The following is a 72,089-nucleotide window of genomic DNA, read 5'->3' on the forward strand; positions in this document are numbered from 1 at the left end:
GGGAAATTGGAGGAGAGAGTTATGAGGGAGTTGCTGAGTTGGTGCTTTAGGTACGGTATTCGCACGACGGAGCGTGTCGGGGATTTGATGGCACCTGGGTCAGTGCTCCATACTCGTCCTGAGGTGCGTGTTAGTCGGTTGGTGAAGATTGTGCCAGCCTCACGCACTAGGCCTCCTGTGCACCTCCCTAGCCTTGCACGTCCTGTGCCAGCCCTGCTCTCAGGCTCTCCAGTACGCCTTCACGGTCCGGTCCATCCTGTGCCACCTTCACACACCAGTCCTCCGGTGGCAGCTCCCCGCACCAGGCTTCCTGTGCGTGTTCTCAGCCCAGTACCACCAGTGCCAGCACCACGCACCAGGCCTTTAGTGCGCCTCGCCTGTTCAGCACTGCCAGAGCCTTCTTCCTCTCCAGCGCTGCCAGAGCCTTCCTCCTCTCCAGCGCTGCCGGAGTCTCCTGCCTGTTCAGCGAAGCCAGAGCTGCCAGTCTGCATGGAGCAGCCAGAGCTGCCAGTCTGCATGGGGCAGCCAGACCTGCCAGTCTGCATGGAGCAGCCAGAGCTGCCAGTCTGCATGGAGCAGCCAGAGCTGCCAGTCTGCATGGAGCAGCCAGAGCTGCCAGTCTGCATGGAGCAGCCAGAGCTGCCAGTCTGCATGGAGCAGCCAGAGATGCCAGTCTGCATGGAGCTGCCGGGGCTGCCAGTCTGCATGGAGCTGCCGGAGCTGTCAGTCAGCATGGATCAGCCAGAGCTGTCAGTCTGCATGGAGCAGCCAGAGCAGCTAGAGCCGCCAGTCAGCCAGGATCCGCCAGTCAGCCATGATCTTCCAGATCTGCCAGTCAGCCATGATCTTCCAGATCCGCCAGTCAGCCAGGATCTTCCAGATCCGCCAGTCAGCCAGGATCCGACAGTCAGCCAGGATCTTCCAGATCCACCAGTCAGCCAGGATCTTCCAGAACCGCCAGTCAGCCAGGATCTGCCAGAGCCAACTACCTGCCTGAGCTTCCTCTCAGTACTGGGCTTCCTCTCGGTACTGGGCTTCCTCTCGGTACTAAGCATCCTCTCAGTACTGGGCTTCCTTTCAGTACTGAGCTTCCCCTCAGTGCCGAGCTTCCCCTCAGTCCCGAGCTTTCCCTCAGTCCCGAGCTTTCCCTCAGTCCCGAGCTTCCCCTCAGTCCCGAGCTTCTACCTCAGTCCCGAGCTGCCCCTCAGTCCAGTGGGGTCCTTGGTGAGGGTTATTAGGCCTAGGTCGGCGGCGAGGGTCGCCAATCAAAGGACGCGTTACAGGGGGACTAAGACTTGGTTGGAGTGGGGTCCACGTCCCGAGCTGGAGCCGCCACCGTGGACAACTTGAAACATTTTAGGGTCATCAAATGCTTTACCATGATGAACCATGTTAAGTTTGGCATTGATCTCTTTAAACATTACAAAACTGTTAACAATTCATTATTTTGACTATGTAACACTAATAACCATTTAAAAAATGTCCTCTTCTAATGGACTAAAAGTAATTCACTCCAAATTTGGTCTTTGGACTCATCACAATAGTCCCTAAAGAGTTTGAGAAAATAATGTTACTGCGTTCAAATATGGTCACACTATACCACACAATTTATGTATGTGCATAATAGCACATACATAAATTGTCACGCCTAGATCTGTTTCACCTGTCTTTGTGCTTGTCTCCACCGCCCATCTTCCGCTACCCTGGCTTCCGAGCTGAACATCCCCACTCAGCCCCTCTGGACTCCCATGGAGGTAAGAGCGTTGGATGGGCGCCCCAAAGGCCGGGTCACTCATATTACCACTCCCATCAACCTAAGGGTGTCAGGGAATCACAGCGAGACTATTCATCAAGTCTCCTCAGATTCCCGTGGTATCGGGGTTCTTCTGACTCCAGCGACACAATCCCCTCATCGACTGGGCTCCTGGTGCCATCATGGGCTGGAGCCCGTCCTGCCAAACTCATTGCCTGACGTCAGCTCTGCCTGGCCTGGAACATCTTCCGGGAGGCTTGGAAATTGCCCCGGACCTCTGCGCCAGCACCGTAGAGTACCAAAACCTCCAGGAGGGATTCAGTAAGGCCCGGGCCACTTAGCTTCCGCAGCACTGGCCGGTGTCCAAGAAGGTTAAGCCTGAGGCGCTGGCACGCCTCTATAGTGCCACGGCTACACCCCCGGAAGCCAAGACCGTTCCCCCGCTCCAAAATCATTAGCTCCTCTGCTGTTCGTCCTCTTGCCCTGTACCCTCCGTATTATTCCTACCTTTTCTGTGTCTAGAGATAAAACTATGTCTGACTGGCCCTTGTCTCCTGTTTCCTCTCTTTTTCTCATCCTCCTGTATTTTGACCCTTGCCTGTCCTGACCTTGTACTCGCCAGCCTGACCACTATGCCCGTCCCTGACCCTGAGCCTTCCTACCGTCCTGTACCTTTGTCCCACGTCTGGATTTTTGACCTCTGCCTACCCTGGCCCTGAGCCTGCTTGCCTTGACCTGTTGTTTGCCTGCCCCCGGTGTACAATACATATTGTTACTTCACATGGTCTGCACTTGGGGCTTACCTTGTTCCTGATATTAATATGGTCAGATATGCCGAGAAAACGTACGTGTCATTTCCTACCACAGTAATTAGAGCTATATTTAATGACTAAAATTTTAAATGGAAGTCACTAATCAGATATAGCAGAGAGTGATAGTTTCACCATCTACAGTAGTGGTAGAGTACATTCAGTACTCAAGTTAATTCTTCCAACTCCCTACCATGGTTTTGAAATGTGCAATGTTTCACGTTCTGACCTTTATTTCCTTTGGGTTTCACTGTTTGTTTGTGGGTGATTGTCTATATTGATTGCTTGTTTTAGTACAGTTCTCATTAGCTTCACGGTTGTTATTTTGTTTATTGTTTTTATATAGTGTTTCAGTGTTCAGTGTTTTCTTTATTAAAATGAATGATGAACCCATACCACGCCGCATTTTGGTCCGCCTCTCCTTCAACTCAAGAAAACCGTGACAGAATCACCCACCAACCAAGGACCAAGCGGCGTGGTAAAGGACAGCGACGACAGCAGCGGCAGCAGCAACAACAGCGGCCAGCATCACAGGACTCCTGGACATGGGAGGAGATATTGAACGGAGAGGGACCCTGGGCACAGGCTGGGGAATATCGCTGCCCCAAAGCAGAGCTGGAGGCAGCGAAAGCTGAGCGGCGGTGATATGAGGAGGCAGCACGGCAGCGTGACATGTATGAGAGGCAGCCCCCAAAATTTTTTGGGAGGGGGCAGACGAGGTGTGGGGCTAAGCTAAACACTCCTCGTGCTTATTATAAGCAGCGCGTTACTGGTCAGGCACCGTGTTATGCGGTTAAGCGCATGACCAGTACGTGTCCATGGGGCAGCCCCCCGAAAGTGCCATGCGAGTGTGGGCATCGAGCCAGGGCATATGGTGCCTGCTCAGATGTCTGGTCGCCGGTACGCAGTTTTGGTCCAGGGTATCCTGCGCCGGCTCTGCGTACTGTGTCTCCGGGGTGCTGGGAGGGTGCAGTGCATCAGAGCAGCCAGTCTGCCCAGCGCCGCCAGTCTGCCCTGAGCCGCCAGTGCCGGCAGTCAGCCAGGAGCCGCCAGTGCCGCCAGTCAGCCAGGAGCCGCCAGTCAGCCAGAAGCCGCCAGTGCCGCCAGTCAGCCAGGAGCCGCCAGTGCCGCCAGTCAGCCAGGAGGCGCCAGTCAGCCCAGAGGCGCCAGAGCCCCTCAGCCCCGAGCTGCCCCTCTGTCCCAAGCTGCCCCTCTGTCCAGTAGGGTCATTTAGAAGGGTTGCCATGGTTAGGAAGCCACGGAGGCGGACAATGAGGCGGACTGAGACGATGGTGAGGTGGGGTCCGCGTCCCGCGCCTGGAGCCGGAGCCGCCACCGCGGACAGACGCCCACCCAGACCCTCCCCTATAGGTTAAGGTTTTGCAGCCGGAGTCCGCACCTTTGGGGGGGGGTACTGTCACGTTCTGACCTTTATTTCCTTTGTTTTGTATTCATTATTTAGTATGGTCAGGGCGTGAATTGGGGTGGGCAGTCTATGTTTGATTTTCTATGTTTTGGGGATTTCTATGTTTCGGCCTAGTATGGTTCTCAATCAGAGGCAGGTGTTGTCTCTGATTGAGAATCATACTTAGGTAGCCTGGATTTCACTGTTTGTTTGTGGGTGATTGTCTATGTTGATTGCTTGTTTTAGCACAGTTCTCATTAGCTTCACGGTTGTTATTTCGTTTATTGTTTTTGTCTACTGTTTCAGTGTTCAATGTTTTCTTTATAAAAATTAATGATGAACACATACCACGCCGCATTTTGGTCCTCCGATCCTTCTCGCCTCTCCTCTTCAGATGAAGAGGAGGACGACCGTGACACAATGTTGTTCTCAGAAAAAAAGAAAGGCTGATTGCATCTCCCGTAAATGACCACAACAACATAGCTTCTTCTGTGTTAATATGGAGCTGTTTGTGAACTGTGCTGGTGTCAAAAACTTTGTTGACGCATGACGTAATGAGCTGTAGTATATGCTTTTGTCACACAGAACCTCTTTGGCTTCCAAAGACTGTCTTGGTGCATGGGTACTGCACTGAATAGTCAAATGTCTCCATTAAAAGAGAGTCTTGCTCCTTGGCTGTAAACCTTGAATTTTAAGGAAGACTTAGCTAGAGATCTCCTCTGAAGTCAGCTACAGGATCAAAATTCCAGTATCATACTTTCAATTAACATTTAATCTGGATTAAAGGCATTGTGACATGCCCATTTCAGGCTCTCCAATCATGAAGTATGGGCCTGAGGCAGCAGCATAGGAGCATATCCTATGCGGCTGCCTCAGGCCCATACTTCATGATTGGAGAGCCTGAAATGGGCATGTCACAATGCCTTTAATCCAGATTAAATGTTAATTGAAAGTATGATACTGGAATTTTGATCCTGTAGCTGACTTCAGAGGAGATCTCTAGCTAAGTCTTCCTTAAAATTCAAGGTTTACAGCCAAGGAGCAAGACTCTCTATGCTGCTGCCTCAGGCCCATACTTCATGATTGGAGAGCCTGAAATGGGCATTCTAATATACTGGAGGCTGAAATGGCATAAACAGTGGTGGGATGTCATAGTTTGTCATACCTGAAATTAGTATTTAGCCCTTCCTGTTTTCTAGATGAAGATGGGGATCATTCTGCAATGTCTCTTCAATTTGACCTTAGCTAACAAGATGGGCTTGTTAGCTAAATGAGAAAAGGCCAATTCATGATTCTAATTAAGTTTGTTTGAAACTCTGAATTTAATTTGTCTGTAAACAGACGCTAAATGCCACATGTATGTATCTTCTAATATGCTTAACTACATGGCTTTAGAAAGTAATTGTCTGTTCTAAACGTTTTCATGAGTTCACAACTAATTTGGTAACTCATGAGGTGTGGTACTGTAGTAGGCGAAGCCCATTTGCCTTGGTTTACAGTCAAGTTTTTGTAAATGCTTTGTTTTTGCACACATACTGTGGGGAGAAAAAGTATTTAGTCAGCCACCAATTGTGGTTGGTGGCTGACCATAATTTGCAAATAAATTCATAAAAAATCCTACAATGTGATTTTCTGGATTTTTTTTCTCATTTTGTCTGTCATAGTTGAAGTGTACCTATGATAAATATTACTGGCCTCTCTCATTTTTTTCAGTGGGAGAACTTGCACAATTGGTGGCTGACTAAATACTGTTTTGCCCCACTGTATCATTATTTTCAAACGCCATAAATCTGGTACAATTTACTTATAAAGCATTTGTATTTCCTTAGTCCTCCCTCATCCTATCAACAATGGGCTTTCATGTTAGCTTGGAAGACTTGGCGTAGTCGTCAGCATTATATCATGTACTCCCCGTGTCAGCAGTGATATAAATTGTGCGGCTAAAGAATTATGTTGTTGCCAGCAAAACTGCAAAGCACATCATCAGTGTTTGATCATCCCAAAACCCCTAGTGATGTGCTGTGAAGCATGCAAAGAATTTTAAGAGGTTAACCAAAAAAAAGAAAAGTTGTTGGACAGTTAGAAGAGAATCGATGACTGGGGCAACAATCTGATTTATGCCATGTCGACTATGATGGACACTTGCCAACAGACTGAAATGGCTGCTTTGGAACTCACTAGATGTAGAGGTCAGGGTATGGGTATTTTTTTGGACATGCAGGGAGGGACGAGTTTATAGACTACAAAGAATATTTTAACGAGTCAGCAGATCAATTATTAAGGTATTTTTAAATCACTGACTCACTGGAGCCTTACGATTATAGTATTGTGGTTCCATCGCTTGACTCATCTGTATATGCCAGCATTTTATAAATGACATGGCAAATTACATGTGAATCCCTTTATCAGATATTAATTGATTGAGTTTATATAGCAGTTTTCTACAAACTGAAGTACTCAAAGCACTTTACATAGTAGGTGGAACCTCACCTTATCCACCACAAATGTGAATCACGGCAACCATTATTTGTGCCAGAACACTCACCACACATGGCTATGATGGAATGGGGCCAAGCTGGGAATTTTGCCATAACACCAGGCTTAATACCCCTACTCTCACAATAAGAGAGTCAGGACACCCGTTTAACATCCCATCTGAAAGAGAACCCTACACAGGGCAATGCCCCCTTTACTGCACTGGGATCTCCTTAGACCAGAGGGAAGAGAGACCCCTACTGGCCCTCCAGCAGCATCTGGTCTCCCATCCCAGGACCGACCCTGCTTAGCTTCAGAGGCAAGCCAGCAGTGGGAGGCACGGTGATATGCTGCTGGATTTAATGGTCTGTTTATTGTTGATTTATAAGAAAAACAAGAAAAGGGGTCATAAATGATATTGTTTGATCTAATATAGTGTCTCATTAATACAGTATACGATGTAGAGCACGTCAAACTATTAGAGTCTAGAACGTTTGGATTTCTGGTACAGTTTAAACTCTACATAACCTCAGACCAATGGGTTTCCTCAGTCTGTCTTTTTGATCTTGCAATTACAACATACTATTGTGTCGCCTGGATTATTGTAATGTTACACATTCATTGCTGTTAACACAAAGCACAGTAAATCCGATTTGATAGGTCCGATTAATTTTTATTAAGGTTTAGAATGGGCCGTATGAGCCCTCCCTTTAAAATGCTCTTCTTAAAGCATCATTGTGATTGAATGGAGAGAGCAGTGCTGGTAAGCAGTAGCAGACCTAGACTCTCTGCTCAGCTCTGTCATGTTCTCTCATATCCCACCACCATGGAGCCTACATGACAGGGACATATATTTAGCACAGAACACGATCATGGATTGCCCTGTGCCCTCCACCACCTTTATATCACTCTGAAACGGATGAGGTGTCATCCTGTAAAGGCACTGAGGTATTTTCTAGCACCGAGTACATCAGATTGCTTTACAAGCGCGCTCTCTGGCAGCTGCATATATAAACCTCTGTCATTCAGGATGGGATATGTATTCAGGTCTGTGTGCTTTGGCCACTTACAAAACTTTTATGCTGTGATTATTTTTTGGTGGAGTGTGTAACCCCACAAATGCAGTCAATCATTCTAACAAACACACACATCTTCACACATCTCTTACTCAATCAAATATTTCTTCACAATAACACCCCCCTCATAATGCCTTTCAGCATAACGAAAGCATGGCTGCCTCTCCCATCCAACCCCATCCCCCCTCCCCCCTTTACCCCTCCCCCTTCCTCTCCTTCCCCCTCCTCCTTCTCCACTTTAGGAAGGCATCAAATCCAAAGTACTGCCTGCTCCTCCTTGGCTTGCTCTGGATCGCTGGAGCCACTTTGAACTCCTCTCCTCATTCTTCTCTTGTTATTTTCTCTTCCTCCATGTGCAGTTTAAATGTTTCCCTTCTTGACCTCATTCATTTTATAGAGCCCTAATCACTCGCTGCTATCTTTATACTGGGATGCCTTACCATACAGTAATACAGCTTGATATGGGTTCTTGGCTTATATCTTTACGCTGGGATGCCTTAAAGTACAGTAATACAGCTTGCTGTGGGATATGAATATGGGCTATTTGAGCTATCTTTGCCATCTCTCTGCTCTTTTATTTAATTTGCCAAGCCTAATTTAACAAATAAGGTGTGTCTTGTGTAATCAACACTAATTAGATTTAGATCTAATTAATTTAACGAGGTCATATTGTCTAGTGTCATGAACTCATAATTGTGGCTATGCTGTTGAGGGTTAATTAACTACTAACTATTTTGCACCATGGAGAGATTGAATGGGAATCAAGTTTGACTGTATGTGCATGACCTTCATGATTCTCAAGCTTCTCTGACTAGCACTCATGAAATTAGAGGGGACGATAATTTATATTCAATCAAAGAATATCCTCTAACAAGTAGAACTGTAATTTGCCACTCTTGCTCAGCTTAACCTTTTACAGCAGAGGGCTAAATATAGATCACACAGGGTGTTTATTGGTAGTCTTAAACAAATCTATTTTGAAAGAAAAGTGTACACCTCACACAAATGCTTATGGGCTTAAAGAAGACACCTGTACCATGTCAGATATAGAGTTGAAATGTATTCAATTTTGAGTTTGCATCCCAGTATAGCACTTTATATACAGTGGGGCAAAAAAGGATTTAGTCAGCCACCAATTGTGCAAGTTCTCTCACTTAAAAAGATGAGAGAGGCCTGTAATTTTCATCATAGGTATACTTCAACTATGACAGACAAAATTAGGAAAAAAATCCAGAAAATCACATTGTAGGATTTTTTTATGAATTTATTTGCAAATTATGGTGGAAAATAAGTATTTGGTCACCTACAAACAAGCAAGATTTCTGGCTCTCACAGACCTGTGACTTCTTCTTTAAGAGGCTCCTCTGTCCTCCACTCGTTACCTGTATTAATGGCACCTGTTTGAACTTGTTATCAGTATAAAAGACACCTGTCACCAACCTCACAGTCACACTCCAAACTCCACTATGGCCAAGACCAAAGAGCTGTCAAAGGACACCAGAAACAAAATTGTAGACCTGCACCAGGCTGGGAAGACTGAATCTGCAATAGGTAAGCAGCTTGGTTTGAAGAAATCAACTGTGGGAGCAATTATTAGGTAATGGAAGACATATAAGACCACTGATAATCTCCCTCGATCTGGGGCTCCACGCAAGATCTCACCCTGTGGGATCAAAATGATCACAAGAATGGTGAGCAAAAATCCCAGAACCACATGGGGGACCTAGTGAATGACCTGCAGAGAGCTGGGACCAAAGTAACAAAGCCTTACCATCAGTAACACACTACACCGCCAGGGACTCAAATCCTGCAGTGCCAGATGTGTCCCCCTGCTTAAGCCAGTACATGTCCAGGCCCATCTTAAGTTTGCTAGAGAGCATTTGGATGATCCAGAAGAAGATTGGGAGAATGTCATATGGTCAGATCAAACCAAAATATAACTTTTTGGTAAAAACTCAACTCGTCGTGTTTGCAGGACAAAGAATGCTGAGTTGCATCCAAAGAACACCATACCTACTGTGAAGCATGGGGGTGGAAACATCAAGCTTTGGGGCTGTTTTTCTGCAAAGGGACCAGGACGACTGATCCGTGTGAAGGAAAGAATGAATGGGGCCATGTATCGTGAGATTTTGAGTGAAAACCTCCTTCCATCAGCAAGGGCATTGAAGATGAAACATGGCTGGGTCTTTCAGCATGACAATGATCCCAAACACACCGCCCGGGCAACGAAGGAGTGGCTTCGTAAGAAGCATTTCAAGGTCCTGGAGTGGCCTAGCCAGTCTCCAGATCTCAACCCCATAGAAAATCTTTGGAGGGAGTTGAAAGTCCGTGTTGCCCAGCAACAGCCCCAAAACATCACTGCCCTAGAGGAGATCTGCATGGAGGAATGGGCCAAAATATCAGCAACAGTGTGTGAAAACCTTGTGAAGACTTACAGAAACATTTGACCTCTGTCATTGCCAACAAAGGATACATAACAAAGTATTGAGGTAAACTTTTGTTCTTGACCAAATACTTATTTTCCACCATAATTTGCAAATAAATTCATAAAAAATCCTACAATGTGATTTTCTGGATTTTTTTTCTCATTTTGTCTGTCATAGTTGAAGTGTACCTATGATGAAAATTACAGGCCTCTCTCATCTTTTTAAGTGGGAGAACTTGCACAATTGGTGGCTGACTAAATACTTTTTTGCCCCACTGTACATCACAGAAGACTGAAATATGACAAAACCGTTTAACATAGTAACACCAGATTTTCTGCAGTTTTTGTTAAAATAATGTTGATGAATTATGAAAATATGAATAACATTCCACCACTAGAGGGTGATTTGATCACTTGACTGCAGGAAAAGTCTACACTGAAACATTCGAGTATGCCACTGACAATCTGAAATGTTTTGAAATGCTAAGTATGTTTGTGCCAAGGTTTTTCTTGACACATATTGAGTGACAGGACAGGGCTGTGAGCAGAGATGCACCTCTGTTTCTGCTTTCTTTAGACACAACACCAATGAGAGAGGCAGGCTGTGCCTTTGCAAAGATAAAGAAATTGCAACAGAGAATGTTTTTTTACGCAACTGAACCATCTTACAAATGTTCTATATATCTGTCCTGCTGAGTGTGCTGTCCTTTGGTCTGATATTCATGTTTGGAAACATGGAAGTGCAAGACCAAGTCAAGCTTCAGTGCTTGATTAAGACGGCGAGAAGAATAATTGGTATCAAGAATCAACCACCAACCTGTACACAAAACTCATCCTCCTAAAACTTGAAAGCATTTTACAGGACAGTACTCATCCCCTTCACTTCAAATGCAGTCACAACATCATCCGGACAAGGGGAAAGAGATTTCTTCAAAAGAAAATTAAAACAGATATAGAGACTCTTTAATTCCAACAGTATAATAGATAGTCTGTTGGTCCTTCAAGTACACAGCATATTGCACTTTCACTTTAAATGTGTAGCTATAGCACTTTGAATGACTTATATTGTGTAGTTTTTATGTTTAATGTGCCGTCTTGTTAAGCACGTGACCAAATTATTTTTCTCCTGGTGGGATAATAAAGTTGATCTGAATCTCTGATGGTGAAGGGTAATGGGGTGGCACTGCTCGAGGAGGCTACAGTGGAGAGTGTCTAATTCATTTAAAAGGAGCACAAGTGTGGACACTGTCTTACTTTGTTAACCATGGAGCCACTGAGACGCGTCATGGCCCCTGGAGGGAAGACTTGCAGTTCTGTGCCTGAGTGATAATGACAGTCCAGTCAAATCTAGTTAATAACGAAACCACAACAATCTCTCTTTATCCGAGTCCACGACCCCTCCAGACAGCTGGTGTTTGATAGTGTTGTTATTTCATAACATAAGGAACTCATGACATCCATTCTCAGTGCAATATTTGTGTTGCTCTCAATGGTGGTTGCTGACGTTCACGCTCAGAATAGCTGTTTAATATTAAATGTGTTATTCTTATTAAGGATACTATCTGTGTTTCATTAACAATTTAATGCATCTTAAAAAATTATTATAAAGAAAATTATCCTACTGTATTTCATGACCTATTCCCTACCTTCAATTATTTCTTACAGTTAAATAAAAAAATAACCCAGGTGAAATAAATACCATTCCATTTAAATACAAAATAATTAATTTGATAAAAATCTGCCCCTATTTCTCACTTGAACCAGGTAGTGTGCAATGCCTCTCAAAATATTAAATCCCAAATACGAATAAGCCATGGGGAATTTGTAAAAGCAACAAACATATGAAACAATATTTTTTATTTTGAGGTAATTTGTCTCTCATCAACTTTGAGAATGCCTAATGAGTTATTTACTTGAGAGTAGCTTTTTAGTATGTTGTAGTCGTCTTCAATCTGAATTTGTAAGGCCTGCATCTCTCTAAAGTACTCTAAAGAAGACATTTCTCCTGATAATTTGGCTTTATACTCGTTTGGTGGTGGCATATGACTGTATGGGGATGTTCAGAGATAAACTCAGAGGCAACCAGAGAAAAGCAAGCCAAACTCATCTTTATTCTCACAGAGTAGAGGGTTGATCTTATGAAGAGTAGGTAATGATGGTACTGGCAGTGTAAAGGACATCCAAATGTTCTGTGTCCATATCTGGCAGACTGCACATGTGTGTGAAGCTGAAGTGAATAGCAGAAGTGCAAGCTGAGCAATTTCATAGGCAAGGTACTCTGGTCAGAGCACAAAAGCCAGTCAATGAATAAGAAAAGATAGTGGAGGTGGCCTCTCATTCATAGGCCTGCAGAAGCAGGGAGAGGGGATTGTAAAAGGGCCTGCACTCAAAGCCCCAGCTTCCTTTCCCACACTGTCCAGAGAAAGTGTGTCTCACTTGAAAGGACCTTGGGCCTCACTTATAAATGTTGTGTACGCACAAAATATGCCCCAAAACACGCATGCCCCAGGTTTTCACACAAATGTTGGCATTTATAAAAACTGAACTTGAAGCGAGAATGTGCTTATCCTCACACAAACTTTAGACCATGCATATGCACAGTTTCTAGTGGTTGAACTCTTGCATTGCAAGAAGGCAAACGTACCCTAGTAGTAGCCTAGTGCAATTTGGGAATATATGATGACTCTAATTCATAACAAAAAAACAGGTTGAGCTAAGTATAATATAAATATGCAATCATTTGCCATTAGTGTTAAGAGCGAAAATCTATTTATCTTTGAGATATACATATATATATATATATATATATATATATATATATTTTTTTTTTTTTTTCAATTCCATGATAATTCCTCACCTTTCCTGACTGTGATGGTTTTGTAGGTTACGTGCGAAATAGCCTATAGGCCTACAACAAGTTAGGATAGACTACCATTCTTCCCATCTCACATTTAATTGGACCCACTTCACAGTAGTAAATAGATAAGTTATTTGAAGTAGCCTAGTTGCTCTATGTGATCAGATGCACAGTTTAAAGGTAGAACAGATGGTTGACCGTTACCATTAACATTTGTAGGTTACATCTGAGTACTGTAATGTGAAATTTATTGCGTAGACAATATTTAATTTTTAAACATGATACATAATACATAACCATTGCAGAATAAATTCCTCACCTTTTCTGGCCATGATGAGTTTATATTCTTGCATTCGCCATACACCTTATGACCATGCGCATCTCTAATTTAATTGGGACTATTAGTTAGGCTATTATAATTTCCAGATTTGGGTATGTCATTTTAGATGAAAGTTTTTTTTTTTAAATGGTCTGATTCTAAAGAGGTTTTAACTAGCTGTCTCATCGTTGCCCATGACGACTTCTGTAACCGTAATAGCCTTGGTTTCATGCATGTTAACATTAGAAGCCTCCTCCCTAAGTTTGTTCTATTCACTGCTTTAGCACACTCTGCCAACCCGGATGTTCTAGCTGTGTCTGAATCCTGGCTTAGGAAGACCAAAATTTTGACTGAAATTTTAATTCCAAACTACAACATTTTCAGACAAGATAGAACTGCCAAAGGGGGCGGTGTTGCAATCTACTGCAAAGATAGCCTGCAGAGTTCTGTCCTACTATCCAGGTCTGTACCCAAACAATTTGAACTTCTACTTTTAAAAATCCACCTCTCTAAAAACAAGTCTCTCACCGTTGCCGCCTGCTATAGACCACCCTCTGCTCCCAGCTGTGCTCTGGACACCATATGTGAACTGATTGCCCCCATCTATCTTCAGAGTTCGTGCTGCTAGGCGACCTAAACTGGAACATGCTTAACACCCCAGCCATCCTACAATCTAAACTTGATGCCCTCAATCTCAAACAAATTATCAATGAACCTACCAGGTACCTCCCCAAAGCCTTAAACACGGGCACCCTCATAGATATCATCCTAACCAACTTCCCCTCTAAATACACCTCTGCTGTCTTCAACCAAGATCTCAGCGATCACTGCCTCATTGCCTGCATCTGTAATGGGTCAGCGGTCAAACGACCTCCACTCATCACTGTAAAACGCTCCCTGAAACACTTCTGCGAGCAGGCCTTTCTAATCGACCTGGCCGGGGTATCCTGGAAGGATATTGATCTCATCCCGTCAGTAGAGGATGCCTGGATATTTTTAAAAATGCCTTCCTAACCATCTTAAATAAACATGCCCCATTCAAGAAATGTAGAACTAGGAACAGATATAGCCCTTGGTTCTCCCCAGACCTGACTGCCCTTAACCAACACAAAAACATCCTATGGCGTTCTGCATTAGCATCGAACAGCCCCGTGATATGTAGCTGTTCAGGGAAGCTAGAAACCATTATACACAGGCAGTTAGAAAAGCCAAGGCTAGCTTTTTCAAGCAGAAATTTGCTTCCTGCAACACTCAAAAAGTTCTGGGACACTGTAAAGTCCATGGAGAATAAGAACACCTCCTCCCAGCTGCCCACTGCACTGAAGATAGGAAACACTGTCACCACTGATAAATCCACCATAATTGAGAATTTCAAGAAGCATTTTTCTACGGCTGGCCATGCTTTCCACCTGGCTACTCCTACCCCGGTCAACAGCACTGCACCCCCAACAGCAACTCGCCCAAGCCTTCCCCATTTCTCCTTCTCCAAAATCCATTCAGCTGATGTTCTGAAAGAGCTGCAAAATCTGGACCCCTACAAATCAGCCGGGCTAGACAATCTGGACCCTTTCTTTCTAAAATTATCTGCCGAAATTGTTGCCACCCCTATTACTAGCCTGTTCAACCTCTCTTTCGTGTCGTCTGAGATTTCCAAAGATTGGAAAGCAGCTGCGGTCATCCCCCTCTTCAAAGGGGGGACACTCTTGACCCAAACTGCTACAGACCTATATCTATCCTACCGTGCCTTTCTAAGGTCTTCGAAAGCCAAGTCAACAAACAGATTACCGACCATTTCGAATCTCACCATACCTTCTCTGCTATGCAATCTGGTTTCAGAGCTGGTCATGGGTGCACCTCAGCCACGCTCAAGGTCCTAAACAATATCTTAACCGCCATCGATAAGAAACATTACTGTGCAGCCGTATTCATTGATCTGGCCAAGGCTTTCGACTCTGTCAATCACCACATCCTCATCGGCAGACTCGACAGCCTTGGTTTCTCAAATGATTGCCTCGCCTGGTTCACCAACTACTTCTCTGTTAGAGTTCAGTGTGTAAAATCGGAGGGTCTGCTGTCCGGACCTCTGGCAGTCTCTATGGGGGTGCCACAGGGTTCAATTCTTGGACCGACTCTCTTCTCTGTATACATCAATGAGGTCGCTCTTGCTGCTGGTGAGTCTCTGATCCACCTCTACGCAGACGACACCATTCTGTATACTTCCGGCCCTTCTTTGGACACTGTGTTATAACAACCCTCCAGGCAAGCTTCAATGCCATACAACTCTCCTTCCGTGGCCTCCAATTGCTCTTAAATACAAGTAAAACTATATGCATGCTCTTCAACCGATCGCTACCTGCACCTACCCGCCTGTCCAACATCACTACTCTGGACGGCTCTGACTTAGAATACGTGGACAACTACAAATACTTAGGTGTCTGGTTAGACTGTAAACTCTCCTTCCAGACCCATATCAAACATCTCCAATCCAAAGTTAAATCTAGAATTGGCTTCCTATTTCGCAACATAGCATCCTTCACTCATGCTGCCAAACATACCCTTGTAAAACTGACCATCCTACCAATCCTCGACTTTGGCGATGTCATTTACAAAATAGCCTCCAATACCCTACTCAACAAATTAGATGCAGTCTATCACAGTGCAATCCGTTTTGTCACCAAAGCCCCATATACTACCCACCATTGCGACCTGTACGCTCTCGTTGGCTGGCCCTCGCTTCATACTCGTCGCCAAACCCACTGGCTCCATGTCATCTACAAGACCCTGCTAGGTAAAGTCCCCCCTTATCTCAGCTCGCTGGTCACCATAGCATCTCCCACCTGTAGCACACGCTCCAGCAGGTATATCTCTCTAGTCACCCCCAAAACCAATTATTTCTTTGGCCGCCTCTCCTTCAAGTTCTCTGCTGCCAATGACTGGAACGAACTACAAAAATCTCTGAAACTGGAAACACTTATCTCCCTCACTAGCTTTAAGCACCAACTGTCAGAGCAGCTCACAGATTACTGCACCTGTACATAGCCCACCTATAATTTAGCCCAAACAACTACCTCTTTCCCAACTGTATTTAATTTTAATTTATTTATTTATTTTGCTCCTTTGCACCCCATTATTTTTATTTCTACTTTGCACATTCTTCCATTGCAAAACTACCATTCCAGTGTTTTACTTGCTATATTGTATTTACTTTGCCACCATGGCCTTTTTTGCCTTTACCTCCCTTCTCACCTCATTTGCTCACAAATATAGACTTGTTTATACTGTATTATTGACTGTATGTTTGTTTTACTCCATGTGTAACTCTGTGTCGTTGTATCTGTCGAACTGCTTTGCTTTATCTTGGCCAGGTCGCAATTGTAAATGAGAACTTGTTCTCAACTTGCCTACCTGGTTAAATAAAGGTAAAATAAAATAAAAAAAATAAAAATGAAAGGAAGTTAGGTTAGCGAGATAACAACATTTTAGCCAGGTAGCCTCAGACAACAAAAACTGAAAGCTTGTTCTATATGACATAGTCATAGACTGTTTCGGCGACATGTGGAGAGAGGAGAATGGCATTTGGCGTTTCTCTACAAGGAGGTTCAGTCAACATGTGTTTTCTAGTTATACACACACACAGGTTAATTGGAATAAATCGTTTTTGGAATCTTTTAGCTGTCACTACTTTAAAATTTCAATCACATCACCTATGCTTATTCTAAGCATAGGTGATGTGATGATATTGAAATGTTAAAGTTGAAATGGTTCTTGAATAGTGGAGGCAGCTCCAGTTTTCTTTGTGACTTTTAGTAACTCTACAGTGTTTTAAGTCAATAGTTGTTTTGAAGTCTGAAAATGTTGGAAACATTACCTTGAATGACCATGCTGCAGGTAATGTAACTGCAATCAATTTGCTTTGTGGAACCACTGGACAGATGTTGCTCTCCATTTTGTTCATGAAACAAAGGTGTGGTTGAATTTCTAATTTTCTTGGCCTTACGTCTACAGTCATGGCCCAAAATTTTGAGAATGACACAAATATTAATTTTCATAAAGTTTGCTGCAGCAGTGTCTTTAGATATTTTTTGTCAGATGTTACTATGGAATACTGAAGTATAACTACAAGCATTTCATAAGCGTCAAAGGATTTTTTGAAAATTACATGAAGTTGATGCAAAGAGTCAATATTTGCAGTGTTGACCCTTCTGTTTCAAGACCTCTGCAATCCGCCCTGGCATGCTGTCAATTAACTTCTGGGGCACATCCTGACTGATGGCAGCCCATTCTTGCATAATCAATGCTTGGAGTTTGTCAGAATTTGTGGGTTTTTGTTTGTCCACCCGCCTCTTGAGGATTGACCACAAGTTCTCAATGGGATTAAGGTCTGCGGAGTTTCCTGGCCATGGACCCAAAATATTGATGTTTTGTTCCCCGAGCCACTTTAGTTATCTCTTTTGCCTTATGGCAAGGTGCTCCGTCATGCTGGAAATTGTTCGGCACTAAACTGTTCCTGAATGGTTGGGATTTGCTCTCGGAGGATGTGTTGGTACCATTCTTTATTCATGGCTGGGTTCTTAGGCAAATTTGTGAGTGAGCCCACTCCCTTGGCTGAGAAGCAACCCCACACATGAATGGCCTCAGGATTCTTTACTGCTGGCATGACACAGGACTGATGGTAGCGCTCACCTTGTCTTCTCCGGACAAGCTTTTTTTCCGGATGCCACAAACAATTGGAAAGGGGATTCATCAGAGAAAATGACTTGACCCCAGGCCTCAGCAGTCCAATCCCTGTACCTTTTGCAGAATATCAGTCTGTCCCTGATGTTTTTACTGGAGAGAAGTGGCATCTTTGCTGCCCTTCTTGACACCAGGCCATCCTCCAAAAGTCTTCCCCTCTCTGTGCGTGCAGATGCACTCACACCTGCCTGCTGCCAATCCTGAGCAAGCTCTGTACTGGTGGTGCCCCGATCCCGCAGCTGAATCAACTTTAGGAGACGGTCCTGTCGCTTGCTGGACTTTCATAGGCACTCTGAAACCTTCTTAACAACAATTGAACCGCTCTCCTTGAAGTTCTTGATGATAAATGGTTGATTTAGGTGCAAACTTACTGGCAGCAATATACTTGCCTGTGAAGCTCTTTTTGTGCAAAGCAATGATGACGGCACGTGTTTCCTTGCAGGTAACCATGATTGACAGAGGAAGAACAATGATTCCAAGCACCACCCTCCTTTTGAAGCTTCCAGTCTGTTTATCGAACTCAATCAGCATGACAGAGTGATCTCCAGCCTTGTCCTCGTCAACACTCACACCTGTGTTAACGAGAGAATCACTGACATGATGTCAGCTGGTCCTTTTGTGGCAGGGCAGAAATGCAATGAAAATGTTATTTGAGGATTCATTTCATTTGCATGGCAAAAAGGGACTTTGCAATTCATCTGATCACTCGTCATAATATTCTGGAGTATAATACAACTTCCCATCACACAAAATGAGGCAGCAGACTTTGTGAAAATGTATATTTGTGTCATTCTCAAATCATTTGGTCACGACTGTATATATCACAGTGTCAAGGCATATGAACTAACAGTTTATAGAGAAAACACAGGCTGTAATATGTTTTTTTTTTCGAGGCTTGGCTTCCCCAGTGAATTTACCCACGCACCGCTACTGTTATTTTTGTAATATAAAAAACGGTCTGATGCCGCAAATGTGACCGACTGGTTCAAATCATTCAAAATTGGAAGTTGTTTTTTACATTGGATGAAAGAAGAGACTCAGAGCTAAAAAATTGTATATAATACAATACAGCTTAGGAACAATGGGAAAGTAATTTTGCTTTGAAAGTTGATAAACTTGTAAACTCACTTTGAGAAAATGGCCTTTGAATATTTTGGTAGTACTACTGGAGAGCGCTTATTTGTCGACACCCATTCAGCATTGTTCACACCCTCTTAAGCTTTAGCCCCACCCATCTCTTTACGGGTTGATTCGAGCATTCTGTACTAACAACAGCAGTCAAGCACCCAAGTTAACTTGCTAGCTACTTCCAGACATAAATAAGAGAACAGCTCACTGAACACTACTCACCCTAGCAGAGCTGGTTAGGCTGATATGTTATCCAGAGCTTTGGTGACTGCAATTGTGCTGTCAGATTGTCCGTTTGTAAATTCAGAGCGTTTCACTCTCGGCGCGTTCAGAGCTCACACGTTCTGACCTCACAACGGCAGGCAAGCACCCAAGCTAACTGGTTAACATTAGCTAGCTTGCTAGCTACTTCCATATACATAATGAGAGAACACCCCACTCATTTTACTTGCTCTAGCAGAGCTGGTTAGGCTGTTTTCATGTTATCCAGAGCGTTGGTGACTGTAACTGTGCTGCTGGCAACAATTTAATTATGTTTTTGAGCTAGGTGTGAACCCACCCTCCCCAACTTGCAACAAATCATTTGTATATGTCTTTCCACATCTTCCTACAGTGGTTCCTCCTTTAAAAGTTGCAAGCTTACATGGCGGGACTTAGTGGTACCCAGCGTCACGGCTTCATTGCTCCAGACCACCACAAGGGGGAGTTAGAGCACTCATTATGCATTTGAGTCCCAAAGTTTTTATATGACCAATCATATCGAGCGGTTCCAATGACGAATTTGACGTGGGCCACCCATTCCTGGTGACTTCAGCAAAGATGGCTGACAAAACATTACGGGAAGGAAATGTATGTAGTTATAACGAGTCAAGCAAAAAATGTACAATTGAAAGGAATATGTTAGTTAATGTAGAGACAAACAATTGTGTATATTTTTTGTCATAAAGTTAATTCACGAAAATCGCTATTTAGCAAGTTTTTTTCAGCCATGTCCAATACCAGGTGTATCAAAAATTAATTTAGCAAGCAGGGAGCAGGTTTCAAACCCTCAACATTCTAGCCCAAAGTCCAGCACGCTATCGACTGTGCCCAAATGTATTAATTGGGGTTGGGGCCGATTGTGGCTAAAAACACTTTGTCAATTGGAATCTTTAATGTGGAAAGGTGAAAAAGTATTATTATTAGTTTTCACAAGCATATCAGGATGGCTATTAGCTGAACAATAGACTATTCAACCTTTACAAAATAACTGTATAATAGCCGAACTAGGTGTGAACCCCCCCTCCCCAATTTTGCTAGGTGTGGAACCCCCCCCTCCTCCCCAACTTGCAACAAATAATTTTCAGGACTATCTAGAAAAAGCAGCAGAGATGCACAATAGGTTTCTAAGAAGAGGCTATTCTCCACAATGTGTGGATGAAGCTCTTAATTTGGCATTGGGGGAACACGCGATGAACTGCTACAAAAAAAGACCTGCTAAAGCTAAAGAATCCTGGCATGTTTAATGCCAACTGCCAGCCACAAAAGAAAATCAGCCAGAATGTCTAGACGTTATTTCCTAAAGGTCTAAGTGGTGAAATGTCTATGTATGTTGTGTTGTAACTTTGAACATGAATTATGTCCCTATTACAGATTACTCTGACTTTTTTTTACACTCTACCCAATGATTTTTGAAAACTTCCTTGGTAAATTGATGTCCTCATTGTGGTTTTACAGACGTGTTTAATATGTTTTATGTAACACTTTAGTTGAATATTTATGAAATGCATGTTGTTATATTTGTTAGCACTTATTTGTTTTTCCGTCGCCTCCAACCCCTTTCCATGCATGGAACGGATGTGGGTGTGGCCGAGAGGCCGTGAGGCCGATATGTAAAGCTTATTAAAGATCAGTAATACGATCAAGAACAGTGTGTGGGTTCCTTCCTCTTTTTCGTCATCTTATCCGGCTGTTGCCATGCACCTACAATAAAGATAGCTCAGGTGTTGCGAGTGCCTTTTTGAATTTACAAACAACAAGAGGGCTTAATTGGAGTCTATTTCTTCGGAGCCTAGACCTATATAAAATAACTTGACTGTCTGAGGTAGGAGGCTTAAACAGGCATTTGTCATTCCCAACTTTAAAAGTAATTGGAAAGGTAGATACAAATTATGTATGACATTGTGGTTACAATAAAGAATGTAGCCCATCATGCAAATGATTTCTATTAGCAGGACAATAGACTTTTTATTGCCCGGCTACTGTTGTGAAAATCCCTCAACTTGCAATGTATTCAATGTTTAAGTACTCTAAAGTGTTACATTTCTAACTCAAAACAGCATTTTTTTCATCATCATCTTTATGCTTTCGTTAATCTTCTTGATTTTCTGTAGCAATTTTGAGCAAATTGCTCATGGGCCGCGGTTGATTCGTTTGTGAAGACGATGTTATTGAATGTCTCGCCAGCTTTGATCCATGACTGGGCCTGCAGGACGTAAAGTTTTTGTTTGTCAAACAAATCAGTGGGTCAAAACACAGAACAGTACAAAACAAGCGAACACTCAAACATTTAATGTTCTGAGAATTAAAAAATATATATATATAAAACATTTCGAACCGAGCCGTAATGCCCGCAGATTACAGATTGCCTTTGCCGATCGCTTGTCATCTTCATTTATCAGTGTGTCAATGGCTTGAATAATCATTGACTCACTCACGTGTTGAAAATGAACAAGATGGCGTGACAATCCATGCCAGGCACACGTGTGAACTCAGGAACTCCACTTCCGACAGGCAGAGTCAACATACAGTACGTGGCGGGTTCATCAGGTTTTCGGTTCACCCTGACATTTCCATTCCTCTTCTAACAACAGAACTTGACCAACTGCTCACCAGGAACAGCCAGGGCCGCCCGGACCGTTACGCTGTTCTGCTATTCCAAGGATGTGAAACCGAAGAGAGATACCATGGGTGGGCACAGAATACATAGACTTCCCGCTGTGGCCTCTGGTTCAACACCGTTTCGCACTGCTCTGAGACAAACATGGAGAAACTAAAATGTTCAAATATTCCATGATATTCTTAAGATATGTGAAGACTCAATATAAGCAAGTGATGTCTGCTAAATAATCAAGTTAGATTTATCCAGAAATAAATAACTCCCAATAACAGGCTTTATTTACAAATTAGTGAGAATGTCTCCCCATTTTCAAGAATTGGCTATTTTTCGTTCACGCAAGGTTAAGATGAAAACGAAATTTCCAAAATGTTGTTACTTTTTTAAAAAAGCGATTATTATCAGTAATTAATTTAGAATTTTATAAAAGCCCCTTAGATATTCTCACAGATCCTAACGGAAAATGCCCCTTCGATAGTAATATAGAGTCGTCCAATCCTCTAAATGTAATTATTGGCGAGTCACATCATTGAAAAAAATATTTTTAGATATACTGTTAAAAATTGTGGAGATCTTATTTATTTAAAGGGAATATTGATGTTAGAAGCAAAAGCCTACAACTATTTCAGCACTGTTTCGTGCTGCTCTGAAACAAGCACGACACAGGGATTATTTAGCTAAATAGCCCAGTACTGTACTGCAGGATATCACATTGTACAGCGCCATATTTTCCATTCCATCCTAGCAGCAACCCAGAGGGTTTCACTTAATCTCCATTCGGGTATTGTTTAGACAAGATTTAGGTGTAGAAATGTTATGCTCTTATTGTAACCTTTATTTAACTAGAAAGTCAGTTATGAACAAATTCTTATTTACAAGGACAGCCTGCTCCTTCCTCGTAAATAGCCCAGTACTGTACTGCCGACTGTCATTTTCCGTTCAAGCAAGTACTAGTCAAAAGTTTGGACACACCTACTCATTCCAGGATTTTTCTATATTTTTCTATTTTCTCCATTGTAGAATAATAGTGAAGACATCACAACGGTGAAATAACACATATGGAATCAGTTAAGAACAAATTTCTATTTACAAGGACAGCCTACTCCTTCCTCCCCAATGGGGATTTGAACCCCAGTCTCCCCCGTGCTTCGCATTCTGTAGTACAGACATGGCCTGCTCTCCCTTATGTAAGGAGTTAGGTACTTTCCCATGTTAACTATAGTATTTATTGTAGACTGCACAGTCGCCTAATAAACAAATAAACACATTTCATTGATAAAATAATGATAAAAAAATACTCTTTCAATATGCAGATGGTGATTTAGTTATGGATCCATAACAAATTACTATGGGAATAAATATTTTTCTTTATTTTTTATTTAATTAACCCTTTAGTTACGTAACTAGGCAAATTCTTATTTACAATGACGGCCTACCAAAAGGCAAAAGGCCTCCTGCAGGGACGGGGGTATGGGATTTAAATGTTTTTATAAATAAAATATAAATATAGGACAAAACACACATCACAACAAGAGAGACAACACAACACTACATAAAGAGAGACATAAAGACAACAACATACCAAGGCATGCAACACATGATAACACAGCATGGTATTAGCACATAATTGTAGCAGCACAAAACATGGTACAAACATTTTTGGGCACAGTCAACAGCACAAAGGTCAAGAAGGGAGAGACGACAATACATCACACAAAGCAGTCACAACTGTCAGTAAGAGTGTCCATGGTTGAGTCTTTGAATGAAGAGATTGAGATAAAACTGTCCAGTTTGAGTGTTTGTTGCAGCTCGTTCCAGTCACGAGCTGAGTTGAACTGAAAAGAGGAGCGACCCAGGGATCTGTGTGCTTTGGGGACCTTTAACAGAATTTTATTGGCAGAACGGGTGTTGTATGTGGAGGATGAGTGCTGCAGTAGATATTTCAGACGTGGGGGAGTGAGGCCTAAGAGGGTTTTATAAATAAGCATCAACCAGTGGGTCTTGCAATGGGTATGCGGAGATGATCAGTTTAGAGAGGAGTATAGAGTGCAGTGATATGTCTATAAGGAGCATTGGTGGCAAATCTGATGGCCGAATGGTAAAGAACATCTAGACACTTGAGAGCACCCTTACCTAATAAATTATGTATTCGTAATCTAGCATTGGTAGGATGGTCATCTGAATAAGCATTAGTTTGGCAGCTGGGGTGAAAGAGGAGCGATTACGATAGAGGAAATCAAGTCAAGATTTAACTTTAGCCTGCAGCTATGATATGTGCTGAGAGAATGACAGTGCACCATCTAGCCATCCTCCCGAGTAATTGTATGAGGTGACTACCTCAAGCTCTAAACCCTCAGAGGAAATAATAACACCTGTGGGAAGAGGGGAATTATTGTTACCAAACCACATGACCTTTGGTTTGGAGGTGTTCAGAACAAGGTTTAGGGTAGAGAAAGCTTGTTGCACTCTAAGAAAACTTTGTTGTAGATCATTTAACACAAAATCTGGGGAGGGGCCAGCTGAGTATAAAACTGTATCATCTGCATATAAATGGACAAGTGAGCTTCCTACTGCCTGAGCAACATTTCTGATTTACAGAAATATTGAAACAAATTTGTCTGATGAAGGCAAACATTTTAGAATCCTCCAAACTGTCATGTTGTACAGCGCAATATTTTCCACTCCATCCTAACGGAAACCCTGAGGGTTTCGTTTTTGTTTTTCTCTGAATAGAAACACCATAATATTAATCAAATTAATTGAGCCAAATTTCTTAACCTGTTGATACTAGGGGGCGATATTTTAATTTTTGGATGAAAAACGTTCCCGTTTTAAACAAAATATTTTATCACGAAAAGATGCTCGACTATGCATATAATTGACAGCTTTGGATAGAAAACACTCTGACGTTTCCAAAACTGCAAAGATATTGTCTGTGAGTACAACAGAACTGATGCTACAGGCGAAACCCAGATAAAAAATCCAATCAGGAAGTGCCACATTTTTTAAAACCGCCTCATGCCAGCCAATGACTCCTTATATGGCTGTGAATGAGCTACGAATGGGCTTACATTTTCTACATATTCCCCAAGGTGTCTACAGCATTGTGACGTCTTTTTACGCATTTCTGTTGAAGAATAGCCGTAAGGGACCACATTTAGCAAGTGGTCACATGGTGTCTCCCGCAGAAAATCTTGCGTAAAATACTGAGGTAGCCATTTTTCCAATCGCTTCTTATGAGAAACCAATTGCCTCGACGGATATGTTATTGAATATATATGTTAAAAACACCTTGAGGATTGATTCTAAACAGCGTTTGCGATGTTTCTGTCGATATTATGGAGCTAATTTGGAAAAAAGTTTGCCGTTGTAGTGATAGCATTTTCCGGTCGATTTCTCAGCCATGCATGATGAACAAACGGGAGCTATTTCGCCTACAAAAATAATAGTTTTGGAAAAAAGGAACATTTGCTATCTAACTGGGAGTCTCCTGAGTGAAAACATCCGAAGTTCTTTAAAGGTAAATTATTTAATTTGATTGCTTTTCTTATTTTCGTGAAAATGTTGCCTGCTGCCAGCAGAGCCTAGCATAGCATTATGCCATGATAAACTTACACAAATGCTTGTCTAGCATTGGCTGTAACGCATATTTTGAAAATCTGAGATGACAGTGTGATTAACAAAAGGCTAAGCTGTGTCTCAATATATTTAATTTGTGATTTTCATGAATAGGACATTTTTTCTAGGGGTATTTATGTCCGCTGCGTTATGCTAATTCGTTTGAGGCTATGATTACGCTCCCGGATCCGGGGTTGCTAGTCACAAGAATTAAAATCAATCCCATATTCTATTTTATTGCAAAAAAAGGTTTTAATTCTCTGGTAATGCCAATACGGAATACTATCAAATGCTTCTAAAAGATATCCTCTGGTGGCCAAACTAGCAGTAACAGGAAAAATGGCTGAAAATTAAATGACGTGCCACAGAATGCTGCGGCAGCATGTAAGGTGTTTCACAGTATGACACAACTTTTAAAGGAGGAACCATTGTATCTGTTTGTAATAATGTGTAGTTGTAATGCTCCGGGTGTCGTGGGTGTCGTGGGTGTCGTGGGTGTGGAGTCAAACGCAGGAGACAGAGAGTGCAATGCTGTGCTCTTTAATGCACCAACGCACCGCACCACTGGGTGCTCACAATAATTCCCCAAACATGGGGAATGAAAAATGTACAACTGAAAATGCACAACCAGGAACAAACACGTTCCTCTACTACAGAGCCGAAGGTTACAATAATTAATCCCGCACAACAAACAGCCGGCTGTCTAAAGAAGCCCAACTAACCATCACAAACAGGTGCTACCAATAAACATACAAGAAGGGTGAGGAAAGACGATCAGTGGCAGCTAATAGGCCGGTGACGACGACCGCCGAGCGCCACCCGACCGGGAAGGGAAGCCACCCTCGGTCGGACTCTTGACAATAGTGAACTCACAGAGTAGGTCTACAACTGAATCATTCAAGTCATAATGAAATTAAATGAGTCAGAAGTAGCAATTTGCTTTCAATTTAACTTCTTCAGATACAATAATAATTAGGTTCTCACACAACATGAGTGGAATTGGTGTTTGATTGCTCTATGAATGGGCAGTGCATGGTTTTACTGTTCATATGAAATTGCTTGTCTTGAATGCATAGTTTTCTGAGTCACTAAGATCTTACTGATTCAACATGCTGAAATTAGAAAAACAAGATAAACAGTTCATAAATAGATAATAAATAATTAAACAACTTTGTGTAGTACTGAATAATGAGCAACACTGGGGTGTTTGCAGATCCAAGAGGGTTATGACAGTTCAGAATGAGAATTGATAAGAGATTATGATTAATATGTTGACTGTGTTATGGATGTCATAGGTAAATACATCAGATTTTAATTTGGGAGATGGTAACTCTCTAAACCACTTCTTCTGTGGTGACCCACATCCTAATCAGTTCATTGTCACATGATTAATTTAATTGGGTAACAATTAACCATAATTAGTGGATTAAATAAATAACAGTCATCAGATTAATGAAAGTAAAGTCATGACAGATGTATGAATATGAATAAACTTTTTATACATTAGAATGAACCTGGCTAGTTGCTAGTTGACTTTACACTGACAGTTTAGTCATGTTTAGCTAACTAGCTAACGCTGGGTAGTTCTGATTGTGTGAAAAACTGATAGTGAATGTTTTGAAGCCAGGAATACTTGCTAGCTCCAGAATGACTTGCACAATCACAGTCTTTTAGTCTTCACCATCAGGTCAGCAAGTTCAAAGGAGTGAAAATTACCGTAAGTAAGGTTTTTGGCAACAGCCCGCACACCACCCCTGGCAAACAAGCTGGCACATTTCAATGCTTTAACTTCATCAAAGTGATTATGGGTCATGAAGGAGTGTTCCATGTGTTAAGACTTTGTTTCCCCCCTTAGCCTTGTAAATTTGCACTTGTAAATTAAGATTTGTCTGTATCCTTTTGACAAAAGTAACTCGAAATTAGTATTTAAAATCATGTTTTTCAACAACAAAATCCCATTGACCCCTGAAGTGAAATGTGGTAACCCCAATGTCAGTCACTCCTATGCCCCTGACTCTGTCAAATAATGGAACAATTGGTAGAGTAATCTTCGATGCATTGCTAGGGGGTCTTGGAAGAAAGGAGAAATACTTTTTAGGGCAATGCAGACTGGCCTTTTGCCATGCTTGCCAAGAGAGAAATCTATGAAAGTGTCATGTGTTTAGTCCACTAGAGTGGAGACTGGGCAAGGAGTTGATCCTCCCCAATAAAAATGGAAGTTGTAGCTAATGCTGGGAGGAGAGCAAAGCTGTTCCAAGCCAAGAATCTGAAGGTGAAACTTTCCTTAGCGGTGAAGTTGTAGAACATTTTGTGAACTTCATTTTAGCCAATTTTGGGGATTTGTCTCTCCTATATTACTTGGGATTATAAATCATTCCAGGGCAAGTGTTCTGAAAATCTCATAGGATCCTGGAAGCAGACTGAATACCATGAGGTAATGGGGTAATATCCCATGAAGAATAATAATTACAAGACTCTAAAATAGGAAACCCTTAACCTGTCATAGTTAAAAGAAGAGTTTCTTTACTCTAGATTTGACAATAAATCCTACATGAGCCGTGTGTTTGTGTTGTACTGAGGTATTTCGTACTCCTAAAATTTTTTACCCTGACTACTGCAACTATCATAATCTAGCATAAAGTTGATGTAAACAGTGCTCCATAAGACTAAGCAAAATATAATTTAATTAAATTTACTCCATTGATATTCAAGCCATTTTGTACAAGTAGAAATGTAACAATTGGAATAAATGCTCCACCAACCCATGGATGACATTAGGGACAGGAGGGTAAACTAATAAACAGGCAGAATACAAAACAATTAATTTAGTTCCCCTTAATAATCAAAACAAACACTGGTTATTTTCCAATGCATAAATTGCTCAGCTAAAGCAAAACTTTATAGAGATTCCATCACAAACTAATAAACGATCAAGAAATGTCCTCTCAGGTAGGGACTAGCTGCCGTATACTTTACACATATCCTCAAGGGAAACATCTTAGAAGTATGTGTGCATAAAGGCATCGATTGTTGGTTTAAAAGGTATGTCTCTGCATGCGGACAGATTAAGAAAAGGGTGATTTATTAGGCAATGATTGACAAATAAAACAGATTATCTTGTGTCCGTGACTTCCTTTAAAGATGGCTTTGGATGGGCTTTCTCTACTTGGCAAGACTGCCTGCAGCCGCTCCAGTGCAGGCTGAGCTAAACTGTCTTTTGCCTGATGAGGCTCAGTGGGATTAACACGCTGCCAGGCCCTGGCTCCTCTCAAAGTGGGGTTTATTGGGCTCTGCTGGATGGAGCTGCTTCCCAGGCCAGCCCTCCTCCCATCACCATCAGTCAACTAGCCAGGCCCAGTTGAAAACTAAAGCACCCTTTACTGGCTGCTGGTGCCTGGGTACAAGGTAGCATTACAGCTCTGACTGCCAGTAGTCTGTCTCATTAGCTCAGGGATGCACAAGGAGTTTGTCTTCATCAACAACACTGTGTAAGCCCCTCTCCAATGCTCCAGGATTAAAGCCTCGACTCATTCTTATGGTCTTATCCTCCGTGCTAGCTGGTGTGATGAAGGAGGATTGCAAAGACTCCTCTCTGCATTGATTTCTAGAGATTAATGTGATCCCACTAAATGTTTACAGTGTTGAGAATAAGTATAATTAAATTCACTGTTGTAGAATGTGTATTGTGTGCTTAATTAAATAACTCTGTTTTTTTTGTTGCATGAGTCACTTGGTGGCTCTTCTTTCAGTTAAAGAATGTCTTAGAGATTAGAGTTTAGCTGCCCTTATCGGGAGTTGTTTTTCCATTACTACTCAAAAAGTTCACAGGTTTGACTGCAGTGGCTATTAAAATGGTCATGACCTTTCCTCTCTAAAGGCCACATTGCACAAAGAAGCCTTTCCAGCTCATTAGCATCACAGCAAACCAGTCAGCCAGCCAGCCAGCCAGCCAAGAGACATAGCTGCATGATGATAACACCCCAACTCTCTCATCCGTGCCACTTTTATCAGATTCCTGTGATGAATAAAGAGTCGGGGAAACAGGCCCCACTGACAGTTATTGATTTCCAGATGATCATCTGAAGTCACCTGTGGCTACAATTCCTACAGCAGGTTCTAAGAGCGGCTTCAGTATATAAACTTAAATTACCCCAATATGAGAAAAAAGATGAGGGTCGCATAAGGCAATGCAACACATGTTGACAGGCAACAACCTTTAGTATTCTAGCTTCCACCAGTCAGTGTATGCAATATGAATGTGAGCTTTTTTTCTGGAGAGTACTTCTCAGGGATCTACAGTAGTTTCCAAATGCCTGTCTCCTCCCTAAATTGTTATGACAGGAATATACTTTTAAAATATGCCATGAACATGAAAATAAACAGGAGATTTCATCACAAAGAATTTCCAGATCTACAGTAAAGATCTTCTGAAAGGCATCATGGGCTAATACATATGATCACGTTGGTAATGATACTGTACATTGAACACAGACAGAAGGTTTTACTTGATCTCAAGAATAGGGCTATTTTGACAATTATTTGTGGATGAAAGAGAGTGACACGGCTCTACTTGTTTTCTGGTCAGTGTCCAACTGACCCCACCCCCAGTTAGAGGTGAATAAGGTAGCCTCACAAGAGTTACACACACACACACAGCAGGATGTGGTTATCTGTACTATAAGAGGTACATGTATGAATATACAGTGGGGCAAAAGAGTATTTAGTCAGCCACCAATTGTGCAAGTTCTCCTACTTAAAAAGATGAGAGAGGCCTGTAATTTTCATCATAGGTACACTTCAACTATGACAGACAAATGAGAAAGAAAAATCCAGAAAATCACATTGTACGATTTTTAATGAATTTATTTGCAAATTATGGTGGAAAATAAGTATGATGTTGAGTAAGGCACTTTTAAAGAATAATCAGGGATCCTCTACAGATGGGATAAGGTCAATAACCTTCCAGGATACCCGTGCCAGGTAGTTTAGAAAGGCCTGCTCGCTGAAGTGTTTTAAGGAGCGTTTGACAGTGATGAGATGTGGTCGTTTGACGACAGACCCATTACGGATGCAGGCAATAAGGCAGTGGTCGCTGAAATCTCGGTTGAAAACAGCTGAGGTGTATTTGGAGGGCAAGTTGGTTAGGATGATATCTATGAGGGTGCCCGTGTTTACGGATTTGGGGTTGTACCTGGTGGGTTCATTGATAATTTGTGTGAGATTGAGGGCATCGATCTTAGATTGTAGTATGGCCGGGGTGTTAACTAAAACCAACAGTAAGGGTAAACACGCAAAGCTGCAATCCAAAAAGGATCCAATGTGACTAATGATCAGGTTGCACATCTCAGTGTTATTTTTTAATTTATTGCAATTCAAGTGGTTAAAGGGATGGTTTGTCTGTAATGTTTCTAGTGTCTGCATTGGCCATTAATCCATTAAAAACAAGAGCATGAATCAGACAAATAGCACACCCAAATGTACCCTGCATCGATGATAACAGAGTTACCCTCATGACATTCATTTTACCATAGCAAATAGGGATAATAACAAGACTTAGAACTGAATTTCTATCTCCATCCAAACAAAACGAGTCCACCTGGAGGCGGGGTAGGAAGCGTGGTTACACAACCAATTAGCTCTTCATTTTTTTTCTCTTCATCTGTCTGTTGTGATTGATGAATTCATTTTGACCCTCCATTGTGTTCTAAAATGGTACTTCCTCTCCCCACAGGCAATGCGTGGAGTAACTTAATTTGTTATTTTCCATTAAATTACCTTCTAAAACACTAACTCACACTGTCACCACTCCATACGGTCTCCCTTTAACCCAAACATTGCATGTTTGCAACTGAGTAAATTGGGCTTCCAGTTATCAAGAGGAACTGCCATTGTTACATCCTGTTTAGCAGTTTCAGTACGTGTATATATCTTTTTCTTTTCTTATCCACGCTTACATTTATTTGGTCTGTCTGTTCACACCTCATGTTCTGTAGTTAGGTGAATGGTGAAACAAGCCTTTTGAAATGCAAATTGTTTTTTTGTTTTTTACTGAAGCTCATAAAAAATTGTTGGCAGGCAGTCTCAATACAAACTCCTCAGGGACTGAATTTCCATGGATTCTCCTTTTGTCTTATTTAAATAAACATGTTTAATATTCCTCTGCTACCATAGTAGCTAGTCCTTCTTTCCATGATATTTCCATATTTTCCATTTGGGAATCATGTATGCTAAACTCAGGTTGAGAAAGTTTGTCTTGCTGTGGAAGACATTGCTGGTTAGTTTGATAACATTGACCTGTTCTTTATAATCCCCCTTTGCCCACTTACAGTTCAGCCCAGCCTGATCTAGGGCAGAGCTCTAAGGTAGAGCACTGTCTTTGTGAGTATCATGAGGAGAGGACTACTCTGAAACTGGGTGGTTAGTTGTACAAAGCTATAGTACTTGATGTTATATAATTTTGTATTTTTTTTAACCTTTATTTAACTAGGCAAGTTCGTTAACCTCTTGAGCTTATGGCTGAATACTGCCCCCTTTGGAGGAAGTGCGTGCCCATAGTAAACTGAAAATATTTTTTCCAAAATTGATAATATATGCATATAATAATAATTATTGAATAGAAAACACTCTAAAGTTTCTAAAACCGTTTAAATTATGTCTGTATGTAAAGCAGAACTCTCAGGGCAGCCTTTCTCCCAAACTCTCTCTTGTCAAGAGAAAAGTTGGGTCAACTTTGACGTCATCGCCCCCACCCTTCCCAGGCAGCTACCGATCTGGGAACAGTATGTATTTGTTCAGCGCGATGTCTGCTTTCAATTGGCACGTTCATTGTTTGAATTTCGCGCTCCCTCATCCTTTGGCGGGCGAAAATGCCCGGTTCACTCTCACATACATGCACTCTATTGCGCGCGGCCGATTTGGAGAACGTTCTTTTCCAATAGACACCAGTTGAAGCCGGTTCGTTTGTTCGCGATGATCATTGTTTTACATGATAAAAACATCATTTTGCTCGATTCTGCACTTAGTTTGACCAGTTTAGTCAACATATAATATGTAATTTTGAAGTTTGATTGCGCAAGAGTGCGGGACCAGAAGGAGCAGAAGTTATTTTGGGTGCATTTCAGCTGAAGCTGTTAGCATATGCTAATACAAAGACGCACAACTTGAAACCAAACGATGTATTGGGTAAGTATGACTCCTTCTACGTCTTCTGATCGAAGAACATCAAAGGTAAGGGAATATTTATGTGGTTATTTTGGGTTTCTGTGGACTCCAAACGTAGAGGAGACACTGCTAATATCTGAGCGCCGACTCATAGCATAGACTAGTGAACGAATTCTGTAACGTTAAAAATAAATGTAACACAGCGGTTGTATTAAGAAGAAGTGTATCTTTGTAACTATATGTAGAACATGTATATTTAGTCATGTTTATTGCTTGTTATCTGACGTTATCTGTCCGAGCTATCATAATTTCTCCGGACATTTTGAGTAGCATTTTTGAAATGTCGTCATTGTAAACAGAGATTTATGGATATTAATGGCATATTATTGAAAAAAAAAAAAATGTACTGTGTAACATGTAATATTACTGTCATCTGATGAAGATTTTCAAAAGGTTAGTGAATTATTTATTTTTTAATCCTACTTTTAAATTTTATATTTTCTGGGACAAAATGGCCGCCGCTTGCATTTTGTTTCGGTGGTGGTCTAATATAAATGTGTGCTATGTTTTCGCCGTAAAACATTTTAGAAATCTGACTTGCTGGGTAGATGAACAAGGTGTTTATCTTTCATTTGAGCTATTGGACTTGTGTAGGTGTGGAGGTTAAATATGTCTAAGAATATTTTTTCACATTTTGCGTTATGCTAATGAGCTTGAGCCGTAGTCACGATCCCGGATCCGGGATGGGTAGCATCAAGAGGTTAAGGACAAATTCTTATTTTCAATGTTAGCCTAGGAACAGTGGGTTAACTGCCTGTTCAGGGGCAGAACGACAGATTTGTACCTTGTAAGCTCAGGCGTTTGAACTTGCAACCTTCCGGTTACTAGTCCAACGCTCTAACCACTAGGCTACCCTGCCGCCCCGATATAGAGATTGCAACTTTGTGTCTGTCCCATTATGGCATCAGTGAGCGCACAGGCAGCACCATTGAGACAGATAAAACTTTGCAAACTCTATATAGCCATTGAGACAGACAGAACTTTGAGATCTCTATACATCCATTGAGACAGATAGAACCTTTCGATCTCTATACATCTCTATGCAACAACAGGGAAAGAATAAGGAAATGGATAGAATTAACACATTTATAAAATATTGATTACTATGTATAACTGTGTAAGACTATAAATGACCAACCACCTAGTTTTGGAGTAGTATTTATAGATACTTCATGTCTTGGAGTAGTTTCTATGTCCTTATGTGACAAGAGTTGAGTAAATGAAGGTGGCCATGGTCTAGCTTTCCCATTGAGGTTTGTCCTCTGCCAGTCTTTGCCAGCCTTATCAGTACCTGCTGTGCTACAGAGAGTACTGCTGTTCTGGGAGCTCAGCTGGCATCGTCTGCTCCCTCAAGGTCACAGATCAAATGCAGGCACACCCTGGAGCTGGTCCAGTACTCGGCCATGCTTGGCAATGCTAGCTCCAGCCCGCATTAGACCACAACTTTGCTATACAAAACCTAACCAAACCGACCAAGTTTGACCCCTGGGTCTGACCCCTGGGTCTGATACAGCCTCTCTGTGGGGCTTTATGAGGACGAGCAGTCCAGCCAGAGAAGAACTGAAGCATATGTTTTTAGTCTCTACTGGACATGCTCACTGGACTAGCTCGTGTAATTGGTATCATGGCCTTGTGCACTGGGGAGAGCATTTAGAGAACTCTGCCTGGGGAATGGAAATCATGTGCTCTGTTCCGTACATCCCATACTTGCGCTCTTTCTAACTGATACATATATACTTTTATCAAAAACAACAAAGTCAAAGCATGCATTATTTTGCCTTTGCCTGTTGTGAGACCAGAAGCCATGCACAACTGTGACTGACATTTGAAAGTCTGAACAGTGAGCCACTCAGTGCACCTTTGCTTTGAAGTGAAATTCCTCTGACATTCAGCTTTTGTAATTCAGCAAGTGCTGTTTACCGATTGGGGTGAGAACTATCATAAATAAATTAGACATTTGGCTTTTGTGGCACAGGTTGATTGCAGATAGAGGCAAATTTAGAGTAACGGAATCCGATCATTGGGTTTGTGTGAATAGTTGCCTTTCAAAAAGTATGATGATTTCCCCCCATTACTGAGTGAGAAAGTATTGCAAAAACATCCCCATTTTTTTATCACCCCAGAAAGTATTCCTTTTAATAATTTGTCCTTGAGTGAATTGTTTGTTGGGTGTTATAAGACTTAAGCCGACATGTACATGCTGTGAATGAATTATTGATTTGTAGACATACAGAAGTACTGTCACACCCTGATCTGTTTCACCTGTCCTTGTGCTTGTTTCCACCCTCCTCCAGGCATTGCCCATCTTCCCCATTATCCCCAGTGTACTTATACCTGTGTTCTCCGTTTGTCTGATTCTTGTTCATTTTTATTTCATAAAGCCTACTAGTGTTTTGCCCGTGCTACTGTCTTTCTCTACTTCCTGTTTTCTAGCTTTCCTGGTTTTTGAGCATTCTGCCTGCCCTGACCCTGCTTGCCATTCTGTACCTTACCACACCACCCTGAATTACTGACCTCTGCCTGCCCTGACCCTGAGTCTGTCTGCCATTCTGTACCTTTCGCACTCTGTTCTAGACTACTGAACTGTGCCTGCCCTTGACCAGTCATTTGCCTGCCCCCCCTGTCTCTGTAATAGACTTTAGTTACTTCAGAACTGTCTGCATCTGGGTCTTGTCCTGAGCCATGATAGTACGAACTGGCCCCTGTTTTATTGGCCCTTTCCCCATCTCCAAGATTATTAGCCCCTCTGCGGTTTGTCTTATGTGGCCCAATACCCTCCATCTAGTATTAAACCTATGTCTCACAGCCCTTTGACTCCTGTTTCTAGGCCCACCTCTCTTCCCCATCTCATCGACGGCCAACCGGCGTACACGGTGATGTGCCTCTCGAGGGTTCGACAGTAGGGCAAGGGATTCCAGTACCTGGTTGACTGGGAGGGTTATGGCTCGGAGGACAGGTGTACCCTGTCACACCTTCCCTGGATTATTGACCTCTGCCTGCCCTGATCCTGAGCCTGTCTGCCGTTCTGTACCTTTCAGACTCTGCGCTGGAGTACTGCCTGCCTGACTTTGCCTACCTGATGTTTGCCTGCCCTCGTTTTTGTAATAAACTTTTGTTACTTCAAAACTGTCTGCATCTGGGTCTTCTGACCCATGATAGTACATTGAAACAGATCAAGGTATTTTGGGGATGTTTAATCAAAGAAAACAAGTTTGTGTACAATTAAGTATTCCAACAGTTGGCTAAAAGCTAAGTAAGGTCTCCTATTGTAACATTATGTTCAATATTGTACTTGGATTGTACTTAGATTGTACTGGGGTCTTCTCCACCAGTGGTTTTTGGCAATCCTTAAATGGGTTGTGTTCTAGGCACAATGTCATATTGATGGTTATTTTCCTGTCTGTCACTCTAGTGTCTCACATTAAGAGATGTCATTAATATTAGCCAAGCCCTTAGCCCTTTGCACTCTCTTGGTCTCTCGATCCTCCCTCTTTCTCTCCTTCTCCAGGGGACAGTGCTGTGTGTATGTTGTGCGGGAAGTGCGGAGCATTGACTCGACTGAGGTTCACCATTTTATGTCTGAAAGTCCTGGTGAGGTCAGGCAGACTCGCTTTTCACTCTATTCTACTATAATAGTGAGCCAAATGGCAAGTGTCATCACTTTGCAGTGCAGAGTTCTGGACAGAACTCGTAGGCTCTTTCTAATAAGAGAGAGGATGCACAGCTACAGCACTGCTGGTTAAAGGAGAGTAAACAGCTGCGACAGAAAGGGAATTAAATTGGCTACAGGACAAAAACCTGAAGTGAAAGAGGGGATGAGTTATTTACTGCAGAGGGAAAGGAGGGCCCATGGCTTATACCTGAGACTGACAACTGGCAGTTAGTTTTAAAGTGAGAGTGCTAACATTCTGCTGTCATCAATCTCCCCACAAGCTGACAGTGAAGACAGAGCGATGGGAGGGTCAAACTGATCATATCACAGAGAATCACACTCCTCTTACCATATGTTGGCGTATAACAAGGCAGGGTGTGACTACACCTAATGTCTCACCAGGACATACACTTAGGTTGGAGTCATAAAAACGTATTTTTCAACGACTCCACAAATTGCTTGTTAACAAACTATAGTTTTGGCTAGTCACTTGGGACATCTAATTGTTGTGCATGACACAAGTAATTTTTCCAACAATTGTTTACAGGTAAATTATTTCACTGTATCACAATTCCAGTGGGTCAGAAGTTTACATACACAAAGTTGACTCTGCCTTTAAACTGGAAAATTTCAGAAAATTTGAGTCAAGTGGAGGTGTACCTGTGGATGTATTTCAAAGCCTACCTTCAAACTCAGTGCCTCTTTGCTTGACATCATGGGAAAATCAAAAGAAATCAGCCAAGACCTCAGAAAAACAATTTGACCTCCACAAGCCTGGTTCATCCTTGGGAGCAACTTCCAAATGCCTGAAGGTACCACGTTCATCTGTACAAACAATAGTACGCATGTATAAACACAATGGGACAACGCAGCCGCCATACCGCTCAGGTAGGAGACGCGTTTCGTCTCCAAGAGACGAACGTACTTTGGTGCGAAAAGTGCAAATCAATCCCGGAACAACAGCAAAGGACCTTGTGAAGATGCTGGAGGAAACAAGTACAAAAGTATCTATATCAACAGTAAAACGAGTCCTATATCGACATAACCTAAATGGCCCCTCAGCAAGGAAGAAGCCACTGCTAACCTACAAAGCATTACATGGGCTTGCTCCTACCTATCTCTCTGATTTGGTCCTGCCGTATATACCTACACGTACGCTACGGTCACAAGACGCAGGCCTCCTAATTGTCCCTAGAATTTCTAAGCAAACAGCTGGAGGCAGGGCTTTCTCCTATAGAGCTCCATTTTTATGGAACGGTCTGCCTACCCATGTCAGAGACGCAAACTCGGTCTCAAACTTTAAGTCTTTACTGAAGACTCATCTCTTCAGTGGGTCATATGATTGAGTGTAGTCTGGCCCAGGAGTGGGAAGGTGAACGGAAAGGCTCTGGAGCAACGAACCGCCCTTGCTGTCTCTGCCTGGCCGGTTCCCCTCTTTCCACTGGGATTCTCTGCCTCTAACCCTATTACAGGGGCTGGGTCACTGGCTTACTGGGGCTCTCTCATGCCGTCCCTGGAGGGGGTGCGTCACCTGAGTGGGTTGATTCACTGTTGTGGTCATCCTGTCTGGGTTGGCTCCCCCCCCCTTGGGTTGTGCCGTGGCGGAGATCTTTGTGGGCTATACTCAGCCTTGTCTCAGGATGGTAAGTTGGTGGTTGAAGATATCCCTCTAGTGGTGTGGGGGCTGTGCTTTGGCAAAGTGGGTGGGGTTATATCCTTCCTGTTTGGCCCTGTCCGGGATGACCTCGGATGGGGCCACAGTGTCTCCTGACCCCTCCTGTCTCAGCCTCCAGTATTTATGCTGCAGTAGTTTATGTGTCGGGGGCTGGGGTCAGTTTGTTATATCTGGAGTACTTCTCCTGTCCTATTCGGTGTCCTGTGTGAATCTAAGTGTGCGTTCTCTAATTCTCTCCTTCTCTCTTTCTTTCTCTCTCTCGGAGGACCTGAGCCCTAGGACCTGAGCTCCAGGACTACCTGAGATGATGACTCCTTGCTGTCCCCAGTCCACCTGGCCATGCTGCTATTCCAGTTTCAACTGACCTGAGCCCTAGGACCATGCCCCAGGACTACCTGACATGATGACTCCTTGCTGTCCCCAGTCCACCTGGCCATGCTGCTGCTCCAGTTTCAACTTCCACCTGACTGTGCTGCTGCTCCAGTTTCAACTGTTCTGCCTTATTATTATTCGACCATGCTGGTCATTTATGAACATTTGAACATCTTGGCCATGTTCTGTTATAATCTCCACCCGGCACAGCCAGAAGAGGACTGGCCACCCCACATAGCCTGGTTCCTCTCTAGGTTTCTTCCTAGGTTTTGGCCTTTCTAGGGAGTTTTTCCTAGCCACCGTGCTTCTACACCTGCATTGCTTGCTGTTTGGGGTTTTAGGCTGGGTTTCTGTACAGCACTTTGAGATATCAGCTGATGTACGAAGGGCTATATAAATAAATTTGATTTGATTTGATTTGACTGCTCCAAAACCATCATAAAAAATCCAGACTACGGTTTGCAACTGCACATGAGGACAAAGATTGTACTTTTTGGATTAATGTCCTCTGGTCTGATGAAACAAAAATAGAACTGTTTGGCAATAATGACCATCGTTATGTTTGGAGGAAAAATTAGGCTTGCAAGCTGAAAAACAACATCCCAACCATGAAGCACGGGGGTGGCATCATCATGTTGTGGGGGTGCAGGAGGGACTCGTGCACTTCACGAAATAGATGGCACCATGAGGAAAGAAAATAATGTGGATATATTGAAGCAACATCTCAAGACATCAATCAGGAAGTTAAAGCTTGGCACAAATGGGTCTTCCAAATGGACAATGACCCCAAGCGTACTTCCAAAGTTGTGGTAAAATGGCTTAACGACAACAAAGTCAAGGTATTGGAGTGGCCATCACGAAGCTCTGACCTCGATCCTATAGAAGATTTGTGGGCAGTGCTGAAAAAGCATGTGCGAGCAAGGAGGCCTACACACCTGATTCAGTTACACCAGCTCTGTCAGGAGGAATGGCCAAAATTCACCCAACTTATTATGGGAAGCTTGTGGAAGGCCACCTGAAATGTTCAACCCAAGTTAAACAATTTAAAGGCAATGCTACCAAATACTAATTGAGTGTATGTAAACTTCTGACCCACTGGGATTGCGATGAAAGAAATAAGAGCTGAAATAGATCATTCTCTCTGCTATTATTCTGACATTTCATATTCTTAAAATAAATTGGTGATCCTAACTGACTTAAGACAGGTAATTTTTACTCTGATTAAATTTCAGGAATTGTGAAAAACTGAGTTTAAATGATTTGGCTAAGGTGTATGTAAACTTCCCACTTCAACTGTACACTGTATTCTGTACTATTCTACTGTATCTTAGTCTCTTTCGCTCAGACATTGCTCATCCAAATATTTATATATTCCTAATTACATTTGTAGATTTGTGTGTATTGGGTATATGTTGTGACATTGTTAGATATTTCTTGTTAGATATTACTGCACTGTCGGAGCTAGAAACACAAGCAGTCTCAACGTCAACATTGAATAGGCGACTCCAGGATGCTGGCCTTCTAGGCAGAGTTGCCAATAAAAGGAAAAGATTAAGATGGGCAAAGGAACACAGACACTGGACAGGGAAACTCTGCCTGGAAGGCCAGCATCCCGGAGGCGCCTATTTACTGTTGACATTGAGACTGGTGTTTTGCGGGTACTATTTAATGAGGCTGCCAGTTGAGGACTTGTGAGGTGTTTGTTTCTCAAACTAGACACTCTAATGTACTTGTCCTCTTGCTCAGTTGTACACTGGGCCTCCCACTCCTCTTTCTATTCTGGTTAGATCCAGTTTGCGCTGTTATGTGAAGGGAGTAGTACATACACACAGTTGTACGAGATCTTCAGTTTCTTGGGAATTTCTCACATGGAATAGCCTTCATTTCTCTAATGATCATTTAGCATTTTAAAATTATGAACTTGGATTAGCTAACACGACGTGCCATTGGAACACAGAAAGTGATGGTTGCTGATAATGAGCCTCTGTACGCCAAAGGAGATATTCCATTTTAAAAAATCTGCCATTTCCAACAAAAATAGTAATTTAAAATATGTCTGCACAGTCATTTTAACAATGTCTACACTGTATTTCTGATCAGTTTTACTTTAAAGGACAAAAAAAATTCAAAAACAAGGACATTTCTGAGTGACACCAAACTTTTGAACGGTAGTGTACATGGTTGGGTCAGGGGACTTAGAGAAGAGGAGTGCTGATCTAAAATAATGGATAGATTGATAGGATTTGTTAACACTTTCTGAAGTATGTTTTCCATCATTCACACTTATTCAAGGACAACTTAGAAAACACTTAGCTGTTATCTCAGATGGGTCTACAAATAATGGTTGTTGATTTTGAGCATGGACAGTCCAATTTATCAGCAGTGTGCATGTCTTCCAATCTTTGAAATGTGATAAGTTAGTATGAACCCTCCAATGGTCTTAAGATATAAAATGTACAATGAACAAAAATTTAAACGGTTTTACTTAGTTACAGTTCATAGAAGGAAAACATTCATTAGGCCCTAAGCTATGGATTTCACATAATTGGGAATACAGCAATGCATTTATTGGTCCTCTGTTCCTTGGGTGATGTGGAAGTAAACCCAGGCCCTGCGTGTCCCCAGGCACCCTCATTTGTTGACTTCTGTGATCGAAAAAGCCTTGGTTTCATGCATGTCAACATCAGAAGCCTCCTCCCTAAGTTTATTTTACTCACTGCTTTAGCACACTCCGCCAACCCTGATGTCCTTGTGTTGTGTCTGAATCCTGGCTTAGGAAGGCCACCAAAAATTCTGAGATTTCCATACCCAGCTACAACATTTTCCATCAAGATAAAACTGCCAAAGTGGAGGAGTTGCAATCTACTGCAGAGATAGCCTGCAAAGTTCTGTCATACTTTCCAGGTCTCAGTTCGAACTTCTAATTTAAAACAATAATCTCTCCAGAAATAGGTCTCTCACTGTTGCCGCCTGCTATCGACCCCTCTCCGCTCCCAGCTGTGCCCTAGACACCATTTGTGAATTGATCGTCCCCATCTAGTTTAAGAGTTTGTTCTGTTTCATATGCTTAACACCCCTGCAGTCCTACAATCTAAGCTAGATGCCCTCAATCTCACACAAATCATCAAGGAACCCACCAGGTACAACCCTAAATCCATAAACATGGGCACCCTCATAGACATTATCCTGACCAACTTGCCCTCCAAATACACCTCCGCTGTTTTCAATCAGGATCTCAGCGATCACTGCCTCATTGCCTGTATCCGCTATGGGTCCGCGGTCAAACGACCACCCCTCATCACTGCTAAACGCTCCCTAAAACACTTCAGCAAGCAGGCCTTTCTAAACAACCTGGCCCGGGTATCCTGGAAGGATATTGACCTCATCCCGTCAGTCGAGGATGCCTGGTCATTCATTAAAAGTAATTTCCTCACCATCTTAGATAAGCATGCCCCGTTAAAAAAAAATGCAGAACTAAGAACAGATATAGCCCTTGGTTCACTCCAGACCTGAATTCCCTTGACCAGCACAAAAAAATCCTGTGGTAGACTGCAAAAGCATCGAATATTCCCCTCAATATGCAACTGTTCATGGAAGTCAGGAACCAATACATGCAGTCAGTCAGGAAAGCAGACGCTCGATTTTTCAAGCAGAAATTTGCATCCCGTAGCTCTAACTCCAAAAAGTTTTGGGACACTGTAAGTCCATGGCGAACAAGAGCACCTCCACCCAGCTGCACTGAGGCTAGGTAACACAGTCACCATCGATACATCCATGATAATCGAACATTTCAACAAGCATTTCTCAATGGCTGGCCATGCATTCCTCCTGGCTTCTCCAACCCCAGCCAACAGCTCCGCTCCCCCCTGCAGCTACTCTCCCAAGACTCCCCAGCTTCTCCTTCACCCAAAACCAGATAGCAGATGTTCTGAAAGAGATACCTAAAGATTGGAAGGTGCCGTGGTCATTCCCCTCTTCAAAGGGGGTGACACCCTAGACCCAAACTGTTACAGACCTATATCCATCCTGCCTTGCCTATCTAAAGTCTTCGAAAGCCAAGTTAATAAACAGATCACTGACCATTTCGAATCCCACCGTACCTTCTCCACTGTGCAATCCGGTTTCCGAGCCGGTCACGGGTTCACCTCAGCCACGCCCAAGGTACTAAACGATATCATAATTATTCACTCCTATGGCCTATTTATTGCCTACCTTCTCATGCCTTTTGCACACACTGTATATAGACTTTCTTTTGTTTCTACTGTGTCATTGACTTGTTTATTGTGTTATTGGCTTGTTTATTGTTTACTCCATGTGTAACTCTGTGTTGTTGTCTGTGTCACACTGCTTTGTTTTATCTTGGCCAGGTCACAGTTGTAAATGAGAACTTATTCTCAACTAGCCTACCTGGTTAAATAAAAGTGAAATATATATATTTTTTTAAGTACATTATCATGCTGAAAAATGAGGTGATGGTTGCAGATGAATGGCACGACAATGGGCATCAGGATCTCATCACTCATCGGCCTTCCCATGAAAACGTCTTTAGCCTCCGAACCGTTTGGCCCACAAACTAATACCATAAACTAAATCCACAAAATGTGGAAAGACGAGACTATCACACACATGATGAGACTCTCACGGTGGTGTTTTCTGTTTCCACTACGACTCCCACAAGAGTCACAGGACTCGTCGGAAATCAATACCGCCAATCTGACAACATCTGTCTGTAGCATCCAAACAGTTTGGGCTACACACTGGTATGACCCCTCTATTGAAAGGTGAGACTGACTCTTTCAAACACGCACATGTCAGTTGTTTTGCTCTAGGACGCCCTTAAGCCGCTTAAGACTTGTCTGAAGGTAGCCCGGTACCATTTTTTTTATATATATGGGTAAAAAGTATAATAATTTCCTTATATCTCTCAGATATAGGATAGACACTTTAAAACAAACTTTATTCAGATTCATTTTTGTACTAGCTGTTTTTCCATGTGCTTCTATGGGCTAATAGCAGTAAGACCAAATTCAATGTTTCATCAAATGCATTTATTTTTTTACCTAAAGGGGTCCTAAAATAAGAAATCAAATAGCTTACAATTACAGATGTTAGCTTAGTAGAACCCCCTCTCCTCGGTTTAGACTCTTAAGGATTAAAATATGTGTTAGAAACATATGCTATGTCTATGTAATTTTATTTGTTTTCAAGCATCCACACACAATGCTATCTCATCATGATATGGTTGATATGAATGCATTGAATCTTCATAGAGTGAATATCATTCTAGAAAATATTTTTACCTTTATTTATTTATGATTGGATATGATTGGATTTGATGTACAGTTATCTGTATACTTAATGGAGGCTATAGTGTTAAACTTCTTAAGGCTAGTAGGCAGTATTCGGAAGTTCGGATGACTGATGTGTCCAAAGTAAACTGCCTGTTACTCAGGCACAGAAGCTAGGATATGCATATAATAGCATTGGAAGCATTGGATAGAAAACACTCTGAAGTTTCTAAAACTGTGAGTTTAACACTCTGTGAGTTTAACAGAACTGATATGGCAGGCGAAAACCTGAGGAGAATCCATCCGGAAATTTTTAATGCTCGTCTATGGGATATTCAGGTAATCCTCCCAGATTTCAGTTCCTATGGCTTCCACTAGATGTCAACACTTTTTAGAAAGGGTGTCAGGCTTGTGTTTTGAAAAATGAGTTAGCAATTATAGTTATTCAAGGTGGCTCTCATTTTGGACTGTAGTCTTGTGGCGTGCGTGAATGAGGGCACGCACTTCGTTATTTATCTCTGTTATTGAACATACTACATTCCGTCTTAAATTGTATCATTTATTTACATATTAGGGTACCTGAGGGTTGATTAGAAACGGTGTTTGACTTGTTTGGACAAAGTTTATTAGTAACTTTTGGGATTCCTTTGTATGCATGTTGAACGAGTGGAACGGGTGGATTACTGAATCAAACGCGCCAACTAAACTGACTTTTTGGGGATATAAAGAAGGACTTTATCGAACAAAACAACCATTTGTTGTGTTGCTGGGACCCTTTGGTTTGCAAACAGAGGAATATCTTCAAAGGTAAGTGATTTATTTCATTGCTATTTCTGACTTTTGTGATGCCTCTGATGGTTTGGAAAATGTTTTTAATGCTTTTGTATGCAGGGCGCTGTCCTCAGATAACCACACGTTATGCTTTCGCCCTAAAGCCTTTTTGAAATCTGACAAGGCGACTGGATTAACAAGAAGTTAAACTTTTAAATGATTTGTGATACATGTATTTTCATGAATGTTTAATATTACGATTTTTGTATTTTGAATTTCGCGCTCTGCAATTTCACCAGATGATGTCTTGCGATCAAGTGGAAGATGGCGAGGAGTACCAAAGTGAAGTAAATATCTTTAAGAGCAGTCAGGGAAGTTGTCAACTGTATTTGCAGGTCATGGGAATTGTATAACTTTTTTTGACTGAATGACTTTGATGTCATTCATTTTATGGTGCCAACTATACGGAATAAGTGAATGAAAACAGTAACAACCATTTCTACCCATCTCATTATTGGTCAAAGAACCTGGCACATTCCCTGGAATTTATGTTACCTGTTTTTATCAACAGCACATTTGTGATCCACCAGAGGCTTTATTCACAGGATGTTCTCCAGTGTCCGTAGAGTCTGTCCGGCCCAGTGGAAACTTAATTAGCATAATGAAAAAATCAATTTAAGATAGAGATATCAGTTTTTTTCCACTGCATCCGCTGATGTCCCCTTTCCGCATCTGCGGTGAAAGGTGGCAGAACTAAAGTCATGTTTGTCAGACCATGAGATATCCCGAAAAATGGTCTTCTCACAAAAACGTCTGTAGCGTCTGAGCAGTTTGGCCTACATCAAACGAATACCACAAACTATGGAACGATGAGACTCTCATTGTTACGCTCGTCATTTGAATGAGGAGACCAAGGTGCAGTGTGGTAGGCGAACATCTTACTTTTATTCAAATGAACACCAAAAAACAACTAAATACAAAACCAAAGTAAAGTTCTGTACTGCTTACACAGCAACTATACAAAAACAAGATCCCACAAGCTAAGGTGGGGAAAAGGCTGCCTAAGACAACAATAGACAGCGGCCTCTGATTGGGAACCATACAAGGCCAAAAAAAGAAATAGGAAAACTAGATTGCCCACCCTAGACACACCTTGACCTAACCAAAATAGAGAATTAAAAGTATCTCTACGGTCAGGGCATGACATTCTCACGGATACAATGATGTTTTTTGTTTTGCTCTACACGATGGTGTTCTCCATTTTGCTCCATTAATAGTTTTGATGATACCAGGTTCCCTGTTTGAAAGCCTGCATTTGTATTGGCAATGCAAACCATGGTGGCACTTGTGTTGTCTCCTCTCTGCCTGTCATTTATAATCATTTAGTCCACCCTCAAGGACAGTAAATTATTTCAGAGCAATTACCTGACTTTAGCACTATATGACACTGACGTAATTCTAAGGAAACATCAATCTGAGGCCGGTTCACTAGTAGACAACTGTCATAAAAAGCTTAATCACTTCCTAAACTATGTGTGTACTTCCAGCACCATGATGGTTGTGTTCCTTCACCCTGCAAATAACTGCATCATTTGCTAATTTATTTATTTTCTGTCCTGTCATTCTGACTCCTGTTCCTCCCTCATTTTTCAGTGTTACTGATGGATCATGTTTTTATTTACAGCCTTGTTGACCCTGAGCAAAGGTCACCAACTCTCATACTGACATCTGCCACACTGTGCACTCCAAGAAAATCCCCCTGCACAGTGTGCACACAAACACGCACACGCATGCAAGTGCACACACACACACAACACAAATTGTGTCAGTACAGGACAGGGCTTCCAAGAGGTACTGTGACTGTAATGACAGACAGTAGGGTCTCCCTACAGGTTCCAACAGAGCTGCCACCAAGAGCCCTGTGATGCATTACAACATGTCAAGCTGCTCCTTATGATAATACCCCTCATTTTACTTTCCATTTCTAACAGAAACTATGGCCTAAAGGCTAGCCCCAGGCTTTTATTAAGGAGCCAGGTCACCTGCAATTACAAGTCAGTATTCGACGTCCAAACATGTTTGAGGATGTCGGGAGATGACGTGGCAAATCGTCCACTAGGGGCAACAGTGAGAGCTCTTACCTTCAATTAGGTTTCAGTTTTGCTAGATGGGAATGGTGGATGGGCGTAAGCATCTGACTCTGATTCCAAAGGTTGCAAGATGAAATCCAGCGATGGAATGTTGTTTTTGAGATTTTTGTTTTAAGCCTATCCCAAACCTTAAGCCTTACCGCCTAACCTTAAGATTTCAGAGTCAATTCTTAAACTTAACTCCAACATTAAACACTTTGAAAATTGATGTTTGCAACAACTTCAAAATTTGACGTTTGAGAAACATGGGGAACGTCTAATTCTGACGTGAGACTGTGAGAGGTAGTTGTTTTCAAGACCCGTGAACACCCCAGCCATGGATTAAACATATGCAGTTACATAGCTATGTTGATAAACACAACGTAATTACATAGCTGGATGGTACCTGTTTTAATAAGATACGTACAACAATGATTTTAATGTAATATAATGAAACTTGCCAATTTATATTTTTATTTAGTGACGAGTTGCTGTGTATAGTTGCAAGAACACAAATATATTCCAGGTAACAGCGTGGTATCGTGCAACAATGTAATGCTTGGCAAATGCTCATACCTTTTCATAACATTGTATGGTAGCCCAGCCCCACAAGTGACTCTTCTGCATGCAATAATTTGCTATGTGTTGTCTTAGGAATTCAACATTCTCTGTGCTGGTCTTGCCAACCCCCATTGTCAGACCTCGACCTCTGAAAAACAGAGATTACATCATGTAGGTCTGATATCTGATTGGAGGTTAGCTTTACAGTAATACTATTGGTCAACAACTCAGGTTGTTGACCAATAGTATTAAAATCAAAACAATGCAGATGCTCATAAAAGGGTCTAAGAGTCATTGTTCTTTCTCTTATTTTTTCCTGACCTGCTGTGGTGAGATACTTTTTTTCTTTCATTCTCTTCCCCATGGACTTTTGAGGCATGGCCTTTCAGGCTATGGTTTCTCTCTCTCTCTCTCTCTCTGACCATGCTTAGAATAATGCCTTGTAATGTTTGACAATGCTTTGTAACTTAAGTTTATGCCTTGTACTGTATGTGAACCCATTCATTTTACAAAGTTATTTATTTATTTAACTAGGCAAGTTGTTTTTAATTCCATTCTCTGACATTTCTTAATTTCCTATTACTGTAACTCAACCATAGTCTTCTTGCATACTGCTATTTATCTTATGGAGTCAGATAAAGATAATTCATTTAATGGCCTAATTGCCAAGTCTTATTACGAGTTGCATGTAAGGTACATAGAACAAATAAATAAATATTTCTACTCATATACTGTGTCTGTATTTATGAGGTATGAGATTGAACATTAAATAACATATTCACAACACATGCCATGTTCCATTAACTTAAATACGATATATTTTATTTCAAATGTAATGTTGTCTTAATAACCTCTTGAAACTAGGGGGCACTATTTTCATTTTTGGAAAAATAACGTTCCCAAAGTAAACGGGCTATTTTGTCAGGACAAGATGCTAGAATATGCATATAATTGACAGCTTACGATGGAAAACACTCTAAGGTTTCCAAAACTGTAAAAATATTGTCTGTGAGTATAACAGAACTGATATTGCAGGCGAAAGCCTGAGAAAAATCCAATCAGGAAGGGACTCTTATTTAGAAACCTGCGTTCCTATGCGTCCCTATTGAGCAGTGAATGGGATATCAACCAGATTCCTTTTTCTATGGCTTCCCGAATGTGTCACAAGATGTAGTTTCAGGCTTTTATTTTGAAAAATGAGCGTGAACGACAACATTGCGTCAATGGTCAGCTGGTGGCTCTCAGAGTGATTTTTGCGTAATAGACAAAGGCGGCCATTGTGCCTCTCGCTCCTACTGGGAAGCCAACTGTCCCGGGTGATATATTATCGAATTGATATTTGAAAAACACCTTGAGGATTGATTATAAAAAACATTTGCCTTGTTTCTGTCGATATTATGGATCTAATTTGGAATATTTTTCAGCGTTGTTTCCGGTGGATTTCTCAACCGAACGTGAAAAACAAAAGGAGGTATTTCAGCTATAAAAATGATCTTTATGGGACAAAATGAACATTTGCTGTCTAACTGGGAGTCTCGTGAGTGAAAACATCCAAAGCTCATCAAAGGTAAACGATTTAATTTGATTGCTTTTCTGATTTTTGTGACCAAGTTGACTACTGCTAGCTGGACATAATGCTATGCTAGGCTATCGATAAACTTACACAAATGCTTGTCTTGCTTTGACTGTAAAGCATAATTTCAAAATCTGAGATGACAGGGTGATTAACAAAAGGCTAAGCTGTGTTTCACTATATTTCACTTGTGATTTCATGAATATGAATATTTTCCAGTAATATTTTTTGTCCATTGCATTATGCTAATTAGTGTCAGTTGATGACAATTCTCCTGGATCCGGGAGGGGTAGTTCTAAGAGGGTTAGGGTTGGCATCTCTCCTTCGTGATGCGTGTTCCTCAACCGATCTATCTTGTAGGACCTGGAACTCATATTCAAATTGTAATATTCCCGAGCATTCGCTATTTAAATATGAAAACATAGTTCCTAATTGATGATATCACGCGCTCTAATTGATTCTAAATTAAATAAGCAGAATAGCTAGCTAAATTATTACACATGTTTTGACAGTGATTTAATAATTTGCAAATGTGAGAAAATAAAACAAAACAGTGGCTACCTCCTGCTAAAATGATGTGAAGGCACCTCGGCACTAGCGACTTGATCAGCTGCTTAGCTAACTTGTTTTAGCTATTTTACTATCCAGCGATCTATACCTTACTGACATAAACAGCTTGTTTGGCTTGTTTAACCCAATGAGTTCCACCGTAACGTCAGGCGTGGAGACCTCACTGCTGAAGGGTGGCCCGGTTCGTTTGCAGTGGGCTCCCGTGCTGGCCCATCCGGATCCCTCTTTGGTGTTCATAGTGGAGGTGGACGCATCCAAGGCTGGGATAGGAGCCATGCTCTCTCATCGCTCGGGTACGCCACCGAAGCTCCGCCCCATGCCTTCTTCTCGAAGAATCTCAGCCCGGCGGAGCGAAACTATGATGTGGGGGACCTGTTGGGGAATAATCAGAATTGGTTGATAACATAGGTAAGATGTTTTATATTCATCATATGTTTGTAATTTACTTCTCATCAGAATGTTATTTTTGTATAATACTGTGGCGGGGTTGCAGTTATCTGTTCTATGTCAAGACTAAGTTGCATGGGCCGCAGAGAGGGGAGAGGTCAAGGTATCATCATGTGTAAACATATCTTTTGCTCCACTGTGTCTGTGTGCCAGTCACTCCCTACTTTTCCCATCGGGGAGAGGAGGATGGAAGTGTCTGGAATCATTCTATGCTCTCCGTGAGTTTGTCCAGGATTGGTTGTATTTAGAATTGGTTGTATCTAAATGACAATTTGATATATGCCTGTTGATATGGAGGATTGGTTTATGGTTCTAGGGTTTGAGTAAGGAGACAAAGCTGAATGATTTATTATGTCTATGCGGTCTGACTATGTGTGTTCTTTGCTATTAAAGGATCTCAGTTGCAATGTGTAAGGGGCTCTCAGAGAATTCATTGATAGACACTGAATTGCCTGAGAGTCACAGGGTTGTGATAGAGCTCATATAATTAAAGATGGACTTTGATAACTAACTCTGACTTGTGTGTGGTTTGCGCTCATGATTAGGTAAATAGAGGAAATTTCCACGACAGACCGGGAGCTGTTGGATATCGTCAAGGCTCTGAAGGCGTGGAGATATTGGCTTGAGTTGGCTAAACACCCTTTTCTCACCTGGACGACCACCGCGTACATCCAGATTACCAGGGCAGTGAGGAGTACATCTGGAGTACATCCAGGGCAGTGAGGAGATTGAACCCTCACCAGGCAAGGCAGACGCACTGTCCCGGCTGTATGACACAGAGGAGCGGCCCATGGATCTCACTCCCATACTCCCCACCTCCTGCCTGGTGGCGCCGGCAGTGCGGGAGCTGGTTGCGGACATTGAGCAGGCGTTACGTGCAGAGCCCGCTCCCCTCCAGTGTCCCGCTGGGCGTCTGTACGTTCTGTCTGCTGTCCGTGACTGGTTGATCTATTGGGCCTACACTTCACCCACCTTTGGCCATCCTGAGATCGGTCGGACGGTGCGCTGTTTGGTTGGGAAGTACTGGTGGCCTACCTTGGCCAAGGACGTGAGGGTTTATGTTTCCTCCTGCTCGGTGTGCACCCAGTGTAAGGCTCCCAGGCACCTGCTTAGAGGGAAAATAGACACCTTACCCGTTCCACAGGGGCCTTGGTCACACCTGTTGGTGGATTTTCTTACCGACCTCCCCCACTCACAGGGAAACACTACGATCCTGGCCGTTCGTGCCCTGGGACGAGATGGCTCAGAACTCGCTCCGCCACTCCTCCACTAACCTCTCCCCCTTCCAGTGCGTACTGGGGTACCAGCCAGCTCTGGCGCCTTGGCATCAGAGTCAGACCGAGGCTCCTGCGGTGGACGTCTGGTTCAGGCGTGCGGAGGAGACATGGGATGCCGCCCATGTTCACCTCCAGCGGGCCATGCTGCGCCAGAAAACCAGCGCAGACTGTCACCACAATGAGGCCCCGGTGTTCGCCCCGGGGACCGGGTCTGGCTCTCGACCTGGAACCTGCCCCTCCGCCTGCCCTTCCGGAAGCTGGGTCCGTGGTTTGTGGGGCCATTTAAAGTCCTGAGGAGAGTGAATGAGGTTTTTCACGTTACGTTTAGTGTCTTTGTATTGTTCGTTATTATCTTTATTAAAGATGTATGAAGATAACCACGCTGCATTTTGGTCCTCCTCTCCTTCGACGGAAGAAAACCTTAACAATTTGCTTATTTTTCATGCCAGATTCTTTATCCATGAAATGAAGTGGGCTGAGAACAAATCTCTCTTCACATTGTTTAAGATCATTTCAAAATAACATTTAATTTCTCTAAAGCAATACCTACCATAAAACTTTTTGAGAAATTGAAAACGTATCTCGATATGTAATACCCATCTGTTAGGTTTATGTACTCTTCTTTGTATATTTCTGTTTCTGTTCATCATTTTACATTTAAAATGTAACTTTCATTTAACTAGGCAAGTCAGTTAAGAAAAATTCTTATTTACAATGATGGCCTACCCCGGCCAAATCCGGACGACGCTGGGCCAATTGTGCACCGCCCTATCGGACTCCCAATCACAGCCGAATGTGAAACGGCCTGGATTCAAACCAGGGACTGTAGTGACGCCTCTTGCACTGAGATGCAGTTCCTTAGTGCGTGCGCAACTCTTTTAAATTTTTATAAATAATAATAGTCAGGCACCCAAGCTAACTTGCTAGCTACTTCCAGACACAAATGAGAGAACAGTTCACTAAATATTACTCGCCCGCAACTGTGGACGCTCTGGCTGAGGAGTAGGGTTGATCCTAGCGTTCTCACCTCACAACGGCAGTCAAGCACCCAAGCTAACTGGCTAACATTGGCAAACATTGGCTAGCTTGTTAGCAGCTTCCAGACACATAATGTGAGAACATGCCACTCTGTCCTTTTTACTCGCACTAGCAGACCTGGTAAGGCTGTTTTCATGTTATCCAGAGTGTTGGTGATTGTAACTGTGCTGCTGGCAACAATTTAAGTATGCTTTTTTGCTTACATTTACTGACACCGGCCATATTCAATGGGTGTTGAGCATTCCTAAATGCATCAGTTATTCTGCTCTCTCACGATCGGACGAGAGTCTTTTGTTAAGACATTTAGCTAGCTAGCTAGGTTATCACTGAACCATAATCTCAACTCAAGATGTTACTACCCTGCATGAATCTGCAGGTAGCTAACCAACCAGGTTTTATGTTAGCTAGCTAACATTAGGCTATAACTAGTCAAGCAAATGGTTCTGAGATACGATTAATAAGATCATACACGTACTGTTAGCTAGCTAGCTAACAGTACACTTTAAAATTGAACCACTTTCTGTCAAAATTAGAAACGTGTAATATCTGAAAATGTAGCTAGCTGGACTATCTTACCAGATTGACCAGCTCAAATAGTCAGAAGCGTGCTATATGGCAGACCAATCCAAACTCATCTCTCGGCATGTCCAGCCCACTCATTATCTCAGCCAATCATAGCTAGCGCGAAGGTTGCAGCCTTTTAACAATTGTATTCATATTTACAGATGGCATTCAAGTTTCTTATTAAGGCACATGAGATTGCACATGTTTTTTTATTTAAAAAATGTTTAAGTTCAAATGGCTCTCCTGTGAAGTAGTGACCCGTGACATACGCCTAGTTTCCTGAAACAGGTCACATATTTTAACATTATTCTGTCAAGTTGGTTTTTGGTCTTGCCATAGATTTTCAAGACAATTTAAGTGAACTGTAACTATGCCACTCAGGAACATTCAATGTCGTCTTGGTAAGCAACTGTAAATTTGGCCTTGTGGTTTAGGTTATTTTCCTGTTGAAAGGTGAATGTGTCTCCCAGTGTCTGTTGGAAACCTGGTTCAGGCTGCTTTTCCTCTTGGATTTTGACTGTGCATAGTTCTATTCGGTTTCTTTTAATCTTAAACTCCCTAGTTCTTGTTGATGACAAGCATGCCCATAATATGATGCTGTCCCCACTATGCTTGAAAATATGAAGAGTGGTACTTACTCAGTGATGTGGTGTTCTTTGCCATATTTTTTCAGCTTTACTTTAGTGCCATACAGGATGCATGTTTTGGAATATTTGTATTCTCTACAGGCTTCCGTCTTTTCATTCTGTCATTTAGATGACTATTGTGGAGTAACTACAATGTTGTTGATCCATACTTAGTTTTCTCCTATCACAACCATTAAACTCTGTAACTGTAAGTGTAATTAAGGGAGCGAGGAAAGGAGGATATGAAAGGTGGCTAGAGAACACTATATATTGGTGCTATAGCAGGTGGCTACTACTGTGAAGCTCCATCCATAGCGTTCCACACCGCTGTTATCTCTAATGAAACACTCAGCAGAGAGAACACTCCGCAGCTGCTGACAGCACCCGGGAACACTGCGAATGTACTGGTCAACACAATCATTAAGTGTTATCACTCTGCCCCACTGACACCCTGCGAACTGAGTCACAATGAAGGCAGGACAATGCTACATCATGTCTTCATGCAAAGTAAGGTTCAAAATGATCTTTCTTGATTCATAATATTTCTCCATTGAAAATCAAATCGTCATTTTTTTATGGAGGCATAAAAATATCCTCAGAACTCTACCTGTTGTCACATGAGCAAAGAAGCACCAGTTTGATCTCCAATTCTGGTTACTATCTACTTGAATGTTTTCTCGTCACTAATTCTCAGGAGGTTGTGAGTGGTTGTTGTGACCCACTCAGTGGTAATGTGATTGTTGAAATTGTCATGTCCATCCTCTCATTAAGTTCATCAAGGGGATCTGAGCCAAGGCTCTGCCTCCAGAAAAATTAGGGTATTGGCGGGTTGGGATAATTAGACATTGAGTGGTCCACTTCTGGGACCCTGCTTTCTCATCTGAAGTTTTACCACATTATTCACTGCCTTTTTGAACACATTAATAAGGAGGGATTTGAAACTTAGTAGTTTATTTTATCAATTTCTTCCCTTTCTTATTTGGGTTTGGCCCTGCAACAGCTGAAAAAGGGGAGACTTCCATTTCGGCATTATTTAGCAAGATGTCATACTTGGAGATGCTTCCGCAAATACATTTTTAAGGAACTGCTGGCAGGTAGTAATTAATCTACAGCTGCCATGGCAACATCAAAGTAGAGCCTCCATGAAAAAAACGAATAATAATGTATCAAAACAGCGTCAATACGGATGCCACTGTCGTCTGAAATGATGCCACATGTTCTGCCACACAGCACTCTGCAAACAACTAAATTGCTCAGACAGACCATTTTTTTATTAAAAGTGAATGTGTAAAGTGGAAAACTGAAGATGTGCTTTCAACTAAAGAATTGTTATCATTTTGCATATTATTATAGAAAAAAAACATACACATCCATTGCACTTGCATTCTCTTTAGTTGTATTCTATCACAATATAGCTTTTTGCACATTAGTATGCACAGAACTGTTGTGTGACATGATTGCATACTGCTTCAGGAATAGAACTTGTAATATATTACAGCTCACAATATTACCAAGTTATATACAATGAGTATACAAAACATTAGGAGCACCTGCTCTTTCTATGACATAGACTGACCAGGTGAAAGCTATGATCCCTTATTGATGTCACTTGTTAAATCCACTTCAATCAATGTATATGAAAGGGAGAAAACAGGTTAAATAAGTATTTTTAAGCCTTGAGACAATTGAGACATAGATTGTGTATGTATGCCATTCAGAGGGTAAATGTGAAAGACAAAAGATTTAAGTGCCTTTAAACGGGATACGGAACTGCAACGCTGCTGGGTTTCAACAGTTTCCTGTGTGTATCAAGAATGGTCCACCACCCAAAGGACATCTAGATAACTTGACATAACTGTGGGAAGGAAGCATTGGAGTCAACATGGGCCAGCACCTCTGTGGAACGCTTTCAACATCTTGTAGAGTCCATCCCCAACAAATTTCTGAGGACAAAAGGGGGTACAACTCAATATTAGGAAGGTGTTCCTAATGTTTTGTGCACTCTGTGTAGTTCAGGTATTTGTTATGGGAGCGCTCTGACATTTAAATGTCAGTTCAATATTATTTTGAGGGTCAGAGGATATAATGGAGTTTGAACCAATAGATCTCTTAAATTATGTTGGTTCTCCCTTTAAGGAATGTCAATCACTGACTCTGCAATAGTACTCGCATGAGTGAATCCACATAACAGTCCCTGGAAAAGCAGCCTCGAAGCTTACTTTGTCATGGTCAATGGCCTGGGAGGGCCTTTTACTTCCCTAACATCCATGTCTTTCAGGAGGTTTAGGCATTTTAATGCAAAAGGGATGAACGTTTTGGCACAGTGAAATGTGTCTTCAGGGACAAGTAGCTGATTATCAGCTCACTTCCTCTGAGCTTCTCTCTCTCTCTGCATTCCTACTGCCTGGAATAAAATATGTATTTAATGGAATAAAAATGTTTATTTAAACAATTACTTAAAGTATAATAATCAGCGCTGACCCAAATGTTGAGATGGAAATTTGATTTAAAAAAAAAAAAAATTACTCCAGCAGCAGTATGCAGTGTGAGCTCTGAGGAGATCTCTGGCCCTGCGGTCGTCATTCTGTCGTTCTCTCTTCTTTCAGAAGCCCCCTCCTGGCCCGGGTTATAGTCTTATTAATTAGGCCTTCTCCTCTGAGCATGGCCAGCAGCATTCAGACCTGTTACTGTATTGTGATAATCATCGGTGAAGGCTTGCTGTGACTGGGAGGGTATGCCTGAACGTTAGTTGCAGCGCATTGCTAAATGTTGGCACGTAACTGGCCCAAAATAAAAGCTCCATTGATTTGCCCCCTCGACAAGCTTCTCCAAAGCATTACCTAAGAGTTCACCAATGAATGTGTCCATTGTCTCCAGATGCTAGTCAATTGCAGTCTGTGAGTCCTCACAGGACAGCCCGTTTAACCAAAGCACAATGACAGACGACAAATTCCAGATGACCCCTACAATGACAACTTTTTGTCCTCTTGACAACTTTATAATTTCTTTGCAATATGCAAAGAGGAGAGAGGAGGAGGTTTAACAAGCTGACGAGGCAATACCCATTCATTCTTTCAGTGTTTCGGCATGATACAGTGGGGCAAAAAAGTATTTAGTCAGCCACCAATTGTGCAAGTTCTCCCACTTAAAAAGATGAGAGAGGCCTGTAATTTTCATCATAGGTACACTTCAACTATGACAGACAAAATGAGAAAAAAATCCAGAAAATCACATTGTAGGATTTTTTATTTATTTATTTGCAAATTATGGTGGAAAATGAATATTTGGTCAATAACAAAAGTTTATCTCAATACTTTGTTATATACCCTTTGTTGGCAATGACAGAGGTCAAATGTTTTCTGTAAGTCTTCACAAGGCTTTCACACACTGTTGCTGGTATTTTGGCCCATTCCTCCATGCAGATCTCCTCTAGAACAGTGATGTTTTGGGGCTGTTGCTGGGCAACACGGACTTTCAACTCCCTCCAAAGATTTTCTAGGGGTTGAGATCTGGAGACTGGCTAGGCCACTCCAGGACCTTGAAATGCTTCTTACGAAGCCACTCCTTTGTTGCCCGGGCGGTGTGATTGGGATCATTGTCATGCTGAAAGACCCAGCCACGTTTCATCTACAATGCCCTTGCTGATGGAAAGGGGTTTTCACTCAAAATCTCACGATACATGGCCCCATTCATTCTTTCCTTGACACGGATCAGTCGTCCTGGTCCCTTTGCAGAAAAACAGCCCCAAAGCATTGTGTTCCTTGGACACAACTCAGCATTCTTTGTCCTCCAAACACGACGAGTTGAGTTTTTACCAAAAAGTTATATTTTGGTTTCATCTGACCATATGACATTCTCCCAATCTTCTTCTGGATCATCCAAATGCTCTCTAGCAAACTTCAGATGGGCCTGGACATGTACTGGCTTAAGCAGGGGACACGTCTGGCACTACAGGATTTGAGTCCTTGGTGGCGTAGTGTGTTACTGATGGTAGGCTTTGTTACTTTGGTTCCAGCTCTCTGCAGGTCATTCACTAGGTCCCCCCGTGTCGTTCTGGGATTTTTGCTCACCGTTCTTGTGATCATTTTGACCCCACGGGGTGAGATCTTGCGTGGAGCCCCAGATCGAGGGAGATTATCAGTGGCCTTGTATGTCTTCCATTTCCTAATAATTGCTCCCACAGTTGATTTCTTCAAACCAAGCTGCTTACCTATTGCAGATTCAGTCTTCCCAGCCTGGTGCAGGTCTACAATTTTGTTTCTGGTGTCCTTTGACAGCTCTTTGGTCTTGGCCATAGTGGAGTTTGGAGTGTGACTGTTTGAGGTTGTGGACAGGTGTCTTTTATACTGATAACATGTTCAAACAGTTGCCATTGATACAGGTAACGAGTGGAGGACAGAGGAGCCTCTTAATTAAAGAAGAAGTTACAGGTCTGTAAGAGACAGAAATCTTGCTTGTTTGTAGGTGAACAAATACTTATTTTCCACCATAATTTGCAAATAAATTCATTAAAAATCGTACAATGTGATTTTCTGGATTTTTTTTCTCATTTTGTCTGTCATAGTTGAAGTATACCTATGATGAAAATTACAGGCCTCTCTCATATTTTTAATTGGGAGAACTTGCACAATTGGTGGCTGACTAAATACTTTTTTGCCCCACTGTATTTGTGACATTGGGTAATCACTTGGCTCGTAGAATGGTTCAATTCAGAAGCTGCCTGTCCAATCTCTGTACCTCCTCATAATCCCCATGTACCTAATGCACCACTGTCTGCTGCCTATCTGACACTCATGACATATCCTGGAATCACTTGCTTGTGGAATGTTTTAAATAACTCACAGACCTACCTAGCTATGCCACATTTTGATCTTTGTAAACCCCCTCCCCCTCCCACCACCTCCCCTTGTACCTTCCATTTCCTTTTTATCAGAAGGCTCCTCTGACAGTTGCACATCTCCAATGAAGCTTTCATCTTGTGCATGTATCTGGCAATTAGGATTGAGCCCGTTATGTAATAGAAGACAAACAATGCTCAAAGCTGTCTCAGGCAAACGCAGTGTGTGATCTCCCTTTTCTATGTGATTCCTCTGAACTGCATAGCAATGCAGAGCAGTTAGCAGCATACCTCAACAGAAGCTAGGTGAAGAGGCGGCCTCTCTACATCTTGTCATAACTAAGGAATGTTTATGTCTCCGGGATATGACATGCCTTATATGCGTCACGGATGCAGATAATTCAATAAATTACTGTAGCTGGTTCATTTTTCTGTGCAACATGTTTGCAGAGTGATGCTTTGAAACGGTGTAACCTTATCATGAACACAACTTTTTATAAACAGTATCTAATGGCTTTGCTTGTCAATATTGTTGACCCTATGTTTGCCAATTGAGCCCTAGGGCTATTAAGCTCAGTCAGTAAAGGGGGTTAATAGAGTAATAAAAGCCTTTAATTGTGCACAGTTTGTGTGCAGCCCTTGAACCATATACTTTTGTCTTCAGATATTAAAGTAACTTGTTAGCCAGACTTGATAGCTCATCACAGCTGGCACTCTTTTCTAGCACAATGATCCCAACTTAGGACAATCTGGTCAGTTTCATCTGTGCCCATGGGGAGGTTATCGTTGCAGATGAGTAATGTACCCACTATAGTAGTTTGTTTTTTCCTATCTCCAGGCAACTTGATTCAATATCACACGTTTATATAAGGGCACCAGGCGAGACCCAGATGCAGACATGGGAGGCAGATGGTTCGAGTCTCTGATATTTATTAGTATCCAAGGGGTAGGCAAGAGAATGGTCGTGGACAGGAAAAAGATCATAACAAGGTCAGAGTCCAGAGGCTACAGAGTGGCAGGCAGGTTCGAGGTCAGGGCAGGCAGTATGGTCAGGCAGGCGGGTTCAGAGTAAAGGCAGGCAAGGGTTAAAACCGGGAGGACTAGCAAAAAACAGAGAAGAGGAAAAAGCAGGCACAAGGAGTAACACGCTGGTTGACTTGACGAAACAAGATGAACTGGCACAGACAGACATAAAACACAGGTAAAAATACCCAGGGGATAATGGAAAAAATTAGTGACACCTGGAGGGGGTGGAGACAAGCACAAGGACAGGTGAAACAGATCAGGGTGTGACACTTACACAAGAATTGGTGCGTACTTCAGACCTGATGTACTAGATATGTCTCTTTTCCTCTGTGGAGGTGCTCTGTTTGCATTAGTTTGCATTCTACATTATGAGATTGTACTTGCAAAACATCATGTGGTTTTTGAAGATGCTGTAGTCAGTTTAGGAAAATGTAGCCTATATGTGAAAGCTACTATTTAATTAAAAAGACTTCTAAATGACAAAGCAATGTTGGTGCCCTGTAGCTGTATACACAGTATAGCAAAGCCAGCAAATAAACTTTAATTGAATCTTAACGCAGCAATCACAGTTCTTTGTATTGAGTTTTGGACTTCCTGTATCTTATTTTGGACGTATTATTTTGGACAGTATTATACACTGCATGCATGGAAGAAGACATCTACTGACAAGTCTCTGGGAATTGTAATGTGTTTGAAATACAATATAGAGACATACTGTAATGCACTTGACACCCGTCATTCAGGGCAGGGGCTTGCCTCTTTTGCATGTTATTTTGGCATTAATACGTGTCACATATCAGTTCGCAAACAATGTAAAAAAAATGCATCATTGAGTTAATTAATAAAACCGCATAAAAACAGGCAGCTCCAAAATGCAGGTATTTCAGCCTAGCTCAGTGCTTTCTGTGGTGAGGCAGGCCAGCAGAAAATAGGAGCGTTGCACCAAATCCAAATCAAACCTTTAATTGGCTTAGTGTTCTGTCACTCATGGGGACACTACGTCACCTGCCCTTAGTAAGGGTAGACATAAAAAATGTAAGCCTGTCCTTGTGTAATGTGATATTGTACCCCCTAGCTCAATTGTCCTTTGCATTTTATTTATATATACTTGTGTTCCTACATGTACTTCCTGTATTCATTTGTTGTTAATAAAAATAAAATAAAATATATATTTTTAATTTAAGCCCTTTGTGTCCAGCCATAGACTTACATTAGAAGTGCCCTTCCAAGAAGGCTCAAGGTCATTGGCCAGAGATAAAATGGCGTCAAAACATGTTATATCTACAATTGCTTTGATTGGACTGTTAAAGTCCTACTTTCAAAATCTTAGCTAGCAGTCATTTTAATTTAAATAGGCATGTCAGTTAAGAAAAAATTCTTATTTACAATGAGAACCTAGGATCAGTGGGTTAACTGCATTGTTCAGGTGCAGAACGACAGATTTTTACTATGTCAGCTCCGGTATTCGATTTTGCAACCTTTCGGTTACTGGCCCCAAACTCTAACCACTATGCTACCTGCCACCTACATCATCATGAATCAAGTAGATAATCTACAGCCAAATCCTTTATAATCCTTGTCATGTGAAGAGAAATAATGAAGATAAAATATAGATAAAACGTATCGGTGTTCATCGGCCATTGGACATAAACATTACTCAACAAGTTGGAAATCGCAAATTCTATAAAAATTGGTTTGGATGGAATCGGTGACAGCGGCTAACTGCAAGCATTGCAACTGGGAAGTCGGGAATAAACTAGCTAAATACGTTTTGAACGGTCATCCAACCTGGAATTGTAAATCCTTTATATTTCTTTTGCCCGCGAAGGACTGCTGCATCACCTTCCTTTTCAAATGAGCACATTACAACAACGTGAGCCCAAAAATGTCTTATATGCTGCTGCATAAATTATGTAATATGCCATGGGGATATGTATACTGTAGCTAAGAAAGTAACATTGTAACAACGGCCCACGTTCTGAATTCTGTCGCTGTATATTTCAAAAGTGCTGAACAAATAGTTACATTGACTAGTCAGTCCTGGCTCGCTCCTTAATGTCTTAATCGAAATTATTGATTCCCTCTTATTTGCTTGTCGTCTCCTTATGCCAGAGTTTGCACATCTCAGTTGTCAGTAGAACCACATTTGTTTAAGTAAGTCAGCCATATCAGCTATGTTTTTAAAAAAAGGCAGTAAATGAGGCTGAATTAACTGTTTCACTGCCAGACAAGCTACGCTGATAGCCAGGTGTAGCATTGGGAAGCTGTTGGTACAGATTTATGTATAGTAGGCCCTAACAGTTTGTGGGCACTGTTTGTCACTTTATAGTGCAATTAATGTATTGTTTAGTGTTGTGTTGTGTAGTGGCTTTGCATCCCACCTTCTTTTTTTTTGCCCCACCAAGATTTACATGCTGCAATTGCCACCGCACTCGTCCTTCAGGGTGTATCTGTTGTCCACAGTGAAGTATTTTGTGCTCCTCTGTTGGAAATGGTGTTTTACGTGGCAGCGTCCAACCCTCCTCTTTTGTCTACCTTCACACCAGCCCATCAAACACAGAGCAGAGAGACACACGCATAGGAGACAGACGTCTCCTGTACACAATACCCAAACTATCCCCAGAGGATGCTGCAATTTCCTGAGAATAATAACAGTGGTTGAGGGGATCTGCTCGTCTGCAATAAATCTTATTGAATAGAAATCCCTGGGCTGCAGGTCCATCCTTTTTTCCTAGTCTTGGCTGTCTCTCACTGCAGGCCTCATTAATTCTGTGGGAAAGCCTATCTCAGCCCTGCTCTATTCTCCTCAGCAGGAAGTATTAGACAGTTTACTGATGCCTTTTGCTGCAAGTCTCTATAATACAGCACCGGTCCTTTCAAAATGAGAACTCAGAAATCTCAATGGCTAGTAGAATAGAACACAAGTACTGGCTACAAGATGAGAGAGATGAGTTGAAAAAAAGAAAGACCCTTTTATTAATTACTAAGCGCATGCAAGGCTGTCCGTCCTGTCGTGATGTCTAATTTGCAGTTCCTTTATCACATTAGATAACAATAACAACAAGAGAATAGCATGGGCCTGCACTGTTTGAAGTTGACACAAATTATTTATTTCTGCTAACGAGATATGTATTTGTTGCAGGGTGCAAGCTTTTGGGGGGATTGGTGAGTAAGTAAAACAAGTAAAAAACGGCCTGGATGCTTGTGGTTTTGCAAACATTTGATCTCTACATGTGAAATTATTTCATAATGCCTCTGTTAAGGTCCCTAATGAACCTGTGGGACACATCCAATGTGGTTGTGTATATTTCATACTGTATGTCAATGCCCGGACCTTATTTTTAGTGATTTCCCGATCTGTCAACCAAAGGTATTATAAATTAATGTTCTCAATAATATTATTCTCAAATTTAGAAGGGAACAAGTTACATTTTGTTAACATTGAAATGTTTATGACACATTCTTATGGGGAATAAAGTTATGCATGTCAGAACAGTGTAGTGCTGCCATATTGCCAATGTAAAGAGGCAAAGCAAAGATAATGTCATGGCTTATAGAATGCAAACATGTTGAAATGAGCTGGTATAATAAACATTCACATTTTGTTCAAACATGGTAAAGAAAGACTTGGAAAGACATGGACAAGATCTTCATAATGAGGGAAATGATCTGCTTGCACAGTCCCCTGTTGAGTAGTGACCTCATCTTACCTTTCAAGGAAGCATCCATCTAAACATCTGTTAGTATGAAATGTTATTGCTCTTACATGTTATCATTGATCGTTATCAAGATGTAGGTATTCTTGCTGATGTTCATAGCCTTCTATAAAACTTACACAAGTACCTCCAGGAGTGCAGCAGAGAATATGTTATTTCAGTATGATGGCCCTATCTCAGCAAGCAGGGTCAACCCATACTTTAGAGCATTTCATGTGGATTTCAACTTTCTGCCAAAATCTCCATATGGAGATGCACCTAGTTTGAGACAACTTTCTTAGTAACAAAAGTTATGTGACGGCTAAATTACATAGCAAAATGAATCATGGCCTCTTCAAAACTACCCATCAAGACAGGATATCAGATTTATTTATCAATAACTAATTGGTGTCAGAGAGGCACAACTTGAAACATTTGTATTTTTCACATCTTACATTAGTGTTTCTGCCTCCCCGAAAGCTTAAACTTTCGGGACGTTTGTTCACAGTATGAATCAACTCTAACTGTTCAACTTCCTCTCAGCCCTGAGAAGGTGTTGTAACATTACTTATTTGTGATGTCAGCTAGTTCTTACTCTTCAGAGCTGTTTTGCTTAATTCATCTCATTGCCTGCATTTGAGATCTCACCCATATGCTTTCAACCCCTCAGTCATTGCTAACACACATCCAACGCACTCCAGTTAAAGACAGACTTAACATATGACTTCAGTTTAATCCATTGCACTGAGTTTGCCTCTCTTTCACTATATCACAGGCTGTCAAAGAACATTGAACCAGAAAAGGAGTCTTCAGTATTTTCAGGCTCTCTCAGTACATACCAGTTCGAGAGTGGGCACCCCTGGGGCGGTATATATCCCTCTTGCACCCAGCTAGGTGTGTGAAATCACAGTGCTATCTGAAAAATGTTAAACCTAGACAATTCCTTATCATTCCTTTCAAATAATTAATGTATGAGACTGCAGGTTCCTTGTCAAAACCTCCCTACCAGCTCATGGCCAATTGTAATTGGATGTGCACTGTCACCTCTACTGTGTTTACTGGCATGCAGTGCGTTCTGCTTGGGTGTAATAAGCGGGTAGTCACTGGTTGCTTTATGGGTTATGCTTTATGCTTTATGGGTTGACCAATCAAGTCTATTTTACAAATATATAAATATATAAATATACAGTTTCGGTCAAAAGTTTGGAAACACCAGTGGAGGCTCCTCAGAGGAGGAAGGGGAGGACCATCCTCTTCAGTGAAATTTGTATGAAAATAAAAACATTAAAACTGATCCTTTTTAGATATGACTATACTAAATATATTCATATGTTAACAAATAATTGATTAAAATACACTATTTTGCAATGAAGGTCTACAGTAACTTCAACAGCACTGGGGTAGCACCATGGTGTAGCCGAAGGGCAGCTAGCTTCCGTCCTCCTCTGGCTATATTGACTTCAATACACAACCTAGGAGGCTTGTAGGCCTCATCCCCTTCCATAGACATACATGGTAATTATGGCCACAGGAGGACGTCCTCCAACCAATCAAAGCTTTTGCAGTATGAACTGACATGTTGTCCATCCAATCATATAATTAGGATCAGAGAATGAATCTACTGTGTTGTATTGGGAATGTGCCACAGCATTATAGGGGGATCTATGTGTTGAGAAGCTTCGGCATTGTTGGTTAGAGATTAAGAGTGATAGTTGAGCATTTTTGAATATTATTAAATTCAAATTCGTTTTTTTCAAATTACAGGAGACGGAAGCGGTATATTATAAATAGTGTTCTTGGTTTTAGAACTTTATTTTTCTGTCCAGTTAGTGCAATTTTGTCAAGACTTCGACCGAAGTCGGCTCCTCTCCTTGTTCGGGTGGCATTTGGCGATCGACCTCACCGGCTTTCTAGCCATCGCCGCTCCATTTTCCATATATCCATTTGTCTTGTCCTATTCCATACACACCTGGTTTTCATTTCCCCAATCAATCTACTTGTATTTAACCCTCTGTTTCCCATCATGTTTTGTGTGTAATTGTTTCATGTTATTGTGGTGTTTTATTACGTGCTTTACTTTTGTTATGTTCCGTGCTTTGAGCGTGTTTGATTTATGTAGTGCTCTCGTTTTTGGAAATAAAATAAAAGTGCACCTGTTTACATCACTCTACTCTCCTGCACCTGACTTCGCCTCTAATACACCCATTGACAAATGTATTTAACATTTTTAAAGGTTAGCTTTGCTAACTTCAGTAGCTAGCGAGCTACCAGCACGAGTGTGCAGTTTCCTCCACCAGAATGGTAGAACACTGATGAAAACGTTGTGGACTTCTTGTTGAAGAACCCTTTTCATTCTCTGGGGTATACGGAAAAGGTGCGAATTAAAAGTGAGCGTCGATCTCTGCCTGAGATCAGTTTCATTAAGAAGGATGCATTAAGAGGGCTCTCGTGTGGCGCAGCGGTCAAAGGCCCTGCTTCTTAGTGCAAGAGGCATCACTACAGTCCCTGGTTGGAATCCAGGCTGAATCACATCCGGCCGTGATTGGGAGACCCATAGGACGGCTCACAATTGGCCCAGCGTCGTCCGGGTTTAGCCGTCACTGTAATAAGAATTTATTCTTAACTGACTTGCCTGGTTAAATAAATTTAAATTTAAAAGAAACAATAACAGTTGAGGGTGTTCAATATCAACTGGTATAGCTGGTTAACAGTGAGCCTTTCATCAAGCTGCCTGTACTGCTGGCCTTGCCTGCTTTTTGGAGAATCTGAGACTTGGTCAAACGGTGGGTACCATGACCTGAAGAACATTGATCGTTCAGCTCAACCCAGTCTCTCATTAATTATGTACTGTATGTATAATTTAGCACAAATTTGTATGTATTAATAGCACAAACCTATGGTGCATCGAACTCAATAACACCAGCAACCTCTGCCACGGCCCTTCCGAATCTCTTTAAACTCTATGTGTCCTGAGTTTGTGCTATTAGAAACAAACATAACTTCTTATTTGGTTGAAGGTAGCTAGCTATTTTATAGTGAGAACGAGGTAAGCCAGACCCGGTCCCCCGGTGCGAACACCGGGGCCTCGCTGCGGTGGCGGTTGGCGCTCACTTTTTGCCGCCTCACGGCCCATTGTAGGAGCACGTGGGCAGCATCCCAGGTCTCCTCCGAGCACTTGAACCGTCCAACGCAGGAGCTTCGATCTGGATCTAATGCCACGGTCCCAGAACCGGCTGATACCCCAGTACACACTGTAAAGGAGAGAGGTTAGTGGAGGAGTGGCGGATTGAGTTTTGGGCCATCTCTCCCAGGGGATGAATGTCGCCCACTCCCCCGGCCGGTCCTGGCAATATGATCGCAGAAACCTACCCACATCCTGATTTACTCTCTCCACCTGTCCGTTACTCTTGGGGTGAAAACCTGAGATAAGGCTGACCGAAACCCCCATGAATAATCTCCAGACCCAGGACATGAACTGGGGACCCACACCACCTGTGCCACCAGCTCCCACACCACATGTGCCACCAGGCAAGAAGGCTGGAAGTATGGGAGTGTGATCCATGGACCGCTCCTCTGTGTCACACATCCGGGACAGTGTGTCTGCCTTAGCGTTCTGGGAACCTGGTCTGTAGGATAGAGTGAAAACAAAATGGGTAAAGAACATAGCCCACCTTGCCTGGGGAGGGTTCAGTTTCCTCGCCGCCCGGATGTACACCAGATTGCGGTGGTCAGTCCAGATGAGAAAAGGGTGTTTAGCCCCCTCAAGCCATTGTCTAAACACGCCTTCAGAGCCTTGACAACAGCCAACAGCTCCCGGTCCCCCACATCATAGTTTCGCTCCGCCGGGCTGAGATTCTTCAAAAAGAAAGCACAGGGGCAGAGCTTTGGTGCTGCACCCGAGAGCTGAGAGAGCATAGCTTCTATCCCAGCCTCAGACGCGTCCACCTCCACTATGAACTCCAAAGAGGGATTATGATGAGCCAGCACGGGAGCCAGAAGACCTGTCTGCCTCAGCCGACCATTGCAGCCTCACCTCACCGGTTGCAGACCCCCTTCAGCAGTGAGGTAATGGGAGCTGCTACCTGACCAAAACCCTAGATAAACCTCTGGTAGTAGTTGGCAAACTCTAGAAACCGCTGCACTTCCTTTACCGTGGTGGGAGTCGGTCAATTACGCATGGCTGAAATGCGGTCACTCCATCTCTTCCCTTCACGTGGAAATGCGGTACCCTAGGAAGGAGACAGACTGTTGGAAGAACAGACATTTCTCAGCCTTGACGTACAGGTCATGCTCCAACAGTCGACCAAGCACCCTGCACACCAGGGACACAGCATGGGGGATGTGATGTTACCTACCCTTACCACCTGGATGCGGCCCGTCAGGATGTCCAGGATCCTGTTGCAGAGGGAGGTGTTTAGTCCCAGGGTCCTTGGCTTAGTGATGGGTTTTGAGGGCACTTTGGTGTTGAACCGTGAGCTGTAGTCAATGAATAGCATTCCCACATAGGTGTTCCTTTTGTCCAGGTGGGAAAGGGCAGTGTGGAGTACAATAGAGATTACATCATCTGTGGTCTGTTAGGGCGGTATGCAAATTGGAGTGGGTCTAGGGTTTCTGGGATAATGATGTTCATGTGAGCCATGACCAGCCTTTCAAAGCACTTCATGGCTACAGAAGTGAGTGCTATGGGTTGGTAGTCATTTAGGCTGTTACATTAGAGTTCTTGGTTACAGGGACTATGGTGGTCTGCTTGAAATATGGGCCATGTTCAGCTAAATGGCAAAACAAAAGCAGGAAGCACATAAATGCCCACATCAGATTCAAGCTTTTGGGAAAAAGATGCATCTATAGAGTACACTACGAGAGGGAAAGTTCCACCAACAAGGTCAACTACAATGAGCTTGCAGAGGTAACTGCACGTTACAACGCTTTACTTGGATGTCGAAAACAATTCCGAATGATTTGATAGCTTCCATCGCATCATCCATTAAAATGTAGATTAAAAGAGGTTGACGCAGCGCATTTTTTCACATGCGCTCAAGTAGGCGTTCCACTTTCCTCCGGTATTTAATTAACAAAGATGATAACACATAATCACTCTGAACAGACACAAGCAAAAACTCATGGCATAAATGTTGCAGCAGCCTAGGCTAAACCTAAACATCAGAAATCTGACATGGTTTATGGGATGAAAACGATAATATGTTTTTCAACTGTTGGCAACTACTAAGAGCAGCTGCATAACGTTGCATCCTATGTGCCCTGTCCTTCTGGTTATTGTAAACTAATTGGAAACATTATGTATTTATATTCCATTTATGTGTCAGAAAATGCAAATGTGATCAAATTTAGTTTATATTCAAAATTGGGCTGGCTAATTATTCACTGGAATTAATCAGTCAACATAATAGTGATGACAGATGTGAATAAATGTTTTATAAAGCCTACAGTTGCATAGGCCTACATGATGCAAACATGCATAAAGCAAGCTCAGCCCTGTGAATTATTGTCTTTGTGTCTGGGTAGAGGAAATCCCCCTCCTAATCATAATTTATATGAACAAATATAAGGTAGCTGCAATTTGACAGGGGTTTCATCCCCCCCAGGGCCAGGATTCTTTTTTAAACCATGTGACCTGATTAGGAAAAACTGGTCCCATCATAGCTCATATGAAATATTTTTTAAAGCTGATTAATCACTGTCATACCTTATAGGTTCCAGAGTTTTCCTAATTAGGTTAACAAATAAGTAAAACCTCCAGGCCCCAGGTGGTAAAAATTGCCCCACCGCTCTGGGACATATGGTGCCACCATTCTGCTTGCAGTTGTTAGTTATCGTCAGGTACTTGGATGATCAGGGCTTTATACAGGAACGTTTCTTGGGCTACTTTGATGAGTCAAGTGGGCGAGATGCGCAGTCAGTGTTTGACTTTATACATTTTGAGATGTCTCAGTTTAATGTCATAGAGACACTTGTTGTAAATCTATCTGCTATTTGTATTTATAGCTAACTCCCCTCCTGTTCCCTGATTTAAGAGGTGATGACCACTCCACTCCACTACCATTGTCAACTCTCTCATGACATGAACTGAAGCCACGTCTCATGTTTCCTCTCCAAGCACTGTGACTACCCCTATCAATTTTCTGTCATTACTGTATGTAGAGTCAATCAAATCAAATTTTATTTGTAACATACACATGGTTAGCAGATGTTAATGCGAGTGTAGCGAAATGCTTGTGCTTCTAGTTCCGACAATGCAGTAATAACGAACAAGTAATCTAACTAACAATTCCAAAACTACTGTCTTATACACAGTGTAAGGGGATAAAGAATATGTACATAAGGATATATGAATGAGTGATGCTACAGAGCAGCATAGGCAAGATGCAGTAGATGGTATCGAGTACAGTATATACATATGAGATGAGTATGTAAACAAAGTGGCATAGTTAAAGTGGCTAGTGATACATGTATTACATAAGGATGCAGTCGATGATATAGAGTACAGTATATACGTATGCATATGAGATGAATAATGTAGGGTAAGTAACATTATATAAGGTAGCATTGTTTAAAGTGGCTAGTGATATATTTACATCATTTCCCATCAATTCCCATTATTAAAGTGGCTGGAGTTGAGTCAGTGTCATTGACAGTGTGTTGGCAGCAGCCACTCAATGTTAGTGGTGGCTGTTTAACAGTCTGATGGCCTTGAGATAGAAGCTTTCTTTATGGCCTTCCTGTAGCATCGGGTGGTGTAGGTGTCCTGGCGGGCAGGTAGTTTGCCCCCGGTGATGCGTTTTGCAGACCTCACTACCCTCTGGAGAGCCTTACGGTTGAGGGCGGTGCAGTTGCCATACCAGGCGGTGATACAGCCCGCCAGGATGCTCTCGATTGTGCATCTGTAGAAGTTTGTGAGTGCTTTTGGTGACAAGACTAATTTCTTCAGCCTCCTTAGAGGTGCTGCTGCTCCTTCTTCACGATGCTGTCTGTGTGAGTGGACCAATTCAGTTTGTCTGTGATGTGTATGCCGAGGAACTTAAAACTTGCTACCCTCTCCACTACTGTTCCATCGATGTGGATAGGGGGGTGTTCCTTCTGCTGTTTCCTGAAGTCCACAATCATCTCCTTAGTTTTGTTGACGTTGAGTGTGAGGTTATTTTCCTGACACCACACTCCGAGGGCCCTCACCTCCTCCCTGTAGGCCGTCTCATCGTTGTTGGTAATCAAGCCTACCACTGTTGTGTCGTCCGCAAACTTGATGATTGAGTTGGAGGCGTGCGTGGCCACGCAGTCGTGGGTGAACAGGGAGTACAGGAGAGGGCTCAGAACGCACCCTTGTGGGGCCCCAGTGTTGAGGATCAGCGGGGAGGAGATGTTGTTGCCTACCCTCACCACCTGGGGGCGGCCCGTCAGGAAGTCCAGTACCCAGTTGCACAGGGCGGGGTCGAGACCCAGGGTCTCGAGCTTGATGACGAGCTTGGAGGGTACTATGGTGTTGAATGCCGAGCTGTAGTCGATGAACAGCATTCTCACATAGGTATTCCTCTTGTCCAGATGGGTTAGGGCAGTGTGCAGTGTGGTTGAGATTGCATCGTCTGTGGACCTATTTGGGCGGTAAGCAAATTGGAGTGGGTCTAGGGTGTCAGGTAGGGTGGAGGTGATATGGTCCTTGACTAGTCTCTCAAAGCACTTCATGATGACGGATGTGAGTGCTACGGGGCGGTAGTCGTTTAGCTCAGATACCTTAGCTTTCTTGGGAACAGGAACAATGGTGGCCCTCTTGAAGCATGTGGGAACAGCAGACTGGTATAGGGATTGATTGAATATGTCCGTAAACACACCGGCCAGCTGGTCTGCGCATGCTCTGAGGGCGCGGCTGGGGATGCCGTCTGGGCCTGCAGCCTTGCGAGGGTTAACACGTTTAAATGTCTTACTCACCTCGGCTGCAGTGAAGGAGAGACCGCATGTTTTCGTTGCAGGCCGTGTCAGTGGCACTGTATTGTCCTCAAAGCGGGCAAAAAAGTTATTTAGTCTGCCTGGGAGCAAGACATCCTGGTCCGTGACTGGGCTGGATTTCTTCCTGTAGTCCGTGATTGACTGTAGTAGACCCTGCCACATGCCTCTTGTGTCTGAGCCGTTGAATTGAGATTCTACTTTGTCTCTGTACAATCACATTATTACACATCAATGATTTTACTCCTTGCTTGGACTAACTCCTTCCTAGCTCTTTTGTCTAACTGTGTAGTGCGTTGTGTTATCATTTTTTTGTCTTCCTAGTCAAATCCTGTCCTGCACTGGTCAAGCCTCTGAACACCTCACTTAACTCATGCCTCATACCATCATTCAATCACTGCTGTGATCCCTTTCACTGTGTAAGTAGCCTTCCCAATTCCCATTCCATTGTACTACAAATGTCTTTATTAAATGCTTTAGGTTAAAATAATTAGTCTTTGACCATTTTTGAAACACACTTTGTCTCCGTGCATTCCACGCCAATACCGTGGGTCTCCCATTCTCCTCAATTGTTTGAGGAGAAAGTCACCAGCCTCCACTGGGACACAGCTACTTATTCAAGGGTTTTTCTTTATTTTTACTATTTTCTACATTGTAGAATAGTAATGAAGACACCAATACTATGGAATCATGTAGTAACCCAAAAAATTGTTCAACAAAATATATTTTATATTTGAGATTCTTCAAAGTAGCCACCCTTTGCCTTGATGACAGCTTTGCACACGCTTGGTATTCTCTCAACCAGCTTCACCTGGAAGACTTTTCCCACATATGCTGAGCACTTGTTTGCTGCTTTTCCTTCACTCTGCGGTCTGACTCCTCCCAAACCATCTCAATTTGGTTGAGGTCGGGTCATCTGATGAAGCACAACATCACTCTCATTCTTTGTAAAATAGCCCTTGAACAGCCTGGGGGTGTGTTGGGCCTTTGTACTGTTGAAAAACAAATGATAGCTCAAACCAGATGGAATGGCGTATCGCTGCAGAATGCTGTGGTAGCATTTCTGATTAGGTGTGCCTTAAATTCTAAATAAATCAGAGACTGATTTATATCACATATCCTACTCCATGCTTCACGGTGGTAACCACACATTCGGAGATCATCCATTCAGCTCAGTTTTTATGGAATGGTCTGCCTATCCATGGGAGAGATGCAGACTCGGTGTCGACCTTTAAGTCTTTATTGAAGACTCGTCACTTCATTAGGTCCTATGTGTCAGTGTAGTCTGGCCCAGGGATGCGAAGGGGAATGGAAAGGCACTGCTCTTGCTGTCTCTGCCT

The sequence above is a fragment of the Oncorhynchus tshawytscha genome, linkage group LG21 (assembly GCF_018296145.1).
Source record: "Oncorhynchus tshawytscha isolate Ot180627B linkage group LG21, Otsh_v2.0, whole genome shotgun sequence".
Lineage (NCBI taxonomy): Eukaryota > Metazoa > Chordata > Actinopteri > Salmoniformes > Salmonidae > Oncorhynchus > Oncorhynchus tshawytscha.